Consider the following 71482-nt stretch of genomic DNA (forward strand, 5'->3'; position numbering starts at 1 on the left):
TTGACAGAAAGTTTTAAAAGGAAGAAAAACATTACATGTGTTTCAAGTTTAAGTAATTAACACTGCAGAAAAGGAGGGTGTATACACACACACACACCACAACAGAATAAGAGTTTACATGCTGCTGCTTAATGTTGTCATGTCTTTTGCATTCTTTTATTTTTACTTGCTTCCTTCCTTTTTCCATCCCTTCCCTTAGAACTCCCTCTTGAGATCACCTGTGGAACACCTCCTCTCTAACAGTGCAATCCTATGCATGTCTACTCAGAAATAGGTCCCACTGCATTCAGTGGGACTAGTAGCGTTACTAGGCCATGCAAGCCACACTGGGTGATGCGCATGGAGGAGACGGGACACCATCAGAGAACAACATTTTAAAAATCTTGGCATTTTTGAATGATACCATCATGTTATATCTCATCTGATGCATGATTTAATGCAGCATTGAAATATCTTTATATACTGGCCACAGTTTTTCAAATCTTGCTATTTACAGATAATGCCATCATGTTACATATCAATCAATGTGTAATTTCATGCAGAATGCAATCAAACAAACCAGGTCGAAATATATTCTATCAAAATTTGTAGCCCAAAAACCAGTGAGGGAGGGGCGATGGTACATCACCACGCCCACCACCCCAGGGCATTGCCCCACCCACTGCATGGGAGGAGGTCCACCATGGGTGTGACTTGTTGGCCTCCTGCACCAGGTGACACAAGCCTTAGTGACACCACTGAATTGGACTTGCTTCCAGATAAGTGCGCCTAGGATTGCAGCTCCACAGCCTTTCAAAACCCTCCTCAAAAGCTACTTTTTCTATGAAGCCCTCGGCACTGCCTTAAGCCTGCAGTCCTAAACACAAGAGATTTATTTTTTTAGAGTAAATATGCACAGGCTTTTTGCCAACCTGCCCTACCCCACAAGGCTGTTGTGAAGATAAAAGGAGAAGCCATATACACTGCTCCTTGAAAAAAGGGGAATATATCTTTCCCAGCCTCTTTAATGTACCTATTTTGGTCCGGGCAGACAAAAACACTGACCCCCGAGCAGATTACGGAATATAAGGGCATCTTTGAGATGTTTGATGAAGAAGGCAACGGCCTGGTCAAGACCAACGAGCTGGAGCGGCTCATGAGCTTGATTGGCATCAACCCAACCAAGAGAGAACTGGCGACGATGGCAAAGGATGTCGACAAAGACAGTAAGCTGTTGTCCCGTTTGCCAGCTTGTAGTTTGCCCCTTCCCTCGCCTGGGCAGGCCCAAAAGACTTTGCTACCTAAGGCAAGGCACTGACAGCTACTATTACTGAACCCGTGGTTGGCAACCTTCAGTCTCGAAAGACTATGGTATAAGCCTACAGCACCCAGTAGTCCCAGGCGGTCTCCCATCCAACTACTAACCAGGCCTGACCCTGCTTAGCTTCCGAGATCATGGTATAAGCCTACAGCACCCGGTATTCCCAGGCGGTCTCCCATCCAACTACTAACCAGGCCTGACCCTGCTTAGCTTCCGAGATCATGGTATAAGCCTACAGCACCCGGTATTCCCAGGCGGTCTCCCATCCAAGTACTAACCAGGCCTGACCCTGCTTAGCTTCCGAGATCATGGTATAAGCCTACAGCACCCAGTAGTCCCAGGCGGTCTCCCATCCAAGTACTAACCAGGCCTGACCCTGCTTAGCTTCCAAGATCATGGTATACGCCTACAGCACCCGGTATTCCCAGGCGGTCTCCCAACCAACTACTAACCAGGCCTGACCCTGCTTAGCTTCCGAGATCATGGTATAAGCCTACAGCACCCGGTATTCCCAGGCGGTCTCCCATCCAAGTACTAACCAGGCCTGACCCTGCTTAGCTTCCGAGATCATGGTATAAGCCTACAGCACCCAGTAGTTCCAGGCGGTCTCCCATCCAAGTACTAACCAGGCCTGACCCTGCTTAGCTTCCAAGATCATGGTATACGCCTACAGCACCCGGTATTCCCAGGCGGTCTCCCATCCAAGTACTAACCAGGCCTGACCCTGCTTAGCTTCCAAGATCATGGTATACGCCTACAGCACCCAGTAGTCCCAGGCGGTCTCCCATCCAAGTACTAACCAGGCCTGACCCTGCTTAGCTTCCAAGATCACGGTATAAGCCTACAGCACCCGGTATTCCCAGGCGGTCTCCCATCCAAGTACTAACCAGGCCTGACCCTGCTTAGCTTCTGAGATCAGACGCCCTTACTCAGTGCCTTTGAGCAGGGCACCCACTCCCCTCTCCTTTCCTCCATACTTCCTGCCCCCCCCTTTTCAAATCCAAAAACAAGTTTGAGAGAAGGAAGAGGCAAATCAGGGAAGGGGGCAGTGATGATGGTACTGGAATCCAGGACCCATTGTCCCAGATTGCCTCAAGGGTGGGCTTGGCATTTTGTCAGACCCCGTGCTATTATTCCTCAGGAGTATCCACATTTCTGGGCAATGCACTGCTCCTATGTACTCCTGTAACAAAAGAATTAACTGGGCTGCTGTACAAAAAACACACAAAACATTTTGTGGGCGTAGAACCTCCATGTTCCAAGGCAATGTATCTGCAGGCAAATACCTGTTTTGTTATATACATTGCCTAGGCGAGAAGTTGGGGGCAAACAATCACAGATAGCCATTGCCTCTGTCCCTGCTTGTGGGCTTTTCCAGCTGCCTCAGGCATCAGGGAGGCTTTTGCTCAGCCCCTATCAGTGAATTCCCATGCTTGCTTGCTTTGATTTTTCCCCAGATAAAGGCACCTTCAACTGTGACGGATTCCTGGCTTTGATGGGAATTTACCATGAAAAAGCCAAAAACCAGGACGAAGAGCTCCGGGCTGCTTTCAAGGTCTTTGATCAGGAGCACAAAGGCTACATTGAGTGGAACACCCTCAAGTAAGTACCGGAATTTGTCCCCGTGGATCCCCATCGCCAGGACTAGGGTTGTCTCTGAGGCCCTCTACAACTTCAGACTGATGCACAGTCTATCAATAGCTCTTAGTCAGGGGAGCTTAGCAGAACCTCCATGTTCAGGGGCAATGCACAAGATGCTGTGGACAAACAGCAAGGGATGACCATTATCTTCATTCCTGATTGCAGAGAGTTCCCAAGGCATCCATTTGTCCATTATCAGAAACAGAAAGCAGGGCTAGTAGGACAGGTCCTACAAAGGCGTTCAGAGAGGTTGCTCTGAGTTACCTGATCTGGCTAAACTCACATTCATGCGTTGGGTGATTCCACTGGCAAGCCGTAGTCACAACTATGGGGAGGGTTCAGCGGACACAGTGTAGGCTTTGCATGCAGAAGGTTCCATGTTCAATTCCTGATCAGACTGTGGTAGACCTCTGTCTGGACCCCTGGAGCAAGCATGCCAATCAGTATTGACAATACTAAACTAGAAAGACCAAAGGTCAGTAGGAAGCGACTGTGATGTATGTTCTTCCCTGGGATTCTGACCTCTAAGGCACACACACCCATCCAAGAACATGTCTGCCACCCCTGAACAAGCAGGGACCCATGTTTATATAACCCCCTCTCTTTTGTGGCAGACCACACAGGTCTCAGAACTGACTCCTGTGCCCCAAACCCACCATTTTACAGACAGAAAGACCCAGTTAGTGTCGCTCTGCTCCCAACAGGCTTGCAATCCAAACCAGCCCATGAACAAGGAACCCTTCATGTTCTAGGACAGGGGTCTCTAAACTTCTTGGCTGAAGGGCCGCATAAAAAATCTGGCACAGTGTTGAGGGCTGGAAAAAAAAAATTAAATATAAAATTTAAATAAATATATTAGATACGGAACTTGAATGAATGAATGAATGAATGAATGAATGAATGAATGAATGGGCTCAAATGCTCAGGATTTCTCCAAGCACCAACACAGCCCCAAAGTGCAATCTTAAATAGACCCCCATTTCCCCATCCCACAAGTACAACTTCGGTTGTGCTTGGTCAACTGGGCCAGAGGCTCTCAGGAGATGAGAGGCTGGCTGCGGGCCAAATAGAGGCTCTCCACGGGCCACATCTGGCCCCTGGGCCGGGGTTTGGAGACCCCTGCTTTAGGATTCACCGCATCCTCTCTGCCTTGTAGGTACGTGCTGATGAATGCTGGGGAGCCACTGAACGAGCACGAAGCTGAGCTCATGATGAAAGAAGCCGACAAGGACGGCGATGGGACCATTGATTATGAAGGTGCTGGAAATGCAGTTGTATCAAGGGCCTTTGCAATGGATGCTGGCATTAAGTGTGCCAGACTGCTGGCTTTAGTGAGAAGTATAGGGTTTGGGGGGGAAGCTCCAAATGAGAAGAGCCCCTGCAAAGTATTTGCTCTGCCTGCCCCTCCCCTCGGCCATATTTCTCCAAAGAGGGTTAGACTAGCAGGGCAGCTACCCAGTCATTGAAAGGATAGGTTGGCTGGGCCAGGAGGGTGCCGAGAGCGGGGGCAAACTGGTACAGCCCCTTTCTTGCCTGATCCAGTGGGGCTGTTCTTATGTACTGCAGGGACAACCACAGGGGAAGCTGTCCAGCCCTGCACGAAGCCGATCACACAGAGCACAAGGTTGAAAAACCTGTCTAGAACGTCCATTGCAATTCTCAGAGCTTTCAGCAGATGGCGCTCTGTTGACATTAGCCTGACAGTCATGTAGTGGTTCCCAAACTTTGTGGACTGGCGGCTCCCTTGACCTCCTGGGTCATTGGCCGTGGCTTCCCGTCAGGGCCACAATCCTATACATTTTCCGTATGGATTTCGTGGCTCCCCTGGCTGCTTTCTACGGCTCCCCAGGAACCACTACTCTCGTGGATCCAACTGAGAGCTCACGTTGCTGCCACCGTCTAAAAATGCACACATTCACGCACACACTTTTCAAAACATACAGCTGGGTTTTGGATAAAGGGAATTGGGCTGCCAGGCCCCTAACAGTCTGATCTCACACCACTCCAGTCAGTCACCCCTGCATTATCACAATCACAAGAGAGGGACTGATGGAGTGGACTTGGTTGTTGTCCCAAAAGGTAGATGTGCTACAAGGTCACATGTACACAAAGCAAAGCACTGCTGCAACTCAGGCCACAGATGTCACTGTGCACTGTACTTCAGAGCAACAGCAGAGGTCGTCCCTATAAGACTCATCCAGAGTGCTCAGTTTGCTTGCAACCATGTAGAGGTTGGGCTGGAGCAGCCTGCCTGGGAAATGGGAGCAGGTTAGTTGAAAGGACAGAGGGCATCCTCAGTGACCCCAGGCTGTGGCTCAGTGTACAAGCACCTGTCTTGCATGCACAAAAGCCCCTTTCCTTTCAGCAGGGAAAGAACCTTGCCTGAAACCCTGGAGAGCTGCTGCCAGTCAGTGCCAACAATGCCAGGATGAATCAATGCTTGACTCGGTCAAAAGCAGCAGCTGAGGATGATACTGGGATTGATGGTTACCAGCAGGCCACTTGTCTCCCTCTGACCCAAGCAATTCCGTAAAGCTGTAGCAAGGCAGGGGCAGCGCATCCATGAGGCCAAGCTGAAGAAGTTGCCACAGGCAGTATATTGGTTGGGGCGTCTTTGCCTGCCTGCTTGCCTCCACTACACCTTCTCCTCTTTCCACTCCCTGGATTGGACAAGGAAGAGGTGGAGATGAGGGGATGCTGAGCTAGAACTTCGGAGAGTGGGAAGAGGAGAAGCTACACATCATCACATAAGGGCAGCGGGACTTTTGGCATCCCGCTTGGGCCAGCCTTGGATACAGCAGTGATCTGCTATGTCAGACTTCATGCTCAAGAAAAAATAATTGATTTTCCTTTCTTGGTATATTTGCTTTCCATCTGCAGAGTTCGTCGCCATGATGACCGGGGAATCATTTAAACTGACACAATAAATCCTCCTGGGAGAAAAGTCTGCTTGAGGTCAAGGGTTTTTCGTCTCTCCTTGCCCACTCCAAGATCTACCCCCTGAAATGTAAATAGACAACACTCTGGCCATTGGGAAGGAAAAAAAAAATTGCATTGAAATCAGAGCACCCTTTTAAACCAGTGACGGGAGTCATAAGCCACGCAAAGTGCATGCAACCCTTGCAAGGGGCACGTCTACACCACAGACTTGGTTTTGGAGTCTCTTGGGAATTGCAGTTCCATGAGCAGGGTGGGATAGGCTCAGATTCACAACCGGAAACTTCCACCTAACTGTAATTCCTAGGATCGCTTGGGAGAACACCTCTCAGGTTACAACTGCTATCAAACCAGTAGACGTTGTCAGGGTGGGTGATTTGGGCATGGTCACCCTCACCTCCCCAACTTTGGTTGAACTGGAGAGTTTACCCTTGTTTAGATGCATATTAATAAATTGTAATAAAACCCAACTTATTTCTTCCCAGTGTGGTTCAGTAAGAAGAAACACAAGTGGATGGAGAGAGGGAGATGGAAAAGATATACCCCGCTGCTTTTGAGTATACTACTAAAGGAGGAACCCTGATGGAATCATAGCAGGAAATAGGCTCAGGGGCAGCTGAGATTCTAGCACCAGATAGCACTGAAAAGTACCAGAGTTTTTTTTTGTGTGTGCCTATTTTAATGTGTTTGTCCAAATTGCTGGAGGCTTGGAAATCCCTTCTTACCTTAGGAGGAAAAATATGAAATACTAGCTGCAGTCCACAACTGGAAGGCTCCAGGATATGTGTAAGAGAAAAGAATAATAGCCACGGGAGCAAACATGAGACAAGCTCAGCTCTCAGGTTATATTTAGATACTGTAATTTGTACTCCCCCTTCCCGCAAGCAAAATCCCATGATTGGGTGTGGAGAAAGCAGACAGACCAAATGACTGGGGGAACAACCACACCCAGGGCCAGCTGGAAGGCAGCAGACAATTCAGGGGGAGGATTAGCAGTGAGTGCCCCGTGTTCCTGCCTTGTGGGTCTGGTTGCTCGCCCTGCTGCGGGCTGCTTCCCATTGTAAAAGGGCAGAGCCCGGGGAGTTAAAGGGGAAGTGTATGGAGGAGAGAGAGAGAGAGAGAGAGAGGGCCTAGAGTGGGTCTCCCTGGGGAACAATCTAGGCCACCAGCTCTACTCTCCTTCCACTCTTCCTCTGCCTTTTTCAAAATGAGATGGAAGAGAAGCAGTAGCAGCAGTTGGGAGAGATAAGTTTGGATGGGGCGCATAAGACCAGTGGTGAGGGGGCGGGTTGCTGATCCCCCCCCCCCACGCACATGTGGGTCACAACAGTTTGGGCCATCCTAAGCATTACTATGATCAGGACTTCCCAGCAGTTGGCCACCCAACAGCTGAAGCCATCAGCCAAAAATCTCATTACTTAAACCATATGCATGCTCCATCACCCCAGTAACAGCACGAAGCAAGCCTAATGGCCACTGCTGTGTGCCCCTCACCCCCTCCCACTCGGTGAACCTTCAGGATCCCTGATTGGCTTTCCTAGGTAGGCAATGGTATAGGAACAGCATGGCGTCACCAGATCCCCTACTTTCCTGGCAAGCATTGTCATAAATGTCCCACCTCAATGCAGCTTCGGTGGCAAAGGCACGTGGGGGATTTAAGATGGCACCAGCCAGGGAAGGAAAACCATCAATGGCTGTCACTGCCCCTCCCCTGGCTGGGGGTTGCTGGGAGAGTCATAGAGATCCAGCAAAAAACCTGTTGGTAGGGCTCAACTGGACATAGGCCCTTGGCTTTGACCCATGCTCGAAAAGCTGCCCCTCCTTCCACGGACGTAGGGCTGCATCATTTTTAAACCCCACCTCACCCTATGATATCTGCATTGCAGAGTTTGTAGCAGGAAAGCCAGTACTTTGTCGGAAAATGATTCAAGAGGCCTGCAAGGTTATCTCTGGATATTACCTCTCTCCTTTCTTCAGAGACAGATTTCCCATTCTGGACTTCTTAAAAAAAAAAAGTACGCCGCCTTATTTAATAATAATCAAATACCATTAAGTATCAACACTCATTGAGGCCTAGCCAAGGGCTGCTAGGATTGCAAACCAGTTTTCTTCCCTTTTGGAAGACCACGACCTATTCCGCTAACGTATACAGAGCTCAAGTCATTCCCCAAATCCAAATGCCGACACGCGTCGGAATACGAGAGACATTTCAAAACCGATCGCGTTAAGTGGCTCCAGGAGGAAACCAGAGCAGGACCAGGAAGCCCCTTTGGGAACGTGGTTTGTACAAACGGACTTGGCCTTTCGACTACAACAATAGTATCAACAGATAAATCGGGGCCGTTACACGCATACCCAGTCCTGTTATTTACCCGGGCGGTCAAAGGCCGGTTGCCGTCGCATAGCAACGAGTTCAGCGCTTCAGCAATATGCTGCATGTTACAATCTTCTCAGAGGCGAGAAGAGCAGATGTTGCAAGTTTCACATTTGTTTGTCACGCTTGTTTTAACCTCACGACGAGGGGGGGGGAAAACACAGCCCCCTTCAGCTCCTGTTTGGATCCAGCGGTCGGCCATTTTGTTCTCCCAAAACCAGATGGTTCTCAAGAGGGAACAGATCCCCCAGCTACCTCTGCCCACGGCGGATGTTTGGAAACCCACCGCTTTAGTGGGTAACCTTGAAGTGTCAATGGAAGGCCACCACACCCCCCAGGAGATATTCCTCCTCTGTGGCAGATTGTCACTGGCGGGGTCGGGTGGGTGTCTCTCTCCAAAATAACCAAGAACAGTCTCCTCATTGTCCTTCTCTTCCCACCCTGCAAAGGGGGCTACAGCTGTGGCTGCTCTTGCGTGGAAACTTCTGGAAGCTCCGACTCTGGGTGTACGGGCTCCGGGCAGCTTTCTGGCACCTCGTGCAGCGTTGAGGACTGGGAATGGTCTTCTGGGGTTGATGGCTGCGAGGAATTCTCATCCACCTCCTGGCCCACAACTAGCGTCTTGGTGCAGGGTTTGGCCATCTTGATGGCCTCCTCATAAGATGGAGGCATTTCAATGGCATAGAGGCTGTAAGCAGGAGGACTCCCCACGTTCCTATCTGCTTCCCGGAAGGGTAATGGATGCAAGAAGTGCTGGGGGAACTGTACAGAGCTATATGCTGGAGGGGAAAAGGGCAGAGAGAGAGAGAGAGAGAGAGAGAGAGAGAGATGTTTACTCGATATATTCATAAGAACATAAGAACAGCCCCACTGGATCAGGCCATAGGCCCATCTAGTCCAGCTTCCTGTATCTCACAGTGGCCCACCAAATGCCCCAGGGAGCACACCAGATAACAAGAGACCTCATCCTGGTGCCCTCCCTTGCATCTGGCATTCTGACATAGGCCATTTCTAAAATCAGGAGGTGGCACATACATATCATGGCTTGTACGCCGTAATGGATTTTTCCTCCAGAAACTTGTCCAATCCCCTTTTAAAGGTGTCCAGGCCAGATGCCATCACCACATCCTGTGGCAAGGAGTTCCACAGACCAACCACACACTGAGTAAAGAAATATTTTCTTTTGTCTGTCCTAACTCTCCCAACACTCAATTTTAGTGGATGTCCCCTGGTTCTGGTGTTATGTGAGAGTGTCAAGAGCATCTCTCTATCCACTCTGTCCATCCCCTGCATAATTTTGTATGTCTCAATCTCATAAGGAAGGTGCCCCAGCCCCGCAATCATCTTAGTCGCTCTCTTTTGCACCTTTTCCATTTTTGCACCTTTTCCAACACACACAGACACCCCATTTCTGGAACTGAGGATAGTCCGAGCATCCTAAGCGTGGATGCTTGATGGGATCCCAGATACTCACAGGTGACAGTGCTGTGGGGAGTGCTGTCGTGATCCATGGGGATGACGGTGATATCTTCGGCACGTGGCGGGAAAGGCTGCGCTGGCGGTCTCTTGGTGCGGCAGCAGAACTTCACACAGCTGGCCCCGATCCCGCACATCAGCAGCATGAACACCGTGAGGAGAATCAGCCTAAAGGAGCCAGGAAAAAAAAGCAAAATCGGAGTCCACGTTAAAAACTGAGTCCACACTGAGTGAGGCTCATCATTCAAAGAGATTGAGCGGCAGGACAGACCAAAAAAAACCACCACTTATCGTTAACAACTTAAACAAACAATGCAACACTTATTCACCATAAGGACAGGCAGCAACTAGATTGGGATCTCCTGCTAGATCTATGGATCATTTGCAGCCAACTGGGAATACAGTAGTTTGTGGCTTCCAATAATCTATATGGAGTAGCAACTAAATGGCAAGAAAAAAAAATTATCAGCCAAGGCTGGCCTATAACTAGTTGCCCCTCCCTCCCTCCCAGCCTCAGTCTTTTTCATCTGTAAAATGGGAGCATGTAAAATGGTGTCTTGCTTCACCTCCTATTTTCCACCTGGCTCAGGTTAATGGACTTTAGGGTTCTTGAGAGTCACCAGCAAACCTGAAGTCTCCCCAGCCCCGATGCATGGAAGTTTGCAGTCATGAAAGGTGGCAATTGTTCAGTGCTTCTTAAAGAGGATTAGACACATCTGGAGAGGAGGGGGAAGAAGTTATCCCTCAACAGTTATTAGTCATGTCAGCTCACTAGAGCCTCCAGGCTCAGAAGCAGTCTACCCCCAAATATCAGGTGCTGGACAGCAATATTAAAGGAGAAGCATAGCACCTGGATGGTGGACTCTATAGGCCTTTGGCTTGGCTCAGCAGACATCGACCTCCTTCTACTTAGCATATTATTTAACAAACATTATTTAACACACCCCAGCCTTTCATTGAAAGTACTTTGCATATGCTATCACAATAATTCCTTTCAACAATTGCAAAAAGTAGGCCAAAGTTGTTGTCCCAACTATTTCCATCTGGCCGGGAATGCCTAAGTTCACTTAAGCAACACTTGCAAACCAACGTTATCAGCCAATGGTTCACAGACACGTACGTGTGCCTGGAAAGGAGGAAGCCTGGTTAGATAAGCGGCTGGTTATGTCATCTAGGCTGCTTTAGGGTGACCCAAATTATGGACAACACAGTGTCAAAAATAAGGTGTAGATTCAGATGGGCAGGCACTGGACATAGTACAGACATTCCCAAGAAATTTGGGAAGGGCTGTCCCACATTTGATGTGTTGCTCATCAGAAAGTCTTAAAATAAAAGAACTACAATTTGACTACAGGTCAGGCTCCAAGATGGAGAAACCCTGCCCAACAACGGATGTTTAGGTTTTTTTTTTTATGGACCAAGCACGCAACACATACAATGCTTTCATCCAATGCGTATGAAATAATCCTTAATGGGGCATGGCTGTAGCACGTAGGCACGGCTGCACAGTTGGGTAAGTTGTATCTTTGTATACTCCCTGAAGCATTTGGTGGGCCACTGTGACACACAGAAAGCTGGACTAAATGGGCCTTTGGCCTGATCCAGCAGGGCTCTTCTTATGTTCTTATGAACCCTAAAGAGCTGCTGCCAACCCGTGTGGACAATACTGCATGTTGGTTGGCAACCTTCAGTCTCGAAAGACTATGGTATTACAGCACCCAGTATTCCCAGACGGTCTCCCATCCAAGTACTAACCAGGCCTGTCCCTGCTTAGCTTCCGAGATCATGGTATAAGCCTACAGCACCCGGTATTCCCAGGCGGTCTCCCATCCAAGTACTAACCAGGCCTGACTCAGCTTAGCTTCTGAGATCATGGTATAAGCCTACAGCACCCGGTATTCCCAGGCGGTCTCCCATCCAAGTACTAACCAGGCCTGACCCTGCTTAGCTTCCGAGATCAGACGAGATCGGGCATGTGCAGGGTAACAGTTGCTGCAATCGCTAGACCAATGGCCTGATTCAGTAAGAGCAGTGTCCTATCAGCATCACCATTAAAGAATATTTACATGCCACTTCTCAAGCAAAAACATTCATGAAGCAGTTTACACAGCTAAATAGATAATTTTTTTTATAACATAACCATTTATTTATTCTCTGGAATAAAGTGGACTGCATTCCTAGTTTCTATTATTATTTTGATATTTGGACAATAAAAATGCAGTCAGCTCTGGGCCCTTTTCTGGGAGACGAGCAGGGCGCAAAGTTTTAGATATAAATAAAAAAGAATTAGGCAGGAGGATGGGTCCGCTGATGCCATTTGCTGCAACTGCTAAATGGAGCCTCCATATCCAAGGCAGTCTACCCCTGAAAGCTTGGGTGAGAGAGCAATGGGGGAGGGCTATTGAGTTCACTCCCTGGAACGGGGCTTTCTGGAGGCATTCGGTGGGTCACTGGGGGAAACAGGACGTGGAAATTAGTCTAATCAAGTTCTTCCTAGGTTTCTAATCCCCCTCCCCCAACATGTGCAACCAGGAAGAGTTTCACCCCAGGCTGGTCTTTTTCTTTAGCATCTTTAGTGGGGAGAAAAAGGAAGGGGTTCTTTCCTAGCTGGCTTTCGTTGCTGTTGCAACATTGACACAAGCAGCCTCGCTAGCCAACCAACAGTATTTTGACGCTGGCAAGACACTGGCAAGATTCAATGAGATCACCATTCCAACTTGTCACATTCTTGACTGCTGAAGAGGTCTGACTTGCCAAGGGAACACACACGCACCCTGGCTAAAATTTCATCAACAAGGATTCCACAGGTGGGAGGGGAAGGAAGAGGAAACATGAGATCACCATTAAACTATGTTGCACACTCCTGGGTTCTTGGCAAGTAACTCAGGCTGAAGGGACTGCCTCTTTCTCAGAGGCTTGGAGAAGTTTCAGCTCAGTGGCAAAACACACCCCTGGCATGCAGAAGGGCCCAGGTTCAATCCCCAGCAGCAACTCCAGGTAACGTGCCCTTGTCTAGAACCTTGGAGCCCCGCTGCCAGTCAGTGCTCAGACAGAGGGCCAAAGGGTTTGACTCGGTAGGGCGGCTTCACATGATCATGAGCAATACAGCCCGGCCTTATTCCACATCATGGGGAAAACCCCCATCTCCGGCGAGGTGAGCAACTCGCGCATTTTAATGGCAAGGATGGAGGAGGAATGCAAGCAGAGGTCACAGAATGACCCACTGACACCCTGGTGGTTTCGAGTCTCATAGGGGAAGAGCAGAATGCCTTCCTGCTGGAGGAAGGACATGCATCCATTCCTGATGAGCAGAGGAGGATTCTCCCCAGCACCAACTGTGTGGCAAACACCAAATCTAATACCTACAGGTTGGGTTCAGAAGCTTTCCAAACTAGGGGCGAACTTTAAAGATCCAGGAAAAAAAATGGTTGGCAACCTTCAGTCTCGAAAGCCTATGGTAAAAGCCTACAGCACCCGGTATTCCCAGGCGGTCTCCCATCCAAGTACTAACCAGGCCTGAGTCTGCTTAGCTTCTGAGATCATTGTATAAGCCTACAGCACCCGGTATTCCCAGGCGGTCTCCCATCCAAGTACTAACCAGGCCTGAGCCTGCTTAGCTTCCGAGATCATGGTATAAGCCTACAGCACCCGGTATTCCCAGGCGGTCTCCCATCCAAGTACTAACCAGGCCTGAGCCTGCTTAGCTTCCGAGATCATGGTATAAGCCTACAGCACCCGGTATTCCCAGGCGGTCTCCCATCCAAGTACTAACCAGGCCTGAGCCTGCTTAGCTTCCGAGATCATGGTATAAGCCTACAGCACCCGGTATTCCCAGGCGGTCTCCCATCCAAGTACTAACCAGGCCTGACCCTGCTTAGCTTCCGAGATCATGGTATAAGCCTTCAGCACCCGGTATTCCCAGGCGGTCTCCCAACCAAGTACTAACCAGGCCTGACCCTGCTTAGCTTCCGAGATCATGGTATAAGCCTACAGCACCCGGTATTCCCAGGCGGTCTCCCAACCAAGTATTAACCAGGCCTGAGCCTGCTTAGCTTCTGAGATCATGGTATAAGCCTACAGCACCCGGTATTCCCAGGCGGTCTCCCATCCAAGTACTAACCAGGCCTGAGCCTGCTTAGCTTCCGAGATCATGGTATAAGCCTACAGCACCCGGTATTCCCAGGCGGTCTCCCAACCAAGTACTAACCAGGCCTGACCCTGCTTAGCTTCCAAGATCATGGTATAAGCCTACAGCACCCGGTATTCCCAGGCGGTCTCCCATCCAAGTACTAACCAGGCCTGACCCTGCTTAGCTTCCAAGATCAGACAAGATCGGGCATGTGCAGGGTAACAGTTGCTGTAAGATCCAAGAGCTCCTTTTGATTTTGGCCAGAGGCATGGGGCAAAGGGGGGGGTGGGGTTCCACTGCAAAATGATACTTAGGAAAGAGGTGACAGTTGCAGAAAAATGGCAGTTTATATAATATTTCCATTTGGGGGCTTTAACAGCCAAAAAAATAAGCCAAAGACACCATTTTTGTTGTGCGTTCAGTTCAGCTCTCCATCCTTCCATATGGCCTGATCCAGTGGGGCCGTTCTTATGTTCTTATCCTTGCTCCCAAGAAGGTGGGGCTGGGATTTCATGGGAAACTGTCTGATATTAAGTCTAGAGATCACTCTTGTGAACACAGGCAGGCAGCGGTTCTCCAGGGTTCTCAGACAGGAATTTCTCTCTCTGTCCTTTCTGAAGATGGCAGGAATCAACCGCAGGACCTTCTGCATGGATGTTCCAAATGAGCCACAACCTTTCCACCATGGATTCTCAGGGACCAGGGAAAAATTCAAAGAATGGAAGTAGGGTTGAGCAGAGGGTGAAAGAAAGACTTTAAGTGTGACTGTCAGAGCTACCAAATAGCTCAAGCGTGACCTTATGTGCCCCGACCATGAACTATGGTCATTTAACAGATCTATAGAGGGTGAGAGCCCCATCCTATGCATGTCTACTCAGAAGTAAGTCCCATTAGAGTCTATGGGGCTTACTCCCAGGAAAGTGTGAATAGGATTGAGCTGTAAGTCTGTCATTGGCTACTAATCACGCATGACCTCCAGGTTCAGTGGAACTATGAACCAATCCTATCCAATTTTCCAGCGCCGGTGCAGCCGTGCCAATGGGGCATGTGCTGCTTCCTGTAGTGGGCAGGCAGTCACAGAGGCCTCCTCAAGGTAAGGGAATATTTGTTCCCTTACTTTGGGGCTGCGTTGTGGCTGCACCAGTGCTAGAAAGTTGGATAGGATTGGGCCCTGAATCAAAATTTCAGGGAAGCGTCTGCCTTCCTCTCCTGCATGTGGACTCAGAGGCAGCCAGTGGACCACCATGACAAACAGAATGCTTTGGTCTGACCCAGCAGGGCTTTTCTTACATTAGTTTGAATCCCCAACAGCATCTAGGAAGTAGGGCTGGGAGAGACCCCTACCTGAGACTGGGAGAGCTGCTGTCAGCCTGTGCTTGACATGTGACAGTGTGGTTGACCAAGGGACTGACTCAGCAGAAGCTGCCAGTCACTGCTGACAATCTGAGATAGATGGACCAAGGGTCTGATTCAGCAGAAAGCAGCTTCATACGGTTGTGTGCTTAAGGGGAAATTTTGCAATTACAGCTACACAGCCTCACTTGGTTTCATAACATGCTTGGATCACTGACGTGTAAGTCGGATATAGAACTGCAATGCTGTCCTGTTACTTCCTCTTTAGGAGCCAAAATGACTACAGCTGTTAGTCAAAGGAAGGGGTTGTGACTGAAAAGTAAACAGAAACCAAGAAAGCCTCTCTCTCCTGGAAAATGAGATCAAAGCGCAGACTGACCCCAGTATTTGCTTTTCTATTAAAGTTACGCAAAAGCTCTATCTGCTTTTGGAGAGAGTCGACACTGTCAATGCATCAAACGGAACAGATGAAGCTGCGGTCTACTGAGTCAGAACCTTAGGGTACTGATCTCAGTATTGTTGACATTGACTGGCAGCAGCTTCCTTGGGTTTTCAACAGAGGTCCTTCCCAGACCTACCTGGAAAGGCTGCCAGGGATTAAACCTGCAGTTTTCTGCATGGAGAGAAGATAGTTTCCCCGGTGAGCTACAGCCCCACCTTCTTCCAGTTCATAGACTTCCCAAAATAACATAAGAGAAAAAAAGAACTGTACTCACCAGACATACCACAAGCTCGTCCAGCTGGTTCCCTGGGAGCAACTGTAAACAAAAGCAAAGAAAGAACCACTCGCTCACAAAGGTCTTCCAAAATTATATGCATGAAATCCACATACTTTATCTCTGCAATCATGAGGACACTCCTATAAGGCAGGTCCATGCACTTGTTCCCATATTGCAGCTTGGGGTGGGGTCCAGTGTTGAAACTGCATGGGATCAGCCAGCCTGCTTGTTTGTACGTAACTAGTGAGTTCACACACTAGTGAGTTCACACACACACAGACAAGCCTTAAACTCATGGTTCATGGTATCTGGTCATGACACCAGATACCAGAATGTGATACCAGATCATAAAAGATCCATCTGAAATGTTGTGGTTCTTGAAAGACGGAACCTTCTTCAATTGTAAAAATCTCTACTGGGGTTTAGTATAGCCTGCCTATGTAAACCGCCTTGAATTAAAATCTGAGGAGAAATCTGACGACCAAGAAGGGCGGTATATAAATATCTATATTATTATTATTATTATTATTATTATTACACATGACAAGTCCTAGCTGGCTGCACTTTATGGAATATTGCCTGCATTGAATAGCGGCTTGGACTAGATGACTTCCAGGATCCCTTCAAACTCAAATATTCTACGACAATGGAAAAACACTCTCTTAAAATTAGGCTCTAACCAGATGGGCATTTTTGCTTCCCTGCTTGTTTATTTTACTTGACCACCACAAGTCTTTTCCCCCTCCCCTTTTCCTCAGCATCCACATTAATGATCTGTCGACTCTTAATTGCATGCAGTTATCTGCAAAATTAACAGGCAACACAAGAAAAAGCACCAACATTTCAAACAAGGTGCTCTGGATGCAACAAGCTCAGTGGGAATGCAAATTGCCAATCTTGGTGGAGATGCAAGTGTAGATTGCATAGTCAAGTACAATAAAGTTTTTTATTTGCATGAGTTGAATTGCCATAAGACAGATTGTGCATAAAAACACAAGCTTGATAAGAAAACCAGACAGCTCCTTGGTCAAGAACTTTATAAGTGAGCCGATCAACGTCATGTCTTATTAAGCAGAGAGAGGGGACATTGGCTGTTTATCAAGTTTACTCTCCAATTACAGCCCAGAGATGCATGTGTGCATCTACCACTGATGTTTTGGACCATTTTTCCAGGTGACAAACTGAAGACCTATAAATGTTCTGCAAAACCGGTTTGTCCAGAGACCACGAGGGACACACACAAAAGGAACTCATCTATGTCTAACCGCGTAGCTCTCCCCAGTCTTCCAAAAGCTGCTGCAGACAGACAACACCTCTGTACAATGCCTGTTCCGTTTGGGTAGACACACCACACCCCATGGCCAATCAGATAAAACCGACCTGGGGTGGGCATCAAATCATTCTCAATTAAGAAGCCTGAAGTCTAATTGAAAGCTTTGCATGGCATAGCAGCTAAGATGGGAGCCAAGACATTCTCCAGTTCAGATCTCATCTCCGCTATTAGCTCACCCAGTGGCTCAAGGCAAGCTCACCCTGTGGTCCTCTCAGCCTCAGCCTTCCCCATCCGGTTTATGGGTATGACCATATGGAGTTATTGTCAAGACTACAATACACGGGATGTGTGCAAATGCTCACATATGCTCTAAAATTTAATCAAGGTAAGTTAAAGCTATTACAAATCTGTATGACGCTGAAGGTGCTATTGGTATGAATCATACATCAAATGGTTGGCAACCTTCAGTCTCGAAAGACTATGGTCTAAGCCTACAGCACCTGGCATTCCCAGGCGGTCTCCCATCCAAGTACTAACCAGGCCTGACCCTGCTTAGCTTCCCAGATCATGGTATAAGCCTACAGCACCCGGCATTCCCAGGCAGTCTCCCATCCAAATACTAACCAGGCCTGACCCTGCTTAGCTTCCAAGATCAGATCAAAGACAGAATAAAAGCTGCATTACAGAGGAGCCCTCTCAATTCTCAGCAGTCCCACAGACACATTTTTAAGAGATGTCTGAAAGCCAGAAGAGAGGGGAGCAACACGAGCAGGAATTTCCAAAGTCTGGATGCTACCACCGAGAAGGCCCTGTCCATTGTGATAGCCAGGCTCATTGGCTTTGGTGTGATGATCAGGGCCACCCATGATTAGGAAGAAACCCAAGACAGCATCGTTTATGAAGCAGTTTTATGCAAATTTACGTTAGACTCTGTTAAACAGGCTAGTGTGATTTAGTCAGCATTCCAGCAAGAGCTGATGATTTTCCTTTGCCACTTTGCCTTCTGTTCTTAGTTATCAGCTCTTGGAACCTGAAATTGCATTCAGTAATTTGCATTCATAATTTGTCTTAATTTTTTTTTTGTTGCACTGTTCTTCATAATTATCTCATGATTACTGCATTTTATACTTTGTTCTAATTCTTTGCACATTATTGCTTCTCTATTTAATATGCCGCCCTGAGAGTTCCGGTTAGTCGGAAAGAAAGGCAGGGTATAAATAAATAAATAAGTGTATACAATAATATCTTATATAATACATAATCTAAATTTAATTATAAATTTAGATTTATCATTCTAAATTCAAAAGTTCAAAGCACTTCACATGCAATCCATAAGCCCTGTAAGATAAGCAAGTATCATTATCCCAGCGGTATATCCCAGCAGTATATAAATAATAAATAAATAATAATCCCATATTGCCAATGGGGAAGACTGAGGCCAAGAAGAAGCCTGCCCAAGGCCACCAAACAAGTTTTTGGCAGAGATTGAAATCAGAGAAGTCCCAATTTGTACGTCAGTCTCTTAACCAAACCCACCAGCATATAATCTCCATATGGTGAAATGGGGAAACAAAGACAGCAGAGGTTTCCCTAAGGCCATTTGGTGAGCGTGGGGAAGAGGTGAGATTTGAACTGGAGACTTTCCAGCTACAACTCATTCTCTCCTTCACATTTTCAAAGAAGGTCAATTGCTGTCAACAACCACCTTGTCTTAACAGATTCTCACTTACTCTTGGTGGCTACTGCAGCGAGTGTTAGCAAAGGATGGCACTGCCTATGGGAAAAAAGAGAGAGAGAAATAAACATTTAGTACAGAACGGGGAAGCAAGAGGCTCATAGCTTGAACGGTAACTGTGGATGATGGACTACATAGATAGGCCTAGGATCCAATGTAGCAGGGGCTTTTAGGGCTGCTAGAAATGGAACCTCCATGTCCCGGGGCAATCTACCTTCAAATGCCAAGAGGCTATATTGTTCCTGGCAGAGGCGGGATTTGAGACAAGGAAGTCCCAGTCCACAGCTCTCTCTCTCTCTCTCTCTCTCTCTTAGCCATCAGCAAATGTACATGATGCAAACTGCACTCTAAAAAGAGACATACCAGGCATATGAGGCAGCAAGTGTCACTATAAGATGCTTCTGCAAAGTGAATTAAATAAGATCCCCACCTAAGGAAAGCTCTTTGTTATTAGTTTGCACAAGACAGCCTCTGCTCCTGTAACTGAAGACGTTCTCCGCTTCCAAGACGATCACTCTTACCGATCTTGAATGCCTCATGCATTTTAGATTGGAGGACCATGTGTGTAAAGGGTGGGGCGCAGAAAGCAGGCCACGTGCTCTGGCAAACTTCAGGTGGGTCACACAAAATATTTCGGCTGCAGACATGCTGGATCCAAGGAGCATTCTTTGGGCATTGTCTGTGGGCAGCTGGTAGTGGCCGTCTCACATTCCAGCACCCCCATGAGAAAAGCCCTGTACACCCCCTCCCCAGGAAAACTAACAGGGCACAGGAGGGCCCAAAATCTCCCTTTGCCGCCACCACTGTAGCAACCAGGGATAGGAGGCTGTGTCCACCACTACCACCCACTCCTCCATATAGTATCACCTATTAAACCTCCCCATTAGGCCTCAGCTGGCTTATCAGGTGATAACGGGGAACCACTGCAGACCATCCTCTTCCTCCCACTAGCACTACTTCACTTCTGTGTGCCCCAGCCCCCTCAGTGCCATAAGCCCACCATGTGCCACCCCCAGGCATATCATACAGGCCCAAGGTGCTGAGTTAAGGAGGTCAGTGCTTGGCTGACTGGGAATCCCATGTGTGCTTCCTTGGAGCCCCCTACCCCCGAGTACCCCACTGGAAGACAGACAAGATGGAAATACCTCCGTGTAGATCTTTTTAAGCCCAATCTCTGAGCCATTAAGGAGTCCTCCAACTCACTCTGCCAATGAGACTGGCAAGCCAGCACAGGCATAGGCAAGTCTGCTCACAAGCAAGCCCCACTGAGTCTTAACAGGATTTACTCCACATACTCCAGGAGCATGTCTACAAAATTGCAGCCTTTGATTCTAACAGAAACATACCACACCCACCCACCCCTAAATCCTCAAGGAAGCCAACTCCAACTCCAACAAAAGGAACTGCCCAGAATAGTACATAAAAGTTGCATTTACTGTGCCTTCCTGTCCCTGTTTGCTCAGAAGGGAAGTCACACACTGTTGAATGGCATTCACTCCCCTGGTAAACACAGACAAGGCAGCACCCAACATCTTTTTTTATATACACATATTTGTGTGTGTCAGTGGCATAGCTGGGAGGGGGGTGCAAAGCACTAAGTTTTGCAGGGAGCCTTACCTCGGCATGCAAGCGGCCCCTCTGCTTGCTCCCCGGCTTGGAATGGCTCTGGAGGGGAGGGGCCCCTTGGTCACTGAGGCTCCCTGCAAAACTTAGTGCTTTGCACCCCCCTCTAGCTATGCCACTGGTGTGAGTAAAAAAATTATGGATGTGTGTGTGTGTGTGCGTGCGCGCCCACACATCTAATATGTGGATACACACACATACCTAAAAATTGTGTGTGTGTACACACATACCTATATAAAATAGAGTGTGTGTGTGCACACCCCAAGATATTTATCCAAGCTTTTGATCAGGCCATTTCCATGCAGGTCTCGAGTAGGGGCTTGTCAAAACAAGACCTGCAGTGCCAGCCTGCAACTGCTACCACACTGCTCAGCCCCACTACAGCCAGGCTGGTCGAGGATTGTGATCCCATCAACAGATAGATCCTGTCCTACCTTTGGCACAAATCATCCTGGAGATCAGATTGTTCCCACACACGCACTGGCTGAAATTTAGATTTCAAATTTTGATACACCCCAAAAGGGGAGGGAAATCGGAAGACTTGCATGAAAAGGTGCATCTCTCTCTCTCTCTCTCTGTTTCCAGGCTCTGTGATCTTTTTCGGACACTGCAAAACCCTACACACTGACCGGGCAGTCATGCCCACTGGTCACAGCCTCTGAGTAGATGCCCAGGGATCCAGCCACAGAGCCTCTTGCTCTGACTGACATGTATCTCCAGATCTACAAGGAGGGTGCACCAAGCCCATTCAGAAGACCACCCTGGAGTGACCAACCCCCCACAGCAGTAACCCCCCAGCGTCAAAGCCAGGAGAGCAGGGCTTCAGCCCGGATTCGACCCTCTCTGGCTAAGGACAGCTGGAATCCTAGCCACACACACACACTCTCTCTCTCTCTCACATGGGGGGAAGCCTCACTGACTACAGTGGGACTTCTAAGTAGGCGTGCACAGCATCGGGGCTGCAAACCTATACCTGGGAGGAAGCCCCCATTGAACCCAAGGGGCTTACTCCCGAGTAGACCCACCTGGGATGGCGCTGCGGGAAAGATCTCAAGGCTGCACCTCAATCAAGAAGTGGAGGGGGGTGGGAGGAGGGTCTCCTGCAGTCCCAGCGCCCAGACATCCCTCCCCCTCCAGGTCTCCCTTTGGAAAGAGGGCCCTGCAAGCCCCCCTTGGCAGTGCACCCAAGACCCACCACCCAAGACCCACCTGCCCAGGGTCCCCAGACCCTACCTGCAAGAGGGTGAAGGCGATCAGCTTGCAGGCACCGTGGCTGGTCTGCTGCAGGGCAGCCATGAGGGGCAGGGGATGGGGGGGCTTCCCTTCTCTCCCCTCCCTCGCCTGGGAACGCCGCAGCCTCTCCTGACTCTCCTGCTCGGCAAACACAAAGCTCCAGGCTGCGGCGCGGGCTCTATATACAGCAGAAGCCACAGAGCGCTGGCTTCTCTCGAGCCCCGCCCACTTCCCCGGGAGCCCCGCCCCCTTTCCCACGCCCGCCCCGCCCACCGCGCCTGCTTCCCACGCCTGCTTTTGTCCTGCGCACGTGGTTTGTGCTCCAGCACTTGGGCATCACTTTGCAGGGGGTTAAGGGAGGGAGGGGGCCCTTGATAGGGGGGTACAGGGAGCAATTTGTACCCAGGCCCAGGCTCAGAAAAAGGGGGCCCAGGAGCCTAAGGGGGCGGCCCCCAGATCTTTCCTGGGATCTTCTCACTCAGACAGTGGCATAACTGGAGGGGGTGCAAAGCACTAAGTTCTGCAGGGAGCCTCACTGCAGCGTGTGAGCAGACACTCCTTCTCCCCTTTGGGGCCATTCCAGGCAGGGGGGAAGCAAAATGTGGGTTTGCTCCCCCAGAGCTTCTGAGAAGAATTTTATCAGGGGGTACAAAGTTTCTTTTGGGCCCCTTTGCAAAGGGGGAGGGGTGAAACAGAGTAGGGGAGGGTGGTGATGGGCGAGCAGAATAGGAGCGGGAAGGGACGAAGCAGGGTGAGGGGAAGGTAGAGACAGCTGGAAAAGTCTTAGGAGCCCAGGTCTACCCACCCATGTGGCATTAGTAGTGTCCGCAGCATCCCATAAGGCAACAAGTCTGAGTAGACAGGAAAATGTCAGATCCCAGGAAATTTCTGGGGCCCCTCCTTTGGCTTCTGGGGCCCCCTTTAGAGCCTGGGCCCGGGTACAAATTACCCCCTTTATCCCCCCTCTCCTAGGCCCTGTGCTCCCCAATGTTGACAGTAATACGGAAAACCAAGCACACTTCAGGTTTCTTGGCACTGGGGGTTCAGTAATTTGCGGTCAGGTGGCACTGGGGCTGGGATCGCCACTGGCTAGCACATCATCAGGTACAGGGGGGAACATCTGGCATGTCAGGAGGTCTTGGGGCAGCCCAGGGAAGGGGCAGCTGTTTCAACGTCCAGCGGGTAAGACATCACCTGCAAATACAGCAGAAGCCCTGGTGGCACCTTGAAGGTTTCGGCCTCAGCTTCCACAGATGAGACCCCTTCCAAGGAACCGTGGGTGTTCCTAGCCTAAATAAAAAAGTATGCCGCCTTTCCACCTCCACAACGGCCCTCAAGCTGGCACCTGTTCTGCTAAAATACAATATAAAAACATTGTGAGGCAATCAATTATAAGAACTAAACAAGAAATAATACTTAATGACTAGGCAAACTTTATTTTAAAAAGAGAGTCTTCACCACAAGCAGATGCTTTTGTCTTCTGCATCCGACAAAGCAGTCAGGGAAAGCTTAAGCTGAAATGAATCCGTTTGTCTTAACAATGCTGCAAATAAAATAAATTATCTAAGGCAAAATTAATCTGTTGGGATTCCCTCACTCCAAGAAAAGAACTTTTTCATTAAAGGCAGAATTCATCTATGGAACTCATGACCATAAGATGCTGGCTGTGATGGCCACCATCCTATATGGCTTTAAGGTGAGATAAATTCATGGAAGACAACTCTATAATGAGTTTCAGTCATGATGGCCTGGCTCCCAGTTTTGGAGAGTATGAATACCAGGTGCAGAAGAACAGTGGGTGCAGAAAACAGGGGGTGCTTTTATCCCCTTCTTGTTGGCTTCCCAGAGGCATACTATAATGCCGTTGTACAAATCGATGGTAAGGCCACACCTGGAGTATTGTGTCCTGTTCTGGTCACCGCATCTCAAAAAGGACATAGTGGAAATGGAAAAGGTGCAAAAGAGAGCGACTAAGATGATTACTGGGCTGGGGCACCTTCCTTATGAGGAAAGGCTACGGCGTTTGGGCCTCTTCAGCCTAGAAAAGAGGCGCCTGAGGGGGGACATGATTGAGACATACAAAATTATGCAGGGGATGGACAGAGTGGATAGGGAGATGCTCTTTACACTCTCACGTAACACCAGAACCAGGGGACATCCGCTAAAATTGAGTGTTGGGAGAGTTAGAACAGACAAAAGAAAATATTTTTTTTACTCAGCGTGTGGTTGGTCTGTGGAACTCCTTGCCAGAGGAGGTGGTGATGACATCTAGCCTGGACGCCTTTAAAAAGGGATTGGACAAGTTTCTGGAGGAAAAATCCATGATGGGTTACAAGCCATAATGGGTATTTGCAACCTCCTGATTTTAGAAATGGGCTATGTCAGATACAAGGGAGGGCACCAGGATGCAGGTCTCTTGTTATCTGGTGTGCTCCCTGGGGCATTTGGTGGGCCGCTGTGAGATACAGGAAGCTGGACTAGATGGGCCTATGGCCTGATCCAGTGGGGCTGTTCTTATAACTGGTGGACTGCTATAGGAGACAGGATCAGATGGGGTGGACAGATCTCACTGAATCCAGCAAGGCTCTTCTTACATCCTTAGGCCAATTTACAAGTCATCAATCTTTCTTAATGGAAATCTGGTTGGGACACACCAGATTCTGTATCTTCCTTGAAATTATGGAAATCACTGATGATCACAAGGAGTCAGGAGGATGCTGTGTGTGGGTGTAAGTGTGTCAGGGAGAATCCCTTCCTAATTTCCATAAGGACACCATCACGATATCAATCACAAGTTCTTTCATGTACTGTGCGTAGCCAATAAAGCTTTGATTGCCTTTTTGATATTGAAAAGTAGTAAATAAGTATTCTTTTTTTAATTTTTAATTTTATTAAAGCAAATCAAAGAAATTAAAAGTGAAGAGATTGCAAGTTGTGTGGAAAGTGCAGAAATCTCAAACTACATTTCTTTGTTCTACTACAAAATATTAGCTATCAAATCATAAACAGTCTACTACTTATTAAAAAGTACATTTTCAACACAAAAAGAAAAATGAGAAAAAGATTTTAAAAATCCCTGAATTACTCATCAAATTCATAGGTTATTTGACCCATTTCCCCCTCAATGTTCAGGAATTCCATGAATGGTTTCCAATTGTCCATAAGAGTTTTTACTGACTTATTTTTAGGAAGAATTGTAAGTTTATCCATTTCTACCAAATTTGTGTTGGCATCCTTCAGTCTCGGAAGACTATGGTGTCACGCTCTGAATGGTGGTTCTGGAACAGAGTGTCCTCTCCAGTGCGCGAAGCCTGGGTAAAGTAGGTATGGAGGATAGGCTGTTACCCATGCAGCAAATCCCCCCTCTCCACGTCGCTGAAATGGTCCAATGGAAAGGCAGAGGCCAATACGGTTGGTTCCAGCGGCGTCGCAGGAGTTGCCAGAAACATGGTTGACTGTGTTCAGCCATGAACTGCATCAGGGGCTCCTGATTTTGCCTCGAGGTTGACTCCTGAAGCCTTTTCCATAACTGGATGTAGCCACAAGGCAGTGGAGGTTTGGGATCAGAGTTTTCCTTCTCTCATATGAGCTGCCTTCCCAGGCTGACGAATCCCATCTACCCGGTGGCTGTTTAGTCGCCTCTTACGACAAGTACAGCCAAACTGAGAGCCTATTCTTCTTCTTCTTCTACCAAATACAACACCTTTAAACACTATTCTTCCAGTGCAGGTATTTCTGGAACTTTCCAGTATTTGGCATACAATATTCTTGCAGCAGTTGTCATATATAAAAACATAATTTCATTGTCTTTGTGAATCAAGTCATCCAATATCCCCAACAACAAAACTTCCGGTTTCATTTGTAAATTTACCTTCAGTATAAACTGCATTTGCTGGGATATGAAAGTCCAATATTTTTTCGCTTTTGTACTGGTCCATCACACATGATAGAACGTTCCTTCTTGTCTTTTACACTTCCAACATCTATTCGATACATTTTTGCCAATTTACCTGGAGTCAAATACCATCCATACATCATTTTATAAAAGTTCTCTTTAAGGTTTGATTCAATGTAAATTTTAATCTTTTAATTCTTCCGCTCCACCATTGATATCTCATGACCAACATTTCTTGCCCATTGTATCATATACTCCTTAACCTGCTAATCTTCTGTCTCATATTTTAACAATAACTTATACATTTTGGTAATGGCTTGTTCTTCTATCAGACCTTAGAGCTGCCTGGGGTGTGCGGCAGCAGCGGTGTCGAGAAGGGCTCCTGCCGCATCCTGTGAACCTCAGCCTGCCGCGTCCCCTTCTCCCAGGTAAGGGAAGCAGTCCCGCATTGGGCCTACTCACTTTACCGCTGACCAAAAGGTTGGCGGTAAAGTAAGAGCATTCATGTAGGGCGCCAAGCCCTGCAGAAACGGACAGGATCCGGTGGAGCTCAGCTCAACCGGACCCACCTCCTGTCTCCCCACTCCCTCCCCCTGGCAAGTTTTTTGGAAGCCCCTGCCCAGTGCATGAACACAATTGCCCTCCTCCATCATTGCTCCCCTGGAAGTGGCATTCAATGGAATACTGCCTCTGCATTCCGAGGTTCTATTTAGAGTACAACTGTATAGCCATTGACAAGCCTCTCCTCTTCTATGAATGTGTCTAATCCCCTTCATTAGCCATCTGACCCAGCATCACATCCTGTAGTATTTAGCCAGAGTGCGTTGACATCTGCAAGAACTCACCTGGGCAAACTCCAGAAGAAACCAGAAATGCCCAGACTCTCAGGCTAGGGACACAATTTCCTGGGTAAAAAAATCTCTAGTTGGTCCCAAAGCATTTTGAACTGACAGCTCTGCATTGGGGAAAGAGACCAATGCACACTTAGAAATGAAGAGGGTTGCTCTTTTCAAAATTAAACACTGGCAACAAGAAACATATGGGGCTGCCTCACAATGAGACCATCTAGCCCTGTACTATCAACAGTGACTGGCAGCAGCTCTCCAGGCTTTCAAGGAAGGCTCTTTTCCAGCCCTACCTGGTGATGCAGCCAGGATTTGAACCCGGGACTTTCTACATAAAAAGCAAATGCTCTGTCACCGAGCTACGGCCCCACCCGCTTGTGGGTCTGAAGACTTTCCCAAATGTCTTGAAATGGAACTCACCAGCCATGCTACAAGCTTGTCCAGCTGGTTCCCTGTTTGAGAACACCTGTAAACAAAGATAAAGAAACTCATGAAAGTTTTCCAAAATATATATATGTGAGATTCACATACATTACCTCTGTAATCATCATGCCGGGGATTGAATAGGATTGTCTGCATGCTGGACTACTCAGTACCAATATGTGTTCAGGGGAACCTCCTCATCCGCAGGGTTCAGCATCCGCAGATTTGACTTGGCGTGGACCTCAAGCCTGCACTAGAGGACCACATGGACGCAATCAGAAGGGCCTTCCAGTTGTACACAGCCTCCCCACGTCCCAGAAGTCCTCCTGGGCACTTCTGAAAGGCGCTTCTGGTTTGCCGGCAGGGCCTCCCATGGATTTCACTATCTGCGGAATTTGGTATCTTTGGGGGGTCCAGGAACAGATCCATTGTGGATATGGGGAGCCCACTGCCCCATTTTCAATCACAATTCTCTTCCCCCACATTTATATTATGGGGCTAACAGTGGCCTATCTTACAAGGTTGTTGTGTAAAGGCAACAGAAATCATGTCTTTGGGTGGTCAAATTCTCTCCCCCAGGGAAATCTGCCAAGCCCTCCCCATTCTCCTTTTTTAGGCTGCAATCCTATGCACAATTAACTGAGAGTAAACCCTAATGAGAGCAGAGTAATCATGCATTGGATTTCACGGTTAGATGACCTCAAGATGGCAAGCTCTGTGAGGTCTGCAAGAAGCAAGCGGACAGAAAGTCTTGTGGCAGCTTGGAGACTTTATTTCAGCCTAAAACGTTTGTGGGCCACAGTCTGAAGAGGCAGGTTGCAGTTCACAACAGCTAAACTGGTTTGCCAGTTTACTCAGCGTGTGGTTGGTCTGTGGAACTCCTTGCCACAGGATGTGGTGATGGCGTCTAGCCTGGACGCCTTTAAAAGGGGATTGGACAAGTTTCTGGAGGAAAAATCCACTACGGGGTACAAGCCATGATGCGTATGCGCAACCTCCTGATTTTAGAAATGGGTTATGTCAGAATGCCAGATGCAAGGGAGGGCACCAGGATGAGGTCTCTTGTTATCAGGTGTGCTCCCTGGGGCATTTGGTGGGCCGCTGTGAGATACAGGAAGCTGGACTAGATGGGCCTATGGCCTGATCCAGTGGGGCTGTTCTTATGTTCTTATGCCTCAAGGAGCCACAAGACTCTTCGTTGTTTTTAACAAAGCTCTGGAAACTTTGCTGTTCCAGAAGGCATTTGACGGCAGAGTTCATGGGTGTCTCAGGCTCTACAGAAGAAATCGGATTCTCACATCCCATGAGAAATCAGGCAGGCTGCATTTTGACACTGCTCTGTTTTAATTGCTCACTTTTTAAGAAGTGATTGAATATTTGATTTATCTCAGCAAGCCACCAGAGCAAAATGCTGATCTCATTCGTGCTCTCACTAGTTTGCTAACAGGTGTAAGAACTGGTTTATCTTAAAAGCCCTAAATTGCCTGAGTTCAAGGTATTAAAAAGACTGCACTTTCCCTCACCTTCAGGAATCTACCGTCCCATAAGCAGAGGTGGGCTTTTTCAGTGATAACAAAATAAACAGGCCAATCCTAAACCACGCTGGAAAGGGAAGGCTGGTCGGCCTGCCCCGTATCCAACGTGAGGTTGGGGCCAAATGTGGCTAAGCCTGGGGCAAAGGGAAATCCTTCCCCTTACCCCGGGTAATGCCACAGCAGCCCCAATGGGACTACGCGGATCTGCACCACCTCAAGAGGTGGACCAAGGTTAGGTTTCAGACCAGGGTTAGGATTTGGCAAAAGTGCTGGATCCTGGCTCTACCCCTCGCTCACCCATTGCCTACCCACAGGCCCGCCCCCAGCCTGAAATACTACCATCTCACCCTCTACCCGCCCTCCCTAAGCCCCTGCGCTGGCCTGACTTGGCCAGCACATTCCTACCTCAGTCTCTGGTCCTGTGGAACTTGGGTTGGCCTCCCTGCTTCCTCGGTGGCACGAAAGTGCTTTATGGCACTTTTGTGGCACCGCTGGGGCAGCATAAGGGACTTGCGCTGGCCTATGCCCTTATTAGGATTGCGCCCCAAAACACATAATACTGCCTTCTGCGCTTCTCGTTTTTGTAAAAAAAAACCAAACCTGCAAAATCTGCAAAAATAGTAAAACCACAACACCTCTACACGTTCTCTAACACCTCTACATGCATCTGCTGCCACTATACTGCCTGTAACACCAGCCCAGTACACTTTAAAAGTGATTATAATTTATAAAAATGTGCCTTATCAAAACCCTAATCAAAGCCCTGTCTTTCTCAACAGGCCTCCACCTCACAGCACCATTTTCCTCCAGCGTCACATCTCTGCACTGTCCTTTTTCTCTTCCTGCACTCACTATTTTTACTACTGCTACGAATTGCTAGGAGAGGAAACTGAACGCTTTCCATATGCGCTGCCTCCGGCGCATTCTCGGCATCACCTGGCAGGACAAAGTTCCTAACAACACAGTCCTGGAACGTGCTGGAATCCCTAGCATGTATGCACTGCTGAAACAGAGACGCCTGTGTTGGCTCGGTCATGTCGTGAGAATCGATGATGGCCGGATCCCAAAGGATCTCCTCTATGGAGAGCTCGTGCAAGGAAAGCGCCCTACAGGTAGACCACAGCTGCGATACAAGGACATCTGCAAGAGGGATCTGAAGGTCTTAGGAGTGGACCTCAACAAGTGGGAAACCCTGGCCTCTGAGCGGCCCGCTTGGAGGCAGGCTGTGCAGCATGGCCTTTCCCAGTTTGAAGAGACACTTGGCCAACAGTCTGAGGTTAAGAGGCAAAGAAGGAAGGCCCATAGCCAGGGAGACAGGCCAGGGACAGACTGCACTTGCTCCCAGTGTGGAAGGGATTGTCACTCCCGGATTGGCCTTTTCAGCCACACTAGACGATGTTCTAAAACCACCTTTCAGAGCGCGATACCATAGTCTTTCGAGACTGAAGGTTGCCAATACAATACAATTTTAAAAATTATATTCCAACTTTCTCTTTTGGGGAAACTGCTCATCTTGCTGACTGTTACAGTTTTTTTTTGCATAGTTGAACCTTGTCTGCTCACTAACCAGGGTCCTGCGTTTATCCAGATTGACTGTAGGGCAGAAGCGTTGGTTTTTCTTCAAGTGACCATGGCCCAAATCCTAACCAAATTTCCTGCACTAACATAGCTGGGCCAATGGGGCATTGCCCTTAGGTCAGTGCTGGAAAGTTGGTTAGGATTGCGTCTCATATCAATTAAAGGACATCGTTGAAACCAAAAGAATTTATATTTTTTTAATTCTTTTTAAAAAAAAATTCAGTTCATTGTAAGCTGCCTTGACTCATACAGGAAAGGTAGGATGCGACAGTTTTTTAGCAAACAAATAAATACTTAAAGGCAAGTTATACATACTTTTAAAACATGAATCATGGCGCATAAAAAAAAAACTTTTAAACCCTGCAGTGTCGTAATAATCTGAAACGGACAGAAACTCAGTCATGGTTACCTTTGACAAACATGACTGACAGTGACCTCAAAACTAGCCTGACATGGCTGTTTCCCATGAGCTCATCTGTTCCGGTTACCTAAAGGATTATTTTGGGAGAAAGTAGGCGCACTCCAGGGCTCTGTGCTCCCCGGCGACAAGCCTATTTACAGAAGGGATTGCACTGCAACCGAGGGCCTGGGAGGAGGGAGGATCCCTTCCCTGCCAAAAGCTGCGGTGGTGGTGGTGGTAGACGGAACTCTCCTGTGTTTTGGTTAGGAGCCAGTATCCTGAGTCACTGTGCAGAAAGGCAAATGTAAAGCTAAGGGGGGAGGAGAAGGAGGAGAGCGAGAGAGCCCTCACAGAACAGCTGGGGTGCAGTCCCAAGTGCAAAGTCCAGCTTGGTTCAGAGGGACAGCTAGCCAGTGATGCTTCTTTACCACACCAAAGGAATAGGAGACAGGCTATCTAGCCCACCACTGTCTTCCACTCGCTTTTCTCCTTTGTTACCCTCTCCCTTTTCAAATTCAGCAAGCCTAGCTGGAGAGGCAGGAAGCACAGCAGCAGATGACAACCCCTCCACAAATCTGTCCCCTTAGGCAACCGCCTCAGTCTGCCTCATAAACGGGCCGGCTTTGCTCCTGAACGAGAACACAGATCTGCGGCTTCTCCCTTACGCTCTTAAGAACATTTATATACTGCTTTTTGTACATACGTACATACGATGTTGCCTGCTTAATATAAGAGAGAGAAACCCGAAAGGCTTTTTAAGTATAGAACCATGTCCTTTATTTATTTATTTATTTATTTATGCATGTTGGCAACCTTCAGTCTCGAAAGACTATGGTATCATGTTCTGAATGGTGGTTCTGGAACAGCGTCTAGTGTGGCTGAAAAGGCCAATTCGGGAGTGACAATCCCTTCCACACCGGGAGCAAGTGCAGTCTGTCCCTGGTCTGTCTCCCTGGCTGTGGGCCTTCCTTCTTTGCCTCTTTGCCGCAGTCTGTTGGCCAAGTGTCTCTTCAAACTGGGAAAGGCCATGCTCCACAGCCTGCCTCCAAGTAGGCTGCTCAGAGGCCAGGGTTTCCCACTTGTTGAGGTCTACTCCTAAGGCTTGTGGCAGATCATATTTATTTATACAAGCATTTGAGGAGATCATATTTATTTATACAGGTATTTATATACCGCCTTTCTTTGGTTGTCAGATTTCTCCTCAGATTTTAATCCAAGGAGGTTTACGTAGGCAGGCTGTTCTAAACCCCCGTAGGGATTTTTACAGTTGACTAGTTCTAGTCTTCCATAGAACTCCTCATTCCAGCTGGATTCCTCCGCGGTCTGGCCTCTCTCTGGCCCTTTGCCTCCCACGCTCCACTTGATGGCAACTCCTCTCTGCCACTGAGGGTCAGCTCATCAGTATATCAGCGTGTCATCAGTTCTCGAGTACTTCCGGTTGTTTCGAACTGACAGCCTCAGATCTTTAGGCATACAAGGCAGTAGCTCTACCAACTGAGCCAGACCTCCTGCCCTTTAAGGTTCTCTGCCCTTCTGCTTCCATTAAGGAAGCATTTCATTGTGAAATTTGAAGGCTACAGCAAGGCCACCCAGGCCAATAAGGTACTTACACCTGTCTCTTGAAACAGACTGCAGCGCATTTTCCACTTTCAGAGTCGGTGTGTTTACTTTCTCGGGTAGAAGACCGCACAATCATGACTTGCATTCTTTCCTAAGGGGAGACAAATGAGAGGAAATTGTGCATCATCGACTGGGATTAGATGAAAATAGAATTGTCTCTTTGGATTGCAGCTGGGAGGGAGGAAGCAACGGAGTACAGGCACAGCCAGATGTCAGGGCTGGACGTTGGTCGAGCAAGACATTATTATTATTATTATTATTAACAGTATTTATATACCGCTTTTCAACTAAAAGTTCACAAAGTGGTTTACAGAGGAAAATCAAATAACTAAATGGCTCCCTGTCCCAAAAGGGCTCACAATCTAAAAAGATGCAAATGAATACCAGCAGACAGCCACTAGAACAGACAGTGCTGGGGTGAGGTGGGCCAGTTACTCTCCCCCTGCTAAAAAAAGGAGCACCCACTTGAAAAAGTGCCTCTTACCCAATTAGCAGGGGTTACCTCTTACCCTCTTACCCAATTAGACATCTTACCCAATTAGACCCAATTAGGCACTTAGAAAAAGTGCCTCTTACCCAATTAGACATCCCTGAACTGTTAACAGATATTCCAAGAGGAAGGCTGCCTGACCCTGTGAGAAAGAAAAAGGAGCCCAAATTAAGAAAAGGGAGCCTAAATCCTGCAGTCCACTAATTTTGAATCCAGGTATATTTATTTACAGCAGTCCTAACCTGCACTAGCATAGCCAGGCTGCAATGGCCTGCACTGTATCCAGTGCAGGTTAGGAGCAGGCTGGAGGTCACCTTGGGGCAAGGGGATATTTTACCCCTTACCTGTGTAACTCCCCAGCCTGCCCTTGGGGCTACTCAGATCTGTGCCAGCCATTTAGCTGGTGCAAACTGAGAAGCCAGGTGTAATGCTGGCCCAGCTGGGAGAGGTTAGGCTACAGTGTCACTGCAGCAACCGATTCCACTCTCCCAGGCCTGATACTCTCCCCATTCTACCCTCCACCACCCAAAAACGCCCCTCCCCACCTCTGAATCACTCTCCCACCATCCTCTCCCACCCACCGCACCGCCCGGCGCGAACCTACCTGTGGGCCCAATTCTATCCAATTTTCTTGCACCAGTGCAGTAGTGCCAATGGGGCATATGCTGCAACCTGCGGTGGGGGGGGAGTCACAGAGTTATCCTCGAAGTATGGGAAAATTTGTTCTCTTACCTCAGGGCTGCATTGCTACTGCACCGCTGCTGGCAAGTTGGATAGGATTGGACCCTGGGTTGGCTGGCGCAGGCCTTACCTGCGCAAATAGGCCATACCGCAGCATCATTCATTGTTGGCAACCTTCAGTCTCGAAAGACTCTGGTATCGCGCTCTGAAAGGTGGTTCTGGAACAGCATCTAGTGTGGCTGAAAAGGCCAATTCGGGAGTGACAATCCCTTCCACACCGGGAGCAAGTGCAGTCTGTCCCTGGTCTGTCTCCCTGGCTATGGGCCTTCCTTCTTTGCCTCTTAGCCTCAGACTGTTGGCCAAGTGTCTCTTCAAATTGGGAAAGGCCATGCTGCACAGCCTGCCTCCAAGCGGGCCGCTCAGAGGCCAGGTTTCCCACTTGTTGAGGTCCACTCCTAAGGCCTTCAGATCCCTCTTGCAGTACAAACCTGACACTGGGGGACGACCACTGGGCCAGCTCCAGTGCCAGTTCCCTGCTTTTTTGAAGCCACAAAGTTTACCTTTCAGTTTTGGAGGGAGGAGGGGGCACTGGTTTTTGAACTGGAAAAACATTTTGGAAGCTAACTCGGAAGTTTTCCTTCTTGTCTTTCTCTTTCTGGTTTCTGGCTTTTTCTATGGGTTCTTCGGGATCAACGCTGACTGCCCCCAAACAGGAGACCTGCTTGTTTCTGCCACGAATCCCCTGTGGGGGTCAGCCAGGCTGGCATACCCTGGTTCTTTTCTTCCGCTGTATCTAGGAGGGAGGCTGGCCCGTTTGGACAAGGCAGAATCAGAATGTGACACACACACACTGGAGCAGGGTCCGAGAGCCAGATTGTTCAAGGTGGACAGGGAGCAGGTGGAAGGTCAGACTGGAGGCTCTTGTGGGCCAGATCTGCTTGGATCTAGATGACGACACAAGGAAGGCAACGGAGGAATGGAGGCAAGGGTCAGGGAGAGAAGAGTGTGCAACTAGTCACACAGTGACACGAACATTATTTCAAGCACAGGCCAATTAGGCAGGGGAATGTCTGCCTACCTTCTTTTGAAGCTCCAGTTGTCAGGTGTGGTCATACACCCTTCTGTCTCTTTGTGGAGCTTTTTCAAAGCCATCCATCCCAACCAATGAGATTTCACGGGTCAATTTCATCTGCCCTGACTAATCAGTTTCAGGGAACAGGTTCTCTTGCCGGCTTCCAGGGGGGCTGGGTGTGCCAGCTCCCTTCTAGCCCAGAATGCTCCCCTCCCCTGCAACTCCCCAGCCTGGAATTGTCTTCACGACTTTTCTCCAGATCTCAGCCCACTGCATCAACCCACAGAAGATGAATGGATTGATTTTTCTCATTGTGAACTCGATTGAGGTCATCTGTCATCTCTTAATTGTCTGCATTTTGGGGGATTCCTCCCCGTATTTGTAGAAATTGATGTGTGTCATTTGGGGCAGCTTTCTGAGTAAAGGGAAAGGCAGGAAATCTCAGTGCTTTTAAACACATAAAATGCACCTCTCATTGCTAAATCCATCCTGGCGGTGGCTTTGTTTCCAGCTCTGCCTGGTACGGGTTGGCTTTTGCGTTCCTCGGCTTTTGTGTTCCTCAGAGTTTACACAGCTCTTTACTGATGGTCTTTGGATAAGGCTAAAGGAGGAGCCACAGCGAGAAAAAACTGCTGGCACTTTTCCAGAAAAGCAGAAACTCCAGGTTCATTAGCCTGGATTGGTAAGCAGATGGGAAAGCTTGCAGTTAGGAGCCACTTGGTCATGGTTGTAGACCAACTTTTTTCCCAGCAGAAAAAGGACAGAAACACCTGTGAAGAAAAGAATCATAGATCTAGAAAGGGGGGCAGACTTCACACATGGGTGATGGGCAGTCCAATCCTAATGTGCACAAACAGGCAAGCCAACTGACCTGCGCTGTATCCAGCATGAGGTTGGAGGTATCCGGCAATCAATGCTCCCATTTTACAGATGGGGAACACTGAGTTTGAGAGACTAGGCGATTGGCACAGGCCTGATCTGGGCAGAGACTTTTTTCAACATACGGTTTCACTTGCTGTTGAGGGGGTCAGAAAGTCTTTGACAACGGACAGAAAATCATCCAGAGATCTGCCACTAGATCCGTCCTCTGCCTAATTCTGCCCATCCCCCTATACTGCAGGGTTTTCAGTGACTCTCTTGGGACTGATCAGTAAGCAATGAGTTGAGGTCATGAGCGGTGGGGGAGGGGAGAGAGCAGGGCATGGAAGAAGAGTGCAAATGAGAGTGTAATGGAAAATACCCAGCAATAAACCGTCTCCTCTGCTTGGTATCCCTTGAACCCGTTTCACAACTCCATAGTCTTGTCTACGTGCCTGTTTCCTGAGGTGCCATTTTGAAAGGCAAGCAAAGATCTGTGCAACGGGGATGTGCTGGCTTTGGCTGAAATGCCCCGTCTCTGCCTTCCCCCTCTGCCTTCCCAACAGCAGTCTTGCCCCATTTTTTTTTTAAAAAAGAATGTTTACATGCTGCTTTTCACGTCATCAAATTCACACAGTGGTTTACACAGCAAAATAAGTGGAAAAGGTGGTGTCTGCCTGTATTGTTGCCAGCCCTCCATAACTGGTCTGGAGACTCCAGCATCCATCTCCAGGTGACGACCAAAAGCACTCTGGGAGATTTTTAGGGCTTCCCTGGGCAATGTGTCATAGCGGGGAAAGAAAAAATACATGCGCAAAACACCAACCCCAGTCCAATAATAGCATCTCAGAGCAGGCACTGCTAGTGCGCTAAACGTGTTCAAGATCTCCTTGAGGCTGGTTTGGTTTTCTCTAACTCATCTACCTTTGCTTTTGGCTGCTCCCAGAAGGATCGCTCATTAGCGCAACTATGGGGGAGGCGCCTTAAGTATTGCAGGTGCGGCAATGTGTAGAAGCGGCCCCTCCTGCTTGTCACTGCTGCCTTTCTGGGCAGTGATAGTTCCCACAGTGACTCTGATGGTGGGAGGGAGGGACCACTTACACTGTGCGTTGTGGCACCTGCAATACTTACTGCACCCCCCCGGTAGCTACACTACTGGGGTAATTTAGTCTCCACCCATAGGAAGTCACTAAGCTCCTGCATTCCTATATTCCTGCCCATTCCATAATGGGCACATCCACAGGTTGAACTACTGAGCCTGTAGAGTCCAGTCAAGAGGCACCGAGTTCAAGTTCAAGAGTTAGTTCAAGAGGCACTGAGAGTTTCTTCTAAAGCAGTGGTTCTCGCACGTTTAGCGCCGGGACCCGCTTTTTAGAATAAGAATTTGTCAGGACCTACTGGAAGTGATGTCATGACCGGAAGTGACATCATCAAGCAGGAAAATTTTTTCACAATCCTAGGTTGCACTCCTACCCACACGAACCCAGGAGTAAGTCCCATTTACTATCATTGTTCAAAGAATATACATAGCGGCTTGTTAAAAGTACAGGTCTGTAACACTTCCCAAAATGCAGTAACGTACTTGTAGCATCAAGTTTAATATATTAGACTGTAATATTATAATATTAGACTATAATAGAATATTGAAATGAATGGGGACCCACCTGAAATTGGCTCACGACCCACCTAGTGGGTCCTGACCCACAGTTTGAGAAACACTGGGATTTCTCAGAAGAATTAGAGACCGTTTGATCACAAGATAATATGCTGGGAGACTTTTGCCCCACTTACAGAATGAAACCAAAGTTAATGGTCTTTAGAAAGGCACACACAGACGGAACTATTAATGATGTGTAACCAGAAATCATTCCAAGGCTAAACACAAGGCATCTAAAATAAACAACATGTACCATGGAGTCACCTTCCTGGGGCTTTCCAGAGAAATGCTTTGTGCTGTTCAGTTCATTTGTAAGCAGAATTGAACTGAAAATGCTTCCCCCCTTTCTTTTAAAATCTCAGTTTCTAAGGAAAAGCCAGATTCTTGGAGTCTGTCAGAAGAGAGTGGAAGACTGAACTATGGAGTTGTCCTGAGCTGTACTACTCAAGGGAATTCAGAAAAACACATACTGGCCTAAGGAGGCAGGGCCAGTCCATACATTAGGTCACTCCAGGCTTTTGCCTAAGGTAGCAGATTGGCAGGGCACCTGCCTCTGCTGCTTTGCCCCCTCCCTGGCTGTGAAATGGAAATGGGGAATGAAGCAGGAGAGGACAACTCTCTCTTCCAAGAGAGAGCAGAGGGGCTTCTTGGCCAAGAGACGACGGTATTTCTGTACCCCAGCCCAACAATCAGGTTCTAGCAAGAGCTGAAGGAGTTTGCTTATAGCATTACTCAAGTGTAGGAAGTAAGACATGGGCAAACTTGGGCTCTGGAGACACTAGTGAATGATGAATTGAGACATATGCAAGTACAAGATCACACTTACCCTGTACTGCTTCTGTCAGTTGCCACTAAAAATTGAATGCATGAGTACACAGCACAGACTAGCCAGTGTTTGTGCCATCGACAACCCACCTACTCACTCTCTGGAGCAGGTTTTCAAGGTTGTGTTTTTTTTTTTCTTTTAATGATTAGGTTTCCTTCTTTTAAAAACAAAAGGCAAACCAAGCATTTTATCAGATACACTTGCAAAGCACATGCCTGTGAAATTCAAGAGGTACAGTCTGTGACATTTCTATGCAAATACACCCAAGATAAGCCCAGATTATTTACATGGGTCACTGTTTTCCTCTTATCTGGTTTTGAATTGGCAAATGCTGTGGGGCTGTGAATCATCACCAGGCTTCAGCCTGAGCTTTGCATAGAAATGTCATCAACTCTGCCGTTGTATTTCTTTTCTGGTCTCCAGTGCTCTCCCCCCCTCCTCTCTAGACACCCTATAGTTGTTTGTCAACAGAGGCAGATATGCGTTCAAGGACATACACCCTAGCCCAGCGTTTCTCAAACTGTGGGTCGCAACCCACTGGTGGGTCACAAGCTGTTTTTGGTGGGTTGCGGACCCGTTATGACTAAGAAACTTCAGGGCAATATTGCGCGCGATTGGAAGTCAATTCCAGATCAAACCAATGCACCACCCACTTCATAGACCATCATACCTCGGACCACCTTGCAGCTCCCTGGTCCAAAAATTGGGTTGCGACTCACCGGTGGGTCATGACACACAGTTTGAGAAACATGGTGGGACACAGCCAATGATGCAGGTTGTGCGCTGGCAAGACCCAGAAGCTACTTCTGGGCCATGCATCATATTGCCCTGCAGCTTCCCAGTTGCGGCGGGCCAGGGCCCCACCACAGACAACGAGGTGGGTCACAAAGATAAGGGAAAACCATTGCCCAAGACTGTTTCTGATACTGCAATAAATCTGTTAGTCTTTAATATGCAGCAAGACTGCTTTTTTTGGTGGAACCTTCGCACAAGGGGGATGCAAGGACTCTCTAGTAAACTGCCTCTCCACCTGCCCCCACTTCCATTGCTGAACCTGTTGCTGAATCATAAGCTAATTAAAATAAAACTGTCATCCTGACTCTATATACATCCAGGAGGCACATGCTTTTGTTCAATTCACATCAGCTGCACAGAGCATAATCCTCAGACTCTGTAAGACAACATGAAGATAACTTAAAACTTTTCAGTTCAATGATTCGGGTGTGGCCTTCTTCAGAAATTTACCTTTGTGATTTAAACACAGGCTAAGGGAATGACAACTTGTATGCAGAAGGGTGCTGGAGTTCCCAGTGGAGTGACATAGGTAAAATAAAGAAACAGGTTTAACCCACACAGGTTTAAACACAGGTTTAACCCCTAGATGTTACCCACTGAGGTCAGAGGAGAGTACTAGGGTCTTCGGTCTGTAATGTCCAGAAACATTCTTTTTCTGCCAGTGTCTCACAATTGCATTGTGTCTCTGTAGGAAAGACCCCCACCCTCCGATCAGTGTGGCAAGCTTAAAACTGTACAAAACGAGAATTGTGATCATAAACAACAATACTTAACAATGGCCATGGAAAACAATACCCTCCGATCAGTGTCATTAACTCCGTAATGCGGTAGAAAAAATGGCTGGACTTTATTCAGGCCAGAAGTAATAGAATCAAACGTTGTACTCAGTTCCAGCTGGGCTATTTTATGTTTTCTAAGCCTACCCACCTAAAAGTTAACTCCCTCAAAACCCCTTCCACAATAACCTTTCCATTCATATATTTGTTTTGCATTGCGGGGGGTTCACAAAGGGAAGAGCTGTCCTCTCCCAAGCCTGGCTTGTAATCCCTCTCGGAGGAAGAGCTGTGCTGCAGGTTAAGAATTTTTCTTGACCTGGGCCTACGTGACTTGCCAGAGGCTCCTTCCCAACAATCCCCCATTGTTACGAAAAGTCTTATTGCTCCCCAGAGATTTACGGTGGGATTGTTCTGTTCGCACCTCTGATCCATCACTGGGCTTTAACAATTGCTGGGAGCAGCCAGCCAGCCCAAACTGCCTGGCTCAGCGGTCAAAAAGCAGGCAAGCCTGCCAATTCTCAAGCTGACACTCACATCTTGCACGACTGCCTCCGACTGCCCAGCCAGACTGCCAGATCTTGGGTTTTGGAAGGCCCAAGACCTTTCAGAGGCTCTCCTTTGCTGCCTCTTCCATCCATATAAAACCTAATCTGTTCTGCAGGAATGCTGCATCACATTCCTCCAATGCAGGAATGCTGCATCACTTCCTCCAATTCCTCCAAAAGGGCAGGGAGGGGGGATTACAAAGTGATGCAGCAGTAGGAATGTTGGGAGATCGGCTGCAATCATTATTTACAACTCTGCTTTAACAAGCATTTTGCTCAGTCCAAGATCGCAAGCACACTGGCCACTTTTCCTTTTCCAACACTAGGGTTTCCCCCTATCTACCCCCTTCCCGTGCAGCTCCACCCCTCCGGCCCCAGAGTTTTGAGGTCATTCAGTCATAGGCAACAAGGTGACATCATTTGTTTCTGCCTGGTGACATCACCAGGCTCCACCTCCCCAGATTTGCTCCACCCTCCATGTTCCTTGCACACAGTGAAACAACTGGATTGAGGTCTGAACTCCAACAAAACCAGAGGACACTAACACATTTTTCAGAAATCTCCACCGTTTTGCACAAAAGGCAAAAATCAGAACGACTATAGGGCAAAATAATGAAAACATGGTTCCCTGTCACCTAGGGGCTCACAGTCTAGACAAGGGGACAAGAGATATCCAGTATCTTCCATGCACAGCCAGTATACAAAGGGAGTACTGGAGGCGAGCACTGGTTCACTGGCAAGGGATGCACACACATGCTGGCAGTGGGCCGCAGAATTTGGGGCTACTTAAGGTTTTGACTTATTTTTATTTATTTTTCACATTTTTATACCGCCCTTCCTTCCAGGAGCTCAGGGTGGTGACATGGTTCCTTCCCTCTTTCGGTCCCACGACCATTCTGTGAGGTAGGTTAGGCCGAGATAGAGTGACTGGTCCAAGGTCACTCAGGAAGCTTAATGGCTGACTGAGAATTTGAACCTGGCTCTTTCATGTCTAAGTCCAGCACCAGAATCACTATGCCATCCTGACTCTTAGGTTGAGCCTGCAGCCTAGTCTTTGTCCCAGAAACCCTAGGTACATCTCTAGTGCCTAATGAGGCTAGTCCACATTGAGTCTGCTGAATTCCTCCACTTTAACTTAGAACTGCTACACATTGGGGCTGTTTCCCCTGGGGGCTGGGGATAAGAATAGGCCCTCAGTTTGGCTGTACTTGTTGTAAGAGGCGACTAAACAGCCACCGGGTCGATGGGACTCGTCAGCCTGGAAAGGCAGCTCATCTGAGAGAAGGAAAACTCTGACCCCAAACCTCCACTGCCTTGTGGCTACATCCAGTTATGGAAGAGGCTTCAGGAGTCAACCTCGAGGCAAAATCCGGAGCTGGAGTCCCTGAGGCAGTTCATGGCTGAACACAGTCATGTTCTGGCAACTCCTGCGACGCCGCTGGAACCAACCATATTGGCTTCTACCTTTCCATTGGACCATTTCAGCGACATGAAGAGGGGGGATTTGCTGCACGGGTAACAGCCTATCCTCCATACCTACTTTACCCAGGCTTCGCGCACTGGAGAGGACACTCTGTTCCAGAACCACCATTCAGAGCGCGATACTATAGTCTTCCGAGACTGAAGGATGCCAACAACGAACGCTACACATGACAGATTTGGCAATCTACGATTTATTCTTTACTCCTTCCCCACAATCTCTATTTTGATGACAATTAGAACTATAAGCACATTCATATAATCTCTATCATGTACCCTTTTTGAAAAAAAAACAAAAAGGGCATATCATTTGCCTACAATGACATGAACATGTGTCCCAACCACACAGACAGCATAACATGGGACTAGCACTTTCCTCCAACCATGCAGGAAAGAGGAAGGAAAAGAAGGATATTAGGCCTGGGCCTATCCTGTAATGACTTCATGAATGATGTGGCAGTTGCACATGTTTTGCTAACGGAAATAAGCCCGTGTTGCGCATAACTCGAGCTCAGTTGCTTGACATGGCACAATGTACCCATTCAAGGTCTGAAAATGGCACATTTTGACCCTTTTCTTCCAAAAATAGTTGACATAAAGATGAGCACATAACCACAGTTCTGCTAGGCCATGAGTCGTGGCTGTCACATTGCAAGTTTCCCCACTTTGACCCCACATCATCGACACCCACCAGCAACTCACCATGTGACAGGATCATCGACCTTCCCAGATGGGCCTGGAGTCCCAAGCAATCAACATCAGTCTTCACAGGACTCCTGAAATCCATCCCAGACATCTGTGACCTCACAACATTGTGCCATGTTGGGGGGAAAAATATCCACCTTCTGACAAGTTGAGGATCGCTGGATTGCGTCTTTCTAGCAAGTTCTCCTTGCTGATAAAATTGAGGATGGGGAGGACTCCTATATGGATACAAATGCCTTTGACACAGAGGTGGGCAGAGTTCGGTTGGGGGGTGGACGGGATATCCGGCCTGTAAGAGCCTCAGTCACCTGGTAGCTCCTTCTCCATTGTAACAATCTGTTCCTACAGCAACTGTTACCCTGCACATGCCTGATCTCGTCTGATCTCGGAAGCTAAGCAGGCTCAGGCCTGGTTAGTACTTGGATGGGAGACCGCCTGGGAATACCGGGTGCTGTAGGCTTATACCATGATCTCGGAAGCTAAGCAGGGTCAGGCCTGGTTAGTACTTGGATGGGAGACCGCCTGGGAATACCGGGTGCTGTAGGCTTATACCATGATCTCGGAAGCTAAGCAGGGTCAGGCCTGGTTAGTACTTGGATGGGAGACCGCCTGGGAATACCGGGTGCTGTAGGCTTATACCATGATCTTGGAAGCTAAGCAGGGTCAGGCCTGGTTAGTACTTGGATGGGAGACCGCCTGGGAATACTGGGTGCTGTAGGCTTATACCATAGTCTTTCGAGACTGAAGGTTGCCGACCATAATCTGTTCCTTAAACCTTTCTTCTGTGCACATCCACACACAGCAATTTGTGTGTATGCGCACAGAAGACAAAGGGCACGTCATCTGGCAACTGTGCTAAGACGGAGCATGTTGGAGTCACATCTTGTCTGGGAGCAGTGCAGGTCCAAAAAACCTGGCTGAAAGCAGGAGAGAAAGCAAGAAAGGAACACAGGCTAATGTCCTCTACAAAAATTACGAGCATAAACACACACGGTTCTCTGTTTGAGTCCTGCAATATGACCCTCAGGACCAAACATTTGGTCTCCTCCATTGTGACATGTCCCTGACATCTGAGTCACAGCCAAGACCCACAGGCCATAAACTGGTTCACATAAATTAGAGGACAGTCAAAGATACCTTAAGATCCATCTCAGCCACTTGCAACTTGAAGCTTGATAATCAAGACGCCAACTTAGGGCGCAATCCTAACCCCTTATGCCAGTGCTTTCCAGTACTGGCATAGCGGTACCAATGGGACATGTGCTGCATCCTGCAGTTGGGTGTCACTCACAGAGGCCTCCTCAAAGTAAGAGGATGTTTGTTCCCTTACCTCCGAGCTGCATTGCCCTTACGTCAGTGCTTATGTCAGGGGTTAGGATTGCGCCCTAAGTTATTTATAGGGTGCTTAACCAGGGCTGCTTGGTAAGATCACATCACCCCAATTCATTCCTGAATTGCATTGCTTGTCCGTTTGTTCTGGGCTCAGTTCACAATGTTGCTTATGACCCTGAAAGCCCTAAATGGTTTGGGACATGCAGGGCAGCCCAAGAACTGTTGTCTGAGGCAGCATGCCAAAGGCCATACTCCTTACCTGGTGATGTGCCAGCTACTTGACTCTCTTTTCCTGGACTAGAAAAGGAAGAGGGGGATGGAGCAGAAGAAGCATGAAGGAAAGGAGAGTCGCTCTAGGCTACCACTCTTCTCTTCCACTCCACTGTCTACTTCCTTTCCCACACCAGGAAGTGAAAGGAAGGGGAGCGGCACTGGAGATGAGTGGGTGGACAAAGGGGTGCCAATGAGGCAGCCATCTCAATTGGCCTAACAAATGGGCCAATCCTGGGGTCATGGATATCTTAGTCTCCTCAGATGTGTGCCTTCCTATGTACTTTTGACAATTCCAGTCTTGTTCTGGGTGCCATTCTGCTGAGAGGCATAATGAGCACTGACCAGCAGCAGAACCTTTTTGGTGGTGCTGCCGACCTTGGAGAAAGCCCTCTCTGTTGATGTTTGGACGGTCCCTATCCTAGAGGCCTGGGGACAGGTTAAAACCTGACTTTTTAAATTCAAGTTTCGGTGGAGAGGTAGGCTTGTCAGCTCTGATAGGAGCGATTCCTGGAGACTTTCCAACCTGATCGTGCTGGAAATCCTTGAAGGCCTTGCTCAAACCTCCAGGCTTGCTTTCAGTAGTCATCTGGCGATTGATGCTGATTTCTGGAGACTCTGGACCAGTCTTGAAGAGTCAGAAATCCTTCTATAGTGGAGGAAGGCAACCAGTAGCTCACAAGCTACTGGTAGCCCTTATGCCTGTTTCAGATAGCTCGCAGCAGACAAAGGGCTGCAGCCACCTCCTCTACAACTGACTGTCCTGCAGCTGGTCACTTGGGAGGGAAGGAGGAACTCCTTGCTTGCTTGCTTGTCCCTCTCCATGTGGTGTGCATGATTGTGGCGGGCTTCTCTCTCCGACTCTCTCCTCCTGGCCGGTGGTGTTTAAAGGAAGGAAGAGCCGAGTGAGGATTCTATCAGTAAGGAACTCAGGGGGGCACCTTTGGGGGTGAGAGATCTGGGGGCTGATTGTGTTTTTCCTTTACCACTGCTCTGTTACGTGAAAATCCCCTTTTCTCTTCCAAGTTGTGATTTTATGGACTAAAATATCATGCAGGCCTAAAACTTCTCATACAGGCCACAAAGGAGTCAAGTCACAAGCATTTCTCTAAGGACACTGGAAGAGTAAATCCATTGTTTAAATGTCTTTATGGTTTAAGTCAATCACTGAATATGCAAACACCTTAGGGGAGAAAACTCTAGCAACAAAGGCTCTAGCAGCAAAGACTCCAGCAGCAAAGTCTAAATCATTGTATTACCTAACCTCCACCTAAATCATTGCTTATTGTTAACTCAATCACTGCTAAGCTATATCTTGACTCCAAATTCCCTGCAGTGGCAACAGAAAGCAAGCTACACCCCAGTGTGTGTAGTGAGCATAGGCATCCAGAAGGCCACATCCGGGTCATTCAGGTCAGCAAAAACCCTTGTTATCTAGCCTGCGATCCTGAAGTTTCCAAAAGGTTAATATAATAATTCCCCTTAAAACATAACAGCCCTTTTTGGTTACAGCTGTGTGTGGGCTACTCACCTCTGTTGGCTCTGAGATCCCTGTTCCATGTTAATTTACATGGTGAGTGAATGAGTGCGCTACAGTCCAGGAATGGGGCTGAGCTGTGTTGCTCCTGGACTGATGGTGTTTTTCTGAGAAGATCCTGGGGTGAAAAAGAGAAAAACGATTTGATTTTACCACTGCTATGTGGGCTATTCTGGGTTCTGTTTTAGCTTATAATTTAAACCAGAGCTTAATAGGAACATGCTTTGGATGGCAGGAACATGGAGCTGCCTTTGTGTGTGTGTGTGTGTGTGCAGAGTGCAGTGCATTTTGGGCAGCACCCTTGGGTGTCTCCTTGGCTTCTGGAATACCTGGGTGTCTCCTGGGTGCTTAAAAGGCAAACAGATGGTGTGTTTCAGCTTTCATACACCCTAAGGAGCTGGTGGCTGGGCCAGTAGCAAGAATGGCCAAGGTTATTTTTCATGGCTGTTATGTTTGTGTTGCCATTTCATCACAGAGCTTTGCACTCATTTCTGACTCCTCCTGAGATATCACCTCTCTAGTTGTTGGCAACCTTCAGTCTCGAAAGACTCTGGTATCGCGCTCTGAATGGTGGTTCTGGAACAGCGTCTAGTGTGGCTGAAAAGGCCGATTTGGGAGTGACAATCCCTTCCACACCGGGAGCAAGTGCAGTCTGTCCCTGGTCTGTCTCCCTGGCTATGGGCCTTCCTTCTTTGCCTCTTTGCCTCAGTCTGTTGGCCAAGTGTCTCTTCAAACTGGGAAAGGCCATGCTGCATAGCCTGTCTCCAAGTGGGCCGCTCAGAGGCCAGGGTTTCCCACTTGTTGAGGTCCATCCCGAAGGCCTTCAGATCCCTCTTGCAGATGTCCTTGTATCGCAGCTGTGATCTACCTGTAGGGCGCTTTCCTTGCACGAGTTCTCCATAGAGGAGATCCTTTGGGATCCGGCCATCATCCATTCTCACAACATGACCGAGCCAACGCAGGCGTCTCTGTTTCAGCAGTGCATACAGGTAGTGGATTCCACAGGTAATGTTGTTCCTTGCATACTTGCAACCTTTTGGTGGACATCCATCTACATCAGCCATTTTCAATCTTTTTCAGCTCATGGCACACTGACAAGGCACTAAAATTGTCAAGGCACACTACAGTTTTTTACTTACATTAAATTACTACATTACAATTAATCTTAAATTAACAAAATTAATACAATTAAATCATTACATGACCAAAAAATTCACAACAAGCTAGGAAAGGGAAGTATATGTGGTTTCTGAAAAGGAGGAAAAAATGTTTTGAAGTCATTGAAAACATTGAAAAATGTTGAGAAGAGGAGAGAGAAGTATCAGTTGCCTGCTTGTGTATTTGAGAAAAAAAGAGTGCAACCAAAAGCCCAATCCTATGCATGCCTACTCAGAAGTAAGCCCCATTATAGTCAATGGGGCTTACTCCCAGGAAAGTGTGGATGGGATTGCAGACCCAGAGCCCAATCCTATGCATGCCTGCCCAGAAGTAAGCCCCATTATAGTCAATGAGGCTTACTCCCAGGAAAGTGTGGATGGGATTGCAGACCCAGAGCCCAATCCTATGCATGCCTGCTCAGAAGTAAGCCCCATTGTAGTCAATGGGGCTTACTCCCAGGAAAGTGTGGATGGGATTGCAGACCCAGAGCCCAGTCCTATGCATGCCTACTCAGAAGTAAGCCCCATTGTAGTCAATGGGGCTTACTCCCAGGAAAGTGTGGATGGGATTGCAGACCCAGAGCCCAATCCTATGCATGCCTGCTCAGAAGTAAGCCCCATTGTAGTCAATGGGGCTTACTCCCAGGAAAGTGTGGTTGGGATTGCAGACCCAGAGCCCAGTCCTATGCATGCCTACTCAGAAGTAAGCCCCATTATAGTCAATGGGGCTTACTCCCAGGAAAGTGTGGATAGGATTGTGGCCCAGAGCCCTTCCTCTAAAAGCCCCAAAGTGCAGGGAGGGTCGCTTTGGGAAGCTGCAGGCAAACTGGCAAGGAAAAGGGACTTTCAAGGACCCTTTTCAGCCAGCCAGTCCTTAGGTTGGGGGCCTCAGCAGACTGGCTCATGATGTACCTGCTTGCCCGCTTCTGGCTCCCTCTTCTCACTCACTCAGCAGCTCCCACCTCCTGGTTCCTCCAGTCTTCTCTGGTTGCCCAGTCAGCACCCAGGCAGGCCACAACCTCCTTCTGCCCAAACCTATGCATGTCTACTCAGAAGTAAGCCCCATAATAGCCAATGGGGCTTATACCCAGGAAAGTGAGGGTAAGGTTGCAGCCTGAGTCGTGTGCAGTAGCAGGGGCAAGCTCCAAGCGGACTCCCTTCTTTGTGCTGCCTGCGCCTGCCGCGGGAGGCTCAAAGCAGCTGCTGTATCAAAGCTGCTGCTGCCTCCCTTCTCTGATCCCACGGCACACCTGAGGCAGCCTCGCGACACACCACTGTGCTGCACGGCACAGCCGTTTGAAAACCGCTGATCTACATGCTAGATGGAGCCACCTCAACTTACATATCCCTCCAGTATCCAAACTATATGTTTTTCACAAATCACAAAGCAAGCTTCTCTTTGTTCTTTCCCAGCCTTTGGAGTATCTTGGCTCCAAACTTCCAGCAAAGCTTGAGCACCCTGGCTCAACTTTCAGGCAGCTGAACTGAGGTTTAGTGTGTACTTCCACTTAGGCTGCAATCCTATCCGCACTTTCCTGAGAGCAAGCCCCATTGTCTACCATCAGATTTACTTCTAAGTAGACATGCATAGCATTGGGCTTTTAGTGTGTACGCTCCCGCTCCCTCCCTCTCTCTCTCTCTCACACACACACACACACACACATCTCCAGTGAGTGCTAAACCCTTTTTAGCACCCTTTTAGCATGTATGCCTGAGATAACACACTCTAAACCCTTTTTAGCATAGGGTCGCACTGTTCAAACACAATTTATCTTTAATCTGCTTTTTAAAAAGTATGCCAATAACGGAGAATCTGATTTGTACTACTCGATACATCACAGTAGATCTTTGGCAGTTTGTCATTTTGTTAAGTAGTTCACATATATCCACTGGTTGCCTATCCCTGTTGTAGAGGATGAAGAATGTCACAGCAATAGGCTTACAGGGATAGCCTTCAGTTTGGATTTGTGTTGTAATATTGGCTTCGTGCTTCCCTTGATTCTATTGCTGTTTTATACTCTTTTTCAGAAGCTAGTGTGGGTTGCCTCAGTGGCAAGAAAGACAGGATATAAACATTTTCAAAAGAATGCTGGTTTATCCCAACTTGTGTCCTGCTTTTTCATGTCAAGGACAAGCCAAAGTGGCCAGCTGATAACAGGAGAACAGAACAAGAAACCAAATGAACAAACACAAACCAGAAGAACTAACATCTGCAATAAACCAGCCCATAAACATCATGGTGAGCAATAAAAGCCAGCAGAGTGTGTGTGTGTGTGTGTGTGTGTGTGTGTGTGTGTGTGTGTGTGTGTGTATGGGGGGGGGAATAGTAGATAAAATCCATACACACCACAAAGCAAAGCAAAATCATTGTAGCCAAAGGTTGTCTAGAAGGAAGAGCCAGGTTTTGGCTTGGTGGCTGAAGGGGTATAGCGTTGGTGCATGCTGGGGTGTATAGTACGTGTGCCTGGGGTGTATAGTACGTGTGCTCCTCTTGAGGAGCAGGCATTCTGCAAATCGTCCATCAAAAGTAGAAAAACAATCTGTTTTGTTCTGCACCTAGCAGTGCCTGTGAACATGGCTGAAGCACTGTTTGCTGGGAGATGTAGTTTGCTATCCCAGAAAACAGGAATGAAGAGAGATTTGGATGGAAATCCCAGAAACTTGAACCCAGAGCCAATTCTCTAGAGCAATGGTTCTCATACATTGAGCACTGGGACCCACTTTTTGGAATGAGAATCTATCAGGACCCGCCGGAAGTGATGTCATAACCAGAAGTGACATCATCAAGCAGGAAAACTTTTAAGAATCCTGGGCTGCAATCCTACCCACACTTACCCAGGAGTTAGTCCCATTTACTGTCATTGTTAAAAGGATATGCATAGTAGTTTGTTAAAAGTAGAGGTCTGTAGCCTTTCCCCAAATGCAGTCACATACCATGGTAGCAACCAGTCTAATATGTTAAAAATAAAATTTTGAAATGAATGGGGACCCACCTGAAATTGACTCGCAACCAGCCTAGTGGGTCCCAACCCACAGTTTGAGAAACACTGCCCTAGAAACATAGTGTTGGAAGGATCCCTCAAGGCCATCTAGTTCAACCCCCATCTAGAAGCAGGCAAATCCTTTCTAGAGCAACCATTCTCTAGCATGTCAAAGGAAAATGGGCAACAGTAGTTAAAAGGGCAGAACCAACCTGAACGCAGAGAAGAGGCTATAACCATCAAGAGAAGTTATCAGTCAATCTAGTCGGAGGGTGTTGCTGCCAGTCCAGCAATGGCATTATGCAACGAGGTGGGGAAAATGGGGACACAAAGTCATTGTGGCGGCCTGGGTTATGCCAGGTCACAAGGCTAGAAACTAGATGATGTTTGTTCCGGGAGATGCAATGCGCACGATACGGTCCTGGTTATTTAGAAAAAAAAGTTCTGCCACAATGCAAGGCTCTATAGCAGGGGTGCTCACACTTTTTTGGCTCGAGAGCTACTTTGAAACCCAGCAAGGCCCGGAGATCGACCAGAGTTTTTTTTACAATGTTTGCGCCATCATAACATTTTTTGAATGTGAGCATAAACTGGCATGAAGATCCCCCCCTTCTTAGGGTGAATGTGATCATAAACTGGCATGAAGATCCCCCCCTTCTTAGAGTGAATGTGATCATATACTGGCATGAAGATCCCCCCCCTTCTTAGGGTGAATGGGATCATAAACTGGCATGAAGATCCCTTCCTTTATTAGGGTGAATGGGATCATACACTGGCATTAAGATCCCCCCTTCATTAAGGTCCCCAACGTGCACTCTTTTTTGCAGTATTTGCTCCATAAGACGCACACACTTTCCCCCCCACTTTTTTGGGGGGAAAAGTGCGTCTTATGGAGCGAAAAATACGGTACTTTCAGTTCTCCTGGACATTTTTTCTTATCCTTTCCCAACTCTCCAGGAGGTGAGCCCTCACTGCTTTCTGCCCCAGTGATTAAATGGGAAAAGAGAGCTTTCTATCAGGAACTTCTTAATGGGAATTAAGTGCTTTCTTTCCTGGGGAGCAGGACACAGGAAGGAGGAGTTGGCATCCTTCAGTCTCGGAAGACCATGGTGTCATGCTCTGAATGGTGGCTCTGGAACACAGTGTCCTCTCCAGTGCGCAAAGCCTGGGTAAAGTAGGTATGGAGGATAGGCTGTTACCCATGCAGCAAATCCCCCCTCTCCACGTCGCTGAAATGGTCCAATGGAAAGGCAGAGGCCAATACGGTTGGTTCAAGCAGCGTCGCAGGAGTTGCCAGAACGTGACTGCATTCAGCCATGAACTGCCTCAGGGACTCCGGCTCCGGATTTTGCCTCAAGGTTGACTCCTGAAGACTTTTCCATAACTGGATGTAGCCACAAGGCAGTGGAGGTTTGGGATCAGAGTTTTCCTTCTCTCAGATGAGCTGCCTTCCCAGGCTAACGGGTCCCATCTACCCGGTGACTGTTTAGTCGCCTCTTACGACAAGTACAGCCAAACTGAGGGCTGGCCCATCTAGTCCAGCTTCCTGTATCTCACAGCGGCCCACCAAATGCCCCAGGGAGCACACCTGATAACAAGAGACCTGCATCCTGGTGCCCTCCCTTGCATCTGACATAGCCCATTTATAAAATCAGGAGGTTGCACATACACATCATGGCTTGTAACCCATAATGGATTTTTCCTCCAGAAACTTGTCCAATTCCCTTTTAAAGGCATCCAGGCCAGATGCCGTCACCACACCCTGTGGCAAGGAGTTCCACAGATCAACCACACGCTGAGTAAAGAAATATTTTCTTTTGTCTGTCCTAACTCTCCCAACACTCAATTTGAGTGGATGTCCCCTGGTTCTGGTGTTATGTGAGAGTGTAAAGAGCATCTCTCTAACCACTTTATCCTCCCCCTGCATAATTTTGTATGTCTCAATCATGTCCCCCCTCAGGCGTCTCTTTTCTAGGCTGAAGAGGCCCAAACGCCGTAGCCTTTCCTCATAAGGAAGGTGCCCCAGCCCAGTAATCATCTTAGTTGCTCTCTTTTGCACCTTTTCCATTTCCACTATATCCTTTTTGAGATGTGGCGACCAGAACTGGACACAATACTCCAGGTGTGGCCTTACCATCGATTTGTACAATGCGAATGTTGTAATGTTGTACTAAGTGCTAATGTTTAAGAAAGACTCTCCTTTGTGTACTATACTACTCACCCTTGTGCAGCACGATACATGCTTACAACATACACAAACCCACCTTCATTCCAAGATGATTAATTGGCGAAAGATTATTCCATTTTAATTAGCCGGCTGATTAGTATCAGTTTGTCCTCCTTGATCCCAGCTGATGGATCTATCCCTATGCTTTCGTTGCTGCTATTAATTTTAATGTAGCAGTGAAGATAACAATGCTTTACACAGAGTGAGACCAGTCCCTGCCCCGAGGGGCTTACAATCCAGGTCAGTGGACTCCCCTGAATCCCCTGCTCCACAAAATTTTTGACCCTAGGAAATGGTCGTTTCCCCGTGGTTGGTAGCTTATTTTTTATTTATTTCAAAGTACCTGTGCTGCATTCTGGGGTGGGGGGGCAGTCACAGAGTTCTCCCCAAGATAAGGGAATGCTTGTTTCCTTAGGGCTGCATTGCACCTGCACTAGCGCTGGAAATTTGGATAGGATTGGGTCCTAGGTGACTTCCCCTGGTCCTCTGTCCCACTCTGCCTGAGTGCCACATTTCAGCTTAACGAGATTAATCACCGTACCCATCCCCCACAATATCTGGACGCAAACCAGTTTCTTCTTGCGTCCTGATATGTACTTACGCACTGATAATGCACTGCATAAAATATTGATAGAATCATATGAACAATCTTCCCCTGGGGGCTGGGGATAAGAATAGGCCCTCAGTCTGGCTGTACTTGTCATAAGAGGCGACTAAACAGCCACTGGGTAGATGGGACTTGTCAGCCTGGGAAGGCAGCTCCTCTGAGAGAAGGAAAACTCTGATCCCAAACCTCCACCGCCTTGTGGCTACATCCAGTTATGGAAGAGGCTTCAGGAGTCAACCTCGAGGCAAAATCCGGAGCCGGAGTCCCTGAGGCAGTTCATGGCTGAACACAGTCACGTTCTGGCAACTCCTGCGACGCCGCTGGAACCAACCGTATTGGCTTCTGCCTTTCCATTGGACCATTTCAGCGACGTGGAGAGGGGGGATTTGCTGCATGGGTAACAGCCTATCCTCCATACCTACTTTACCCAGGCTTTGCGCACTGGAGAGGACACTCTGTTCCAGAACCACTATTCAGAGCTCAATACCATAGTCTTCCGAGACTGAAGGATGCCAACAATATGAACAATCACAAAATGATTGCTTTTTTGCAGTGTTTTATTATCAAGCCATACAAGTAAACATTGACCCAAAAAAAAAAAAAAAGACTACACAAAAAACACTACACAAATTGCCATGTGCTTTGGGCAGCCAAACCTGTCCACTGAGGTCAAGAGGGTGGGGTGAAGCGACCAGGTGGGTTCAGATGGGGTCCCCCAATCATGACATCATCAAAGCAAAGTTATATATTTCCCAGCCCAGAGGAGGTCTTTGAAGTTCTCTGCCAATTGCCAGAGTGGACCCATTTGTTGGGAGCCCAGCGAGGAGCACCGGCTTGCTCTCAACCACAAGTGCAAGGACTGGGGCTTCCTTCAGCAAGGGAAGTAGCTAAAGCGATGGACCAGGGGTGCTCACACTTTTTTTTTGGCTCGAGAGTTACTTTGAAACCCAGCAAGGCCCGGAGATCTACCAGAGTTTTTTTTTACAATGTTCGCGCCATCATAACATATAACATTTATGTGTACAATGTATGTTGGTGTACCTTGAGCCCCACTGAGTATAACAGGGCTTACTCCTGAGTAGACATGCCTAGGATTAGGCTGTGAGGCTGCAATCCTAGCCGCACTTACCTGGGAGTAAGCCCCACTGAGTACAATGGGCCTTACTCCCGGCGTTTCCTCCCAGGGGCACCTGAAGGGGGGGGTCGGCACTCCGCGATCTACTCATTTTGCCTCGCGATCTACCGGTAGATCGCGATCCACCTATTGAGCACCCCTGCTATGGACCATCTAGCGAGATTGTGATCAGAGATTTTGGTTGCTAACCCTCCACCCCACCCCCAAGCCACGGTATTTCCCTTTTCAGGGCTTCCTCCAGGATAGAGGGAAGGGCCATGTGGCACTTTTGCAACAACTCTGATTTGACTTTTAGTATCACCAAATTTCACTTGTTCAGAGGTGGGAGACCACCATCTGCCATAGAGGAGGACTCGGTGCAGGCTGGCAAAAGCATCCATCAGCCTGACTGGCCTCTTGGGCCTTTAGATCTGAGCATCTCAGGGAGGCAGTGGCATAGCTAAAGGGGGTGCAAAGCACCAAGCTGTGCAGGGAGCCTCACCGCAGCTCGGAGTATGCCTCCATTTTGCTTCCACCACCTAGAATGGCTCCGAAGGGGAGGGGCCCTTGCACGCTGCGGTGAGGCTCCCTGCAAAACTTAGTGCCTTGCACCCCCTCGAGCTACAACACTGCAGTGATGTTCCAGTGGTGAATTTCTTCCTTCCTGTGGGCACCTTTGCAAGCAACGTGTTCTAACATTTGACAACCCTGATTTTTCTATATCATGGGGAGGTGGAGTGGCAGGCCCATAGCCCGGATTCTAGAGGTGGGGGGGGCGACTATTTTTTCAAGGGGGGCAATGATGTCAGGTATCTATACTGGTGGGCAAAATGAAAGGATAAGTCTGGAGAAACCTCAAATACCCGAAACTCCCCCAAATGTCATGAAGAGAAAATGATTTGGGTTTTTTTTTTTTTGAAAGATGCATTCTTTAGCTGTCAAGCAACGTAACAATAATTTGCATAGAATAAATGCATCTCTGCACGTCATGTAAAATGTATTGCCTACAAAGATATGACATGCAACATATCCTTTCATTTACACACCAGTGCAATACCCAGGCCTGCAACCCTGCAAAAGCAAAACATATCACTGTGATGCAGGTAGTATTTACTTGTATTGGAAGTGCCTATCTAGCACCTATGTAACACCTATATAATGCCTATCTAGTTCTTATGCAACACCTATCTAGCACCTATATAGCGTCTAACACATACATAGCGCCTATCTAGCACCAATCTAACACCTATATAGCGCCTATCTAACACCTATATAATGCCTACCTAGTGCCTATATAACACCTATCTAGCACCTATGTAGTCAACACCTATATAGCACCTATCTAGCACCTATTTAACGCCTATCTAGAACCTATGTAGCGCCTATCTAATATCTATATAGCGTCTATCTAGCGCCTACCTAGCACCTATATAGCGCCTATCTAACACCTATATAGCACCTATCTAGCGCCTATCTAGCACCTGTCTAATGCCTATGTAGCACCTAGCACCTATATAGCGCCTATATAGCACATATCTAGCACATATATAATCTCTTATGTAGCACCTATATTGCGGCTATCTACCACCTAACACCTATATAGCGCCTTTCTAGAAACTATATAGTGATTATGCAGCGCCTATCTAACATCTATATAGTGCCTATTTAGTGCCTATTTAACACCTATATAGCGCCTATCTAGCACCTATCTAACGCCTATCTATGCCTATCTAGTGCCTACCTAACACCTATCTTGCGCCAATCTAGCACCTATATTTCGGCTATCTAACACATATAGCACCTATCTCGCAACTATATAATACCTATCTAACACCTATATAGCGCCTATTTAACCTATTCAGCACCTATCTAGCACCTACCTAGCGCCTACCTAGCGCCTATTTAGCATCTATCTTGCACCTATCTAGGGACTATCTAGCCCCTAACAGCTATACAGCAAATATCTAGCACCTGTCTAGCGCCTAACACCTATCTAGCACCTGTCTAGCACCTATCTAACACCTTTCTAGTGTCTATATAGCACCTACCTAGCACCTATATAGCACCTATCTAGCACCCATATAGCGCCTATTTAACACCTATAAAACACATATCTAGCACCTAATGCCTATCTAGCACCTATCTAGCACCTATATAGCACCTATAAAGCACATACCTAGCACCTATCTAGCACCTATCTCACCTATCTAGCGCCTATCTAGCAACTATCTAGCATCTATATAGCGCCTAACACCTATATAGTGCATATATAGTGCCTATTTAGTGCCTATTTAACTATAAAACACCTATCTAGCACCTATCTAATGCCTATCTAGTGCCTATCTAGCACCTATATAGCACCTATTTAGTGCCTATTTAACACTTATATAGTGCCTATGTAGCACCTATCTAACGCCTATGTAACCCCTATTTTGTGCCTACCACCTATTCAACATCTATATAGTGCCAATATAGCACCTATCTAGCTCCGAACACCTATATAGCGCCTATCTAACGCCTATCAGTTGCCTATATAGCACTTACCTAGCGCCCATCTAGCGCCTATCTAGGGCCTATCTAGCAACTATATAGTGGCTATCTAACACGTTTATAGTGCCTTAGTGCCTATTTAACACCTATATAGCACCTATCTAACACATATAGCGCCTATCTAGTGCCTATCTAGTGCCTATTTAACACCTATTTAACACTCATCTAGCGCCTATCTAGCACTTATCTAACGCCTATCTAGTACCTATATAGCACCTATATAGCGCCTATCTAGAATCTATATAGTGCCTATCTAGCGCCTATTTAACACCTATACAGCACCTATTTAGTGCCTATCACCTACATAGTGCCTATCTAGCACCTGTCTATCTAGCACCTATCTAACGCCTATCTAGTGTTTATATAGAACCTATCTAGCACCTATCTATTTAGCACCCATATAGCGCCAAGCGCCTCTTGGAATCCAAGGAGCAGCGGAGGCAGCTGGACAGAGAGGTGCCCCTGCCATTCTACCATCTGAGGCAGCCACCTCAGTAGGCATCACGGATGGGCCGCCTGCGGGGGTGGGGAAAGGGCCTGGGGAGGCAGGTAAGGATTGTCTCAAGACGATTACACATGACACATACTGAAAGCGCTGCATACTTGCTAAGTGTTCATTTTCTGGCACTGTGGTGCTTTTTGTCATATGAGAGGTCCGGTCCCTGCCCCAGAGGGCTTACAATCTAGAAACAAGCACAAGGGAGATGACGGAGAAAGGGGAAGGAAATTGATTATTTCAACCACATGTACTTAAGCTTCATGACACAACAGGGTTAGGAACTAGAGGACATGGCCCCGGCTTCACGGGGAAGTGGGTGTGAAGGAGAGATTTCAGCCAAGGGAGGAGAGGTGAGTTCCAGACTTAAAGGGCAGAGATGTTGGTAGGAACAGGGAGAGCTTTTTGGATTTCTGCTGGATATAGTCATTAGAGAGCAATGGCTTTTCCAAGCAAGGATAAGGCTCATATAAGCACTCCTACCTCTTAAAGATAAAAGGCTCATTTTATAGAGCAAGGCTTAGAAGTGGCCCCACTGTGCAAATATGCTCCAGCCTAGCCTTGGCACAGGGCTAGAAGGAAACAAACATGACCCAGCCATGCTCTGCTCACCAAACATGCCTTGCCCTCCTTGCCTGCTCTGATGCAAGTCCTGCGGACTCACGATGGATCACGTCCTGCCTTGGCTAGCTGTCGAAACAGGCGCCAACCCACAGATCAAGGCTGCTTCTGGGATGGGCCGTGTCCCACACTGGGGCACATAGTCGAGGGGGAGTGGTGCTTCAGGAGGACTTCTCCTGAAGCGAGAGGGGGGACGTTGTCAGCCGGAGGGCTGAGGTGCTTCCTTTGAAACTGTTTCCCAACATCCTCAGCTGAGTAGAAGCGTCAGGCTCAACTGGAGGAAAACTGAGAAATTTGCATAGGGGCATTTGTTAATCTCACTCTCATTTTTCTCAGTTGCTTGAAAGACTGAATTTAGCTCATATGACACTTACAGCCCAATCCTATGCATATCTACTCAGAAGTAAGTTACTCAGTAAGTAAGTACTCAGAAGTAAGTAAGTAAGTAAGAAGTAAGTAAGAAGTAAGTTCCAGAAGTAAGTTCTGAGTTACTACTCAGAAGTAAGTAAGAAGTAAGTTCCAGAAGTAAGCATATCTACTCAGAAGTAAGTAAGTTCTATGCATATCTACTCAGAAGTAAGTTGAACTGTGTTCAGTGAGACTTACTCCCAGGAAACTATGGACTAAATTTAACAGGGCAGCCTATTGAACACAGTGGGATTTACATCTGAGTCAATGTGCATAAGATAGCATGCTCTTAGGCTGCACATTTATTTTCTGGGAACAAGCCCCATGTAACACAATGGCACTTACTCCTGAGTAGACATGCCTAGGATTATGCTGTGAATACGCTTTGACATTTATTCAGGATTATTTTAATCCCCCCCCCCTTTTTTTCTTCTTCAAAAAAGCTGTTGCATTTGCTTTAAAACTATTTCATGCACCTGGTTGCTATTCATTGATACTGTATATTTGCATGCTGCAGGGCCAAGTCCTCCCAAGCTGGTTAATGGTGATAAAATCCAGCTCTTATATACACACACATACAAAAGTGGTGTCAATAAAGCAGAGCAACAACAGATGACAGGCAGATCTCGGTCACAGTTAACAAATAAAATCAGCAGTTTAAAAAAAGCTTTTGGAAACAGGAGGGTTTCCAACGCCTGCAAAAATGGGATCTTTGCCAATAGAAATCTTGCAGGCTGCTGCCTGTTGAGTCAGACAGTTCTTCCATCAAGATTAATATTGTCAACAGTGGCTGGTAGCATCTCTCCAGCATTTCTTTCCCAGGTCAACCTGGAGATGCTGCCTGAGATTGGAGCTGGTCTCTTTTGCATGCAACGCAGGGGCTCAACCGCTGAACTCTGGTCGACCAGAAGGCAAGTCCTCCAATGTAGATCTCAGCTGTTTATTTTTACATATTAGCAGTGATTTTACGAAACAAGGACACCAGGAAAAGGAGGGTGTTTATCCTACCCTGGAAAACAGATTACCTGATGACCGAACTACTTATTTTGAACAGGTCTACACCTTTTGCATGTAGGAATTTGGTTTCCATTTTACATTCAGGGCAAGCAAGAGTTTTTATATTTGGGCTCATGGAAGAAAATGTGCAGACCTGGGTTCAAATCCTCACTCAGCACAAGGTGACTTTGATCCATTTGCTATCTCTCGCCCTAAGCTGTTGCTCCAGGCCAGGGCTTTTCAAACTGGGGTGTTGCGATGCCCCAGCCTGAAAGCCGATCCCCAGGACTGTGTCGCTAAGGGGGCTGCAGGGACTTGACTGGACTTACCAAAGCCTCCTGTAGCCTTCCGGGGATGCTACAGCGCAAGCGTCTGCAGGGCTCCCTAACCTTCCAAAAGTGAAAGCGGAGCAATCGTGCTCCACTTCTGGTTTTGCAGAGGTGGAACGTGATCGCTCTGTTTTCACTTTTGAAGACCTGGGGAGCACTGCAGATGCTCGCCCAGGGCTCCCCACACCCCCAGGAGGCTCTGATAAGTCCTGCCAAGCCCCTGCAGCCCCCTTACAATGTGATCCTGGGGATCATGTTGCTGCCTCCTCCCCCCCGCCCCTGCAAGGACTTACTGCGGGGTTCAAACTCCCTTGGAGTTTGAGAACCACTGCTCCAGGCCATTAACGAGGATAAGATGGAAGAGGAGGATAAAATCACATTGCTCACTGCCTTGAGCTGTTTGGAGGGCAAAGTGGAACAGAAAAAGTTCCCCTGCTGTTTCAAACATCTTTCAGCTGCCCCCTGATTAATCAGGGTACACAAATTCAAGACCTGACCCCACAAAGACTCTAGGACATGTTTGTAAACCTGTATGGAGGAATGACAGGTGGGAAGAAAAAGGAGGGACAAAAACGTATAGGACATAACTTTGGATTCAGCTCTTCCTTAACGTTACAAATACTTTCAGTTCTCCTGGACATTTTTTCTTATCCTTTCCCAAGTCTCCAGGAGGTGAGCCCTCACTGCTTTCGGCCCCAGTGATTAAATGGGGAAAGAGAGCTTTCTATCAGGAACTTCTTGATGGGAATTAAATGCTTTCTTTCCTGGGGAGCAGGACACAGGAAGGAGGAGTGCTGATGTTTGAGAAACACTCTTCTTTGTGAACTATACTCACCCTTGTGCAGCTCAAAGCTGGGAGACAGCCAAAGGATTATATTATACAAGATACACAAACCCATCTGTAGTGACATTGCGGAAGATATTACCGAGGAGATAGGGTGTGGTGTCCACAGTGCCCCTTGCTCTAAGTGAATGCAGGATTAAGGCCCAGGTGGTAGCTGGAGGTGTGCTGCACAGCTGCAGCCACTAGAGGCTAAAGGAGATCCCTCAGGATATAAGGAGCACCTGAGATAGAAAGGATTGTGGGTTGTAGGAGGAGTGAATGTGGAGAGGAGAGACGAGACTAACTGACTGATTGAACTGACTGACAAACTGACTTTGGACTGACTGACTTGGCTTACTGACTTTGGATTCTGACTTGGCACCTTTGACTGATTGGACTGACTGACTGACTGACTGACAAACTGACCCTGGACTGTGACTTGGCTTGCTGACTTTGGACTCTGACTTTTGCGTGCTGTACTGGTGAGTCAACCCAGGAAAACTAATCAGCCTTAAGCGGGCACAAGGCCCAGTGGGGAGGAGCTGTGACAAGACAACTTGGTACCAGGAGTGGGGTGTGAACCCAGGGCGTATAGTTTCCTGCAGCACGCCTAGTGTGACAACCAGGGAAAACAGGCTGAATGGATACCTGGTGGATGTGGGATACAATGGACCTTATGGTAAGAGACATGAGTGTCCCTGATGCCTTCTGGAAGGCATGGATGGTCTTCAGTTTAGGATGGGCTTTGGTTAAGATGGTCTGGTGTATGGGAGGAGTAGTCAAGCGTGGTATCCTTTCAGTAAGGAAATTGAGCTTGTCATATACCGAGAATGCGGAGATACGCTCCCTGAAAGCAGAAAATGCCAAATTAAAAAAGATGATCCTAGTGGAAAGAGAAAAAAACTCAGCCTATGCGGAGGCCTTAGCAAGGGCCCACAAAGCTGCTAGGGTAGCAGAAAGTGTTGGTGAGGTCCTAACGGAGCGCTTGATCGAGCTAAGGGCTAAACCTCAGCCTGGAGCAAAAGGGTGGGAAGACAGTGAGAGCCCTGTGAATCCCTCCTCAGAAGGAGATACGCCCAGGACCTCGGTAGGCCAGGGTATGGAAAAAACTAGGAGGGTAGCACAACCTGTGCTACGGGCACGCCCCTTGATTACCAACAAGGCCAAGGGTCCCGTAGGCGCTCCTGCACAAACAGTGAGGACCGTGCGGGACTATACTTCACAGGAATTGGTGGAGATAGGTCGGGATATGAGGCAACGCCCTACTGAGCAGCTGAGTAGCTGGTTGCTCCGTTTATATGATCAAGGGGCAGGTGCCATCCACTTAAGCCCAGAGGAATTAAAAGCATTAGGGGCCCTTTCACGGGACATTGTAATTAACAGCTATTTGCGGGGGGCTCAGGGTCCACCTACCTCTTTGATCGCCTGGGTTGGATTGGCGATAAAGGCGAGATATCCCTCACCCTTGGATTGGGAGGAGAACCTGCCAGGTTGGCGCACCATAGACGAGGCAATGGGGCAGCTGCGCACAATGGCCATGCAAATAGGCATGTATGTGCCAGGCTTCGTAGGGCCGGATTCTCAGCCCTTCTCACCTGGGATGAGGGCACGACTGGTAAGGGGGGCCCCGCCACACCTAAAAGGTGCCATAGTGGCCATGTTAGGACCAGCCCAGGGACATGATGTTGGGGATGTAGTTCTCCTGTTAGGGCAACTACAAGATATGCCCGAAGAAAGCCTCTCCCGGCCAAGGGCCCGAAATGTACAAAATGAGAGGCACCCCTCCGAGTATGAAGGGAGGGCGACCACTGGGAGAAGTCATAAGGGGAAGGTGTCGCCCCATCCTGAGCAAGTAGTTCCCCGGTGGAAACTATGGGCTGATCTATTGAAACAAGGAGTCCCCAAGGACCAGATAGATGGTCTTTCTACCATGGAGCTACGCAAGCTCTGGAGAGACAAGTGCACCAAGGGGAAGAAAAAGCCCCAAGTGAGGCAGGCAAGTCCCACAGACCTCGTGGTGGAAGTGCACCATGAGGATGAGATTTCTCCGGCTTCCTCTGAGGAGGATCTCACAACATCTGGGTGGGATGTAGCCCAACCCCAGGAATAGGGAGGTGGGCGGGCTCCAGTGGTAAGGCCCATGAAAACAGCGATCCCTGGAGACCCACGCCCTCACATCCCCCTAACTATATACTGGGCCAAAGGGAATGTGCAGACAGTCCTGGCCTTAATGGATACAGGGTCAGAAGTGACCCTATTGCATGGTGACCCAAAGAAACATGCAGGGCCTATCAGATATGTCAATGTCTATGGCGATGGAGAAGAGGTGACAACTGAAACGCAGGTGCGTTTAGCAATAGGGAAGTCTGCACCATTCATAGCCACGGTCCTAATTTCACAGGTCCCGGAGTATATAATAGGCATGGACCTATTAAGGGGGAAAGAGTTTCAAATTCCCCAAGGGCGATACGCCTTTGGACTGAGGGCAGTACTGGTGGGGAAGGCTAAATGGACCCCTTTGCACATTCCCTCGCCAGACAGACCAGTGTTTGTGAAACAGTATCGCCTACCAGGCGGTCACAAAGAAATAACTGAGACTATAAAAGGCCTGTTAGAAGCTGGGATAGTTAGGCCAGCAGTCTCACCATTTAACTCCCCAGTCTGGCCAGTTAAAAAACCAGATAGTAGTTGGCGGATGACCGTTGACTACCGCCAACTAAACAAACTAGCACCACCACTGGCTGCAGTGGTTCCTGATATGGTGACCCTGCTGGAGCACATAGAGAAAAACGCTGGAGCCTGGCATGCCGTAATAGATCTCGCTAATGCGTTCTTTAGCATCCCCATCAGTAAAGAATCACAGGACCAGTTTGCATTCAGTTGGGAGGGAGCACAATATACTTTCCAGGTCTTGCCCCAAGGGTATCTGCATAGCCCTACATTGTGCCATGGGCTGGTGGCACGAGACCTGGGGCGGTTAACCTTGAACCCTACTTTGTTCCTAGCCCATTACATAGATGACATTATGATTTCAGGCCCTACAGAACAGGATGTGCAGGAGGGATTAGTTGCCCTGGTAGCCCACATGAAGGCTCGTGGGTGGGAGATTAACCCTGCCAAAATACAGGGACCAGCCCAACAAGTCCAATTCTTAGGGGTGGTGTGGTCAGGGCCAGTACGACATATCCCTGAGAAAGTACTGAACGTGATAGCAGCCTTGCCTCCTCCTTCCTCAAAGAAGGAAGCCCAACGCATAGTAGGATTAATGGGATTCTGGAGGCAGCATATCCCCCACTTGGCCCAGATACTTCGACCCATTTACCGGGTGACTAGAAAGAAGGCGGAATTTGAGTGGGGAGAACAGCAGCAAGCCGCCCTGGCTGCCGCCAAAGCCGCAGTGGCTACAGCCATGCCGCTTGGTCCATTTGTGAAAGGGCTTCCATTTGAACTGCAGGTGTCTGCCAACCAAGAGGTAGCAATGTGGAGCCTATGGCAGAAGGGGCAGGAAGGGAAAAAGGTGCCCCTGGGCTTCTGGTCCAGAACACTATCTGGGGCAGTGGGAAATTACTCCCCCTTTGAGCGCCAGTTGCTGGCGTGCTACTGGGCTCTGGTGGAGACCGAGAGGCTTACGGGAGGGGACCCGGTGGTGATGCGACCCAGCATCCCCATTATGCATTGGATCATGGACGACTCTGCCAGTCCAAAGATAGGCCGGGCCCAACAGTCCTCCATAATAAAGTGGAAGTGGTACATTTCAGAAAGGGCACGCCCCGGTCCTCAGGGGGTAAGTGCTCTCCAGGAGCAAGTGTTGGCTCTGACACCAGTGGGGGAGGAGGTAGAGATGGTGAAGGCAGAGCCACTGGGGGAGTCCCCCGTAAAAGAGGCCCCACCTTATGACCAGGTGGAGGAGGATACCACATGGTTCACAGATGGCTCGGCAAGATATAGTGGGGGGAATCGAGTTTGGCAGGCTGCAGCACTCAATCCCAGGCAACAAACCACATTAACACGGGCTGGGACAGGAAAGTCCAGCCAGTATGCTGAACTTATGGCAGTCCTAATGGTAATGGAGCACGCTATAGAGCAACGAGATCAAACAGCATACATATATACAGATTCCTGGGCTGTATATAAAGGTCTGACAGTGTGGTTCCCCAGGTGGAAAAGGGATGACTTCACTCTTTATCAGCGCCCATTGTGGGGACGGGAGTTGTGGTTACGAATTGATCAGTGTCTACAGCATTTGATTGTACGTGCTCGACATGTAGATGGGCACTCTACTGGGACTACAGAGGCAGAGTACAATCAAGCAGTTGATCGGCTGGCCCGTGTTCGAACTACCACACCGGCCCAAAATCAGGATGATGAACTATTAGTCATAGCTCGATGGGCCCATGAAAAGTCAGGCCACCTGGGGGCAAAGGGCACGAGAGAATGGGCACTGCAGCGGGGCATTCCCTGCTCAGCTGACGCTGCCCACACAGTGGCAGCAGCATGCGATATATGTGCAAGAATTAAGGACATCCCTCTCACTAAAATTCCCAGAGGCCACCTTCACCGAGGAAAGGGACCAGGGCAAGTCTGGCAGGTGGACTACATAGGCCCGCTGCCCCAGTCAGGGAGATGGCAGTACCTGCTGACCATGGTGGACACATATTCGGGGTACCTATTAGTACACCCTGGGGCTAGAGCCACCCAACAGACCACAATTAGAGGGTTGGAATCACTAATAAGGCGATACGGGGTGCCAGCGCAGGTGCAGAGTGATAATGGCAGTCACTTTTCAGGGGCTGCTGTGCAGGACTGGGCAAATGAATGGGGAATCCAATGGGTTTTCCACATCCCTCACCATCCCCAGGCAGCTGGCCTCATAGAAAGAATGAATGGGCTGCTCAAACAAAAGATCAGACAGTTGACCCCTGACCATACTCTGAAAAAGTGGAGCACAGTATTGGACCAGGCAGAGTTTGAACTTAACAGCAGGCCCATTGTAGGAGGGCAAACACCCCTGCAGCGCATGGTGGGTTTGGTGGTTCCCACCCCCATACCAAGTTTGAGAGTCTGGAAGACGCAGAAACACGGCATTCTGCCCATACGGGCAACCCCGGATAGTGCTGGAATAGACTTGGCCACGCCAAAGGAAATAATTGTGTCAGCAGGAGAGCAGATCACTATCCCCTTGGGGATTGGGGTGACAGTACCCCCAGGAACATATGGGAGGATTGCACCCCGATCGGGCCTTGCACTCCAAGGGATACAGGTGTTAGGAGGGGTGGTAGACCCTGACTACCAGGGGGAGGTAAAAGTCATTCTCCATAATGGGAGTAAAAGTGACATCACCTGCCAGGCGGGGCAACGAATTGCGCAGTTGATCTGTGAAAAATATAGTAGGCCAGCCATTCAAGAGGTGGATGGCCCTGGGAAGCCCACGGCCAGGGGGAACCAAGGATTTGGCTCCACTGACAAGGAGCTGTGTGACGGGCAAAAAGTCTGGATCATATATCCCCACCAGCCAAACAGGGCTGGGGAAATTATCAGCCGAGGGCCAGGGGCCACATATTGGGTGCTAATAGCAGGAGCAGAGTCCCCTGTCTGCTTAGATATAGGAAAGCTTAAGCGTAGGGAATAAGGACTCCTATACACTACCAAGAAAGGAAACGGCAGACAATCGATCAAGGGGGGCCACTGTGACACCAAGGGGTGGAGTGTAGTGACATTGCGGAAGATATTACCGAGGAGATAGGGTGTGGTGTCCACAGTGCCCCTTGCTCTAAGTGAATGCAGGATTAAGGCCCAGGTGGTAGCTGGAGGTGTGCTGCACAGCTGCAGCCACTAGAGGCTAAAGGAGATCCCTCAGGATATAAGGAGCACCTGAGATAGAAAGGATTGTGGGTTGTAGGAGGAGTGAATGTGGAGAGGAGAGACGAGACTAACTGACTGATTGAACTGACTGACAAACTGACTTTGGACTGACTGACTTGGCTTACTGACTTTGGATTCTGACTTGGCACCTTTGACTGATTGGACTGACTGACTGACTGACTGACAAACTGACCCTGGACTGTGACTTGGCTTGCTGACTTTGGACTCTGACTTTTGCGTGCTGTACTGGTGAGTCAACCCAGGAAAACTAATCAGCCTTAAGCGGGCACAAGGCCCAGTGGGGAGGAGCTGTGACAAGACACCATCTTCATTCCAAGATGATTAATTGGCTAAGGATTATTTCATTTTAATTAGCATGCAGATTAGTATCAGTTTGTCCTTCTTGATCCCAGCTGATGGATCTATCCCTATGCTTTCGTTGCTGCTATTAATTTTAATGTAGCAGTGAAGATAACAATGCTTTATACAGAATGAGACCAGTCCCTGCCCCAAGGGGCTTACAATCCAGGTCAGTGGTTCCCAAACTTTTTAGCACCAGGACCCAATTTTTAAAATCACTCTCTATTGGAACCCACCTAGGTTAACCAGAAAAAAAGGAGATATAGAAAGAAATAACATTTTATTTATAATAACCAGAAAAAAGACCTCAAACATTTTATCTCCTTATATTTACACATGCTTGCAAACTGGAGGAGCTGAGCTCCTTGGAGGGTAATTAGCAGCGACACTATCTGATTTTTGAATAGCTTCAGGGCTTGAGGTAATTAGTTATCTTTGCATCACCCTTTGGCACCAAAAATCAGGTTGCAGCCCACCAGTGGGTCCTAACGCACAGTTTGGGAACCATTGATCTAGATATTGATTCAAGGGAGGCAATGGAGAGTGGAAAGGAGAATGGAGTTGAGGGCAAAAGAGGGAAGGCCATGTGATAACTTCTATTAAAAACGTAAGAAGATCCCCACTTGATCAAGCCAAGGACCCATCTAGTCCAGCTTCCTGCATCTAACAGTGGCCCACCCAATGCCTCAGGAAGCACAAGAGGCAACAAGAAACCTGGATCCTCTTGCCACATCTTTGCACTTGGCATTCAGAGATAGGCTACCTCTGAATGGAGCTTTCATACACTCATCATGGGTTGTAACCTTTAATTGACTTTTCCCACCATAAATCTGTCCAATCGCCTTCAAAAGGCATCTAGGCCAGGTGCTCTCACCACATCCTGTGGCAAGGGGTTCCACAGATTAACTAGCATGTTGGCAACCTTCAGTCTCGAAAGACTATGGTATCGCGCTATGGATGGTGGTTCTGGCACAGCATCTAGTGTGGCTGAAAAGGCCGATTCAGGAGTGACAATCCCTTCCACACTGGGAGCAAGTGCAGTCTGTCCCTGGTCTGTCTCCCTGGCTGTGGGCCTTCCTTCTTTGCCTCTTTGCCTCAGACTGTTGGCCAAGTGTCTCTTCAAATTGGGAAAGGCCATGCTGCACAGCCTGCCTCCAAGCGGCTGCTCAGAGGCCAGGGTTTCCCACCTGTTGAGGTCCACTACTAAATAAATACTTACTTCTCCCATTACACCACACTTACCATTTTAGTTACAGTAGGAGACACAGGCAAGGGCCAAATACAAGGGTGGTTGTCACAAGGCAGAGAAGCAGAGTTGGACACAAGGGTGGGAACAAAGCAGGGCTGGCCCATCCATGAGGCCAACTGAAGCAGGTGCTCCAAGCAGCACATTGGTGCATCGCTGTCCACCTGCTTGCCTCCACTGCTCTCCCTGCTGCATCCTGGACTGGAAAATGAAGTGGTGGACAGATGGGGAGAGAAAGTGTGGACGAGAGGCAAGTGCTGAGCTAGAACATTGGAGAGTGGAAGGAGCAGAGGCTGGCACATCATCGATAAGAGGGGTAGTATTTGGCATTCTGCCTCAGGATATCTGGGGCAGACCCTGGGTGCAAGAGACACAGATAAAGCTACATGCAGGGAACTAGAAGAGTAAGCACAGGACTTAAACACAACCTCTAGGAGACCATGCCAAACGTCAGCTGTTACAGCAGCACACTCTACTTGGAACTGGGTTTATATAGGAGCTGGAAGCCCCTCCCCCTCCTGAAGCTAACTAGGCTTTGATTTGGCTTCCTTTCCCATCTCCCAAGTAGGCCCATTGGAAGAAAAGCCTCAGACAGCCAGATGGGTGCTTACTGCCAGTTCTGAAGCTCAGCAAAGGTTCAGCTGTGGGGACCTTTGGAACAGCTGGAACAAAAGTCCAGAAGAGGGGGTGTACCAGATCTCCCTGCTTCTCCCAAATTCCTGAGCTCCTAGCTGGGGGAGTCTACAGGAAGGGCATGCTCTGGCCGGTCAGAGGTGCATCACTCCACACGCCTCATGTTTATTGAGCCTTCCAGTTACAAGTCTCTCAGGACCCTCCTGTTCCGGCTCCAATTTTTTTCCACCTGTATTAAACAAGAGAAGATACCATCGGATCGGAAGGTAGCAAGAAGGTGATGCAAGAACAGCCTCTCATCCTGAAGAGGCCAAGCCCTGCAGGGCTTTTTCCATTGAGATCTGCAGCAGATAGGGAGCCTGAAGGCTGTACGCAAACACCAGCCACCCACTCACCGCTCAGACTGCTGCCATGGTTTAGAGCCCCATGGATTCTGCTTACGTCAAGAGAGAGAGAGAGAGAGAGAGTGTTTCATTCACCTAGCTTAACCAATGAGGCCAGGGTTAATTGCTTGGCTTTAATTTCTTTTTTGCTGTTGCTTCTTCTGTTCATTCTCCAAAATAGGGTAATAGGGTAACAGAATATCAAGAAAGCTGGTGTCCAAAGTGGCTAAGACTGCAATCTGATCAGTGGCGTAGCTGGAGGGGGTGCAAAGCACTAAGTTTTGCAGGAAGCCTCATCACAGCATGCAAGTGGCCCCTCCCTTTCTGAGCCATTCCAGGTTTGGGGGGTGGGGGGAGAAAAATGGAGGCTATACAATTGTACAGAGGCAGGAATTTCAGCAGGTGTCTCATCTGTGAGATGACAAGCTGTAGCTGCTGAAATTCCCTCTTCACAATTGTTAAAGGTCCAGGAGCTCTAAAGTTGAAAGGTTGGCCACCCCGGAGTAGACACACATACAACTGTGCTGTAAGAGACTGAGGGCCCAATCCTATCCAACTTTCCAGCACTGGTGCAGCTGCAATGCAGCCTCAAGGTGTGGGAATAATGTCCCATTAGCATGGCTGCCCCAGCACAGGAGAATTGGATAGGATTGGGTCCTGAGTTACAAATCAGGGCTGAGCAGCATTGACTTGTCCCTCTACTATGAGCGCACCAGGCAGCTTTAGGCAAGCCAGACCCTCTCAGACTCAGTCTTCCCCATCTGCAGCTTGGGCATAATAATATTGACTCGTCTTACAAGATTATTGTAAGGACCTGTAAATTTCTCCATCCTCCACACCCCAGTAAGGGTGAGCTCCATTTGGTAGGTGCCAAGTCAGTTGAGTCATAGTAGAGGGGCAAGTCAATGCTGAGTCCTTCTTGGCCCCAGGGAAAAGAGGCAAAATAAATGGGGAGGGGGCAAGTTTGCTGGCTCAACTACCATATCCCCCTACCAAGCTTCAGAGTTCAGGAGAGGGGTTGCTTCACCCTTCTTCCTCCTGACTCTTTTCCTGGGTTTGCCCCAATCCCAGAGAAGCAGACTCACAGCAGCCTTCTGGCAGCCTGTCCCAAGATCTATTACTGTCCCTGCCTATGAAGCTCTGGGGTCCTTCCCTTTCCTGGGCTCCCCTTCCCACTTCAGTTTTACCTGGCCAACACTGCCCCAGGGTAGGGAGGCCTTCATCCTACAAGGAGCAGCCAACCCTACTCACCTGCACTGCTCCTTCCACTCCATGAATTGGAAAAAGGGGGATAGAGAGGAAAAGAAAATGTGGACAGGAAGAAAATACTGAGCTGGAACGTGGGAAGTGAGAGTAGAAGCTGGCAATTATCTGGTAACCCTACAGCTGGGATTTTGATGGGGGAGAGCACTTCTAGTCACAGCTACTAGAGGGGAGATGACAGTGTTGCCTGCTCATTTGCCAAACCCATTGCAGCTCAAGCCAACAGGCAAGCCTGCCCTCCAATGGCTGTGACTGGAATTGACAAAGCACCCTACATAAGAACAGCCCCACTGGATCAGGCCATAGGCCCATCTAGTCCAGCTTCCTGTATCTCACAGCGGCCCACCAAATGCCCCAGGGAGCACACCAGATAACAAGAGACCTGCAAGGCTTCCTGGGAATTGTAGTTAAGAACAGCCCCACTGGATCAGGCCAAAGGCCCATCTAGTCCAGCTTCCTGTTTCTCACAGCGGCTCACCAAATGCCCCAGGGAGCACACCAGATAACAAGAGACCTCATCCTGGTGCCCTCCCTTGCATCTGGCATTCTGACATAGCCCATTTCTCAAATCAGGAGGTTGCGCATACACATCATGGCTTGTACCCCGTAATGGATTTTTCCTCCAGAAACTTGTCCAATCCCCTTTTAAAGGCGTCCAGGCCAGACGCCATCACCACATCCTGTGGCAAGGAGTTCCACAGACCGACCACACGCTGAGTAAAGAAATATTTTCTTTTGTCTGTTCTAACTCTCCCAACACTCAATTTTAGTGGATGTCCCCTGGTTCTGGTGTTATGTGAGAGTGTAAAGAGCATCTCCCTATCCACTCTGTCCATCCGCTGCATAATCCCCTGCAAACCCTAGGCAGTGTTTCTCAAACTGTGGGTTGGGACCCACTACATGGGTCGCGAGCCAATTTCAAGTGGGTCCCCATTTATTTCAGTATTCTATTTTTAATATATTAGACTTGATGATACCATGGTATATGACTGCATTTGGGGAAAGGGTACACACCTGTGCTTTTAACAATGATAGTAAATAAGACTTACTCCTGGGTAAATGGGGGTAGGATTGCAGCCTAGGATGGTTAAAACTCTTTTTGCTTGATGATGTCACTTCTGGTCATGACATCACTTCTGATGGGTCCTGAAAAATTCTCATCCTAAAAAGTGGGTCCCTGTGCTAAAAGTTTGAGAATCACTGCCCTAGAAGAATCTACCCTAGGGGGCTGATAAGGGGAACAGATAGAGCCATATAAAATGATGCATGTTTTGGTGAAAGTAGACAGCTAGAAGTTTCTGTCTCTTTCCCCAACACTAGAACCTTCTTGGAGGCTTCCCAGAGGCAAATGGAGGTGGACTAAATGGGCCCTGGGCCTGATCCACTAGGAATCTTATGTAAACTCAAGCGAAAAGGATCCTCCCTGGTCAGAGGCAGCTGGTGACAAACAGCAAGCAAGGCTATTGCCACATCTCCTACTAGTGCATCTCCACTGCAGGAAAGAGGATGCTGGGCTAGATGGACCTTCGGAGCAATGCTGCAGCCTCCTTGTAGGTTCTCACAGTGGACGATTCTTGCTGGGCCATCTTCATGCTACTGTATATAACACAGACCTGTCTTTTGGTGCCAAAATTTTGCATGCCACGTGCATCAACTGCCACCATGGAGGGCTTGTGAGTATTGACATGCCAAGTCCACACCCTGGGCAGTGTAGGCTCCAATAGGATAATTAGCATCTTTCACCACACTGCTTGACTTGTGCAATTATCACCCTGAACCGGCCTCCCTGGCGGGGATGGAATGTTCTGCCAGCAGATCAGGCAAGGAAGATAAGCAGTCATTATCTGCCCTGTGTGGTGATTGACACCGCTTTGCAAAAATGCCTGGAATAACTGGAGATTTGGGGAACACAAGGCACTTTTGTTGCTCTCTTTCTAAAGGAGCCTGGGCCAGGCTGATGGGAGCAGCAAAGAAGGCTTATTTCGCTGCAGTGCTCCTGCCCAGAGCTCTGCTGAGCAGTTTGTGCCTTTTTCTAGTGTGACTAACCCCCCCCCATTAAAGGGAAAGTTTCCCCCTTAAAGGGAAAGTTCCCTGCATTGCACCCCTTCCCTTTTATTTTGCACTGGATGTGTGGTCTGCAGGGGTAAACAGCAGGGAGCACAAGGATCACACAGAGGCAGAGGTTGGTCCCTCAGAGGAACTGCATTCAGTGGCCACTGGTTCAGGAATCTCTGGTTCAAGGGACTCCTGAATGACAGGCTCAGCACTAAGGCCTGGGCCTAGCATTGCTGTAGATGGAGCCACTGACCTCCTA

General features: G+C 48.3%; 3 protein-coding genes and 3 pseudogenes across 3 annotated transcripts in view; 2 read left to right on the forward strand and 4 right to left on the reverse strand.

The window, feature by feature from the left end:
• CALML6 (calmodulin like 6) overlaps positions 1 to 5868 on the forward strand; it is an 11149-nt gene extending 5281 nt beyond the window's left edge. Inside the window, exons 2-5 of the mRNA XM_066637395.1 lie at positions 1031 to 1205; positions 2758 to 2902; positions 4098 to 4198; positions 5822 to 5868. Of these exons, the coding sequence (XP_066493492.1) occupies positions 1031 to 1205; positions 2758 to 2902; positions 4098 to 4198; positions 5822 to 5868 (468 nt within the window). The remainder of the gene's footprint in view (positions 1 to 1030; positions 1206 to 2757; positions 2903 to 4097; positions 4199 to 5821) is intronic.
• Positions 5869 to 7848: 1980 nt separating this feature from the next.
• Positions 7849 to 21856, reverse strand: TMEM52 (transmembrane protein 52). The gene is made up of 5 exons (XM_066637396.1): positions 21794 to 21856; positions 18933 to 18976; positions 15927 to 15968; positions 9727 to 9896; positions 7849 to 9031 (listed from the first exon to the last, which is right to left on the reverse strand). Exons 1-5 carry the CDS (start codon positions 21854 to 21856, stop codon positions 8706 to 8708), a joined length of 645 nt encoding a protein of 214 aa, XP_066493493.1. The 3' UTR covers positions 7849 to 8705.
• Positions 11609 to 11728, reverse strand: LOC136660821 (5S ribosomal RNA; annotated as a pseudogene).
• LOC136660980 (5S ribosomal RNA) lies at positions 13974 to 14093 on the reverse strand (annotated as a pseudogene).
• Positions 21857 to 42313: 20457 nt separating the features above from the next.
• Positions 42314 to 42433, forward strand: LOC136660751 (5S ribosomal RNA; annotated as a pseudogene).
• Positions 42434 to 67190: 24757 nt separating this feature from the next.
• CFAP74 (cilia and flagella associated protein 74) overlaps positions 67191 to 71482 on the reverse strand; it is a 123123-nt gene continuing 118831 nt past the window's right edge. The window contains 1 exon segment of the mRNA XM_066637397.1: positions 67191 to 67246. Within this exon segment, the coding sequence (XP_066493494.1) occupies positions 67191 to 67246 (56 nt within the window).

Source organism: Tiliqua scincoides, chromosome 9 (assembly GCF_035046505.1).
Source record: "Tiliqua scincoides isolate rTilSci1 chromosome 9, rTilSci1.hap2, whole genome shotgun sequence".
Lineage (NCBI taxonomy): Eukaryota > Metazoa > Chordata > Lepidosauria > Squamata > Scincidae > Tiliqua > Tiliqua scincoides.

Excerpts from the sequence above, each read along its gene's own strand:
- TMEM52 (XM_066637396.1), bottom strand. The coding sequence starts at position 21,856 with ATGGCTGCCCTGCAGCAGACCAGCCACGGTGCCTGCAAGCTGATCGCC. Across the intron at positions 18,977-21,793 it reads TCGCCTTCACCCTCTTGCAG|GCAGTGCCATCCTTTGCTAA; the intron begins GTAGGGTCTGGG and ends TTTTTCCCATAG. Across the intron at positions 15,969-18,932 it reads CGCTGCAGTAGCCACCAAGA|TTGCTCCCAGGGAACCAGCT; the intron begins GTAAGTGAGAAT and ends TTTTGTTTACAG.